General features: G+C 43.2%; 1 protein-coding gene across 1 annotated transcript; it reads right to left on the bottom strand.

The window, feature by feature from the left end:
- Positions 1–7,414: 7,414 nt before the first annotated feature.
- LOC143960419 (poly(3-hydroxybutyrate) depolymerase-like) lies at positions 7,415–55,574 on the bottom strand. Its single transcript, XM_077469009.1, has 11 exons — positions 55,458–55,574; positions 49,962–50,081; positions 44,877–45,074; positions 36,953–37,044; positions 36,756–36,866; positions 30,193–30,225; positions 25,629–25,737; positions 18,698–18,740; positions 13,127–13,252; positions 12,917–12,942; positions 7,415–7,586 (listed from the first exon to the last, which is right to left on the bottom strand). The coding sequence occupies exons 1-11, from the start codon at positions 55,516–55,518 to the stop codon at positions 7,519–7,521; spliced, it is 987 nt and encodes a 328-aa protein (XP_077325135.1). The 5' UTR covers positions 55,519–55,574; the 3' UTR covers positions 7,415–7,518.
- Positions 55,575–72,089: the final 16,515 nt, after the last annotated feature.

Consider the following 72,089-nt stretch of genomic DNA (forward strand, 5'->3'; position numbering starts at 1 on the left):
ACCAACGGCCAGGGTTGTCGGGAAGAGGCCCTTGTCCTCATCAAAATGGGGACAAGGTGCTTTGGGGTGGGGGGGCCGCGCGGCCCCCCCTTCCCCAAGGCACCCCCCATGTTGAGGGCACGCGGCCTGGTACGGCTCGGGAGGGGGGGCGCGCTCGCCCGTCCCCCTTTCCTGGCCGGCCGGGTAGCGTGCTCGGACAAGGGTCTGTTGTGGACTTTGGGGGGACCCCCACGCCGATTTTTTTCGGCGTTGGGGTTCCCCTTTAAGTCCATACCAGGCGGCGGGGCCCGCGACGTCTCCTTCACGGGCCCCGCCTACCTGCACACGCGCTCGAAATGAGCGGACTGTTGCCTCGTGTGTGGGCGAGTCCGTTCATTTCAAAAGTTGCGCGGTCTTAGTACGACGAACAAAGTTTGCCGTATTTGTCCGCTCAAAAAGTGCCGTGTGTGGGCGTGTTCGTTCATTCAAAAGTTTGAGCGGACTGTTTGACGAACTTAGTTTCGGCAGACAGTCCCCGCGTGTGTACGCGGCCTTAGAGGACATAAACCCCCTGGCAGGTCACTTGGCAGGGCTCTTTTCCTATCCCAGCACTGTATACAGCTCCCCCCCCCCCCCCCACTACACAGAGCTGAAATCACATTCCTTTCCGTGCAGTCTGTCAGCCTTCACAGGGTGTATTTGGCTTTTATGTTGCCGTTCAGACATGTAAAATTCTCTGGTCGGAAACTGCAGTGTAGTTGCAATAGGCAGATACACCCTGTGCAGATCGTGGCTGACTGGTTGTGTTGTAAAGGAATGCGGAGGAGCAGAAGTATAGAGTGCCATAATGGCAAAGGAGCTCAGCGCCCAGGCATCCAGGGCAGAGGGAGTGGTCAGGGGGCTTTGGGGGGGCACAACTTAGATATAGGGGGGCAAAGCCATGTGACACAAAATCTGGAGCCTGCAGACCCTCAGGGGCCCCTCAGGAGGTGTTAAGGGATTTGGTTTAGCAATTTCTGAAGGGTTCCCGGTCAGTGTTGGTAGGTGTTTGGGGAAGGTCACTTACCGGAGATGTGTATCTTACCCCAGTTGTCAGGGAAGTGGGGTAAGCAGACATCTCCGGGGGGGGGGGGGGGGGGGGTACAGAGAATCCCAGCTGGTGACTAGGAGACACTGAGCAGTGTCTTACCTCATCAGGGACATTGGTCATATCATGGCTACAGGACATCACTCTCCTACTCGCTGAGCTTGGTTACCATTGCATGTTGCCAGACACTTCCCCATCCTGGGCTGTTCTCTCCCCGTTCTCCTCTCCATTCAGGAAATGTCTCACAGCTTCTTCCCAGCCAATGAAAACAGAGGGGCATGGACTATGGAAGGCCAAGTGGAAGCCCAGTCCTGGAGCATGGCTGTGGGGCCCCAGGACAGATCGGAGCTGGACTTTTGTTGACGATATGATAATATGACAGGGAGGCTGCAGGGGCCTCCTGGAGCTAGGGGCAGGGTTGCAATTGTGACCCCCTTCAACCCCTTATGCTACGCCCATGCAGCTATCCTTCTCTACTACTCCACTCCTCCATCTATCTGTTCTTCTCTAGTTCCCATTCCTCCATCTATTTTCTTTCTCTACTCCCCCATCCTTTCATCTATCTATCCATACCTACTCCTCCATCCCTCCATTTATCTATCCTTCTCTAGTTCTCCATCCATCTATCCATCCATCCATCTATATATCCTTCTCTATTCCCCCATCCCTCCATCTATTCATTCTTCTCTACTACTCAATCCCTCCATCTCTCCATCCTTCTCTAATCCTCCTTCCCTCCATCTATCCATCCTTCTCTACTCCTCCATCCCGCCATCTATCCATCCTTATCTATTCCTCCTCCACCACCCATCTATTCATCCTCCTCTAATCCTCCATCCATCCATTCTTCTCTACTACTCCTTCCCTCCATCTATCCATCTTTCTCTACTCCTCCATCCCTCCATCTATCCACCCTTCTATATCCCCCCATCTCTCCATCTATCCATCCTAATCTATTCCTCCTCCACCCCCAATCTATCCATCCTCCTCTAACCCTCCATACATCAATTCTTCTCTACTACTCCTTCCCTCTATCCATCCACCCTTCTCTAATCCTTCATTCCTCCATCCTTCTCTACTACTCAATCTCTATCCATCCTTTTCTACTTCTCTATTTCTCTATCTAGTTATGCTTCTGTATTTCTCCATCCCCCATATCTCTTCATCTATTCATCCTTCTCTATTCCTGCATCCTTCCATCTATTCATCATTCTATATTCCTCTATCAGTCTATCCCTTTGTCTATACACCCTTCTCTACTCCTCTATCCTTTTATGTCTTCATTTATCCATCCTTCTCTACTCCTGTTTCCCCCAATCTATCAATCCATCCATCCATTCCTGCATGTACCTATCCTTCTCTATTCCTTCATCCCTATATCAATCCATACCTCTATTCTTGCCTATATTCATTCATACATCCCTTCTTTCCTGTAGCCACCCCATCCCTCCAGCTATTCATCCATCACTCTTTTATCTATTCCTCCATTCATCCTTCCATCCAGCCCTCTCTATTTATCATTTCCTTTATTTATCCCTTTCTTTCTCCTCCATCAATCCAGTTATCCATCCATCCCCCATATATTCATTCCTATAGCCTTTCTCCCAACCATCTATACTGTATATCCATCTGTATTTCCATCTATCCTTTTAGTTATCCCTCCATCCATCCCCCCTCTCACTTTATCCATTTATCCCTCTATTTATCGCTCTCTATCCCCACTCTGCCCACCTACCCATCCTGCTATTTTTTGTTTTCTATCCCCTTCCCCATCCATCCACACATCCCTTTATCCATTCCTCTCTATTCATCCCTCCATCCCCCTATGTATCCCTTCCTATCCCATTCTTCATCCATCCATCCATCCATCCCTCTTTATCCATCTAGTCCTTCCCCCCCCCTCTATTCCCTTTTTTATCCATCCGTCTCCTTATTTATCCTTCTCTTTCCATCCATACACCCCTCTATTTATCCCTCTCAAGCACCCCCACCTCCTCATCCATGTGCCTGTCCATCCATCCATCTATCCATTCATCCATCCCACTTGATCCATTCATTCCTACATTTTCCCCTCTCTATCCCCTTCTCCATCCATCCCACTTCATCTATCTTGTTCTCTATTTGTTCCCTCTCTTTTCCCTTCTTTATCAATCCATCTCCCTATTTAACAATAACTGCTCAGGTTTGTCTATATATAGGGAGACATCTCCCTATTTATCCTTCTCTGTTTCACCCATCCATCATTCTATTTATCCCTATCATTCCCCCCCTCCTCATTCATGTGCCTGTCCATCTATCCGTCCATCCATCCATCATCCCACTTTATCCATTTATTTCTAAATTTTTCCCTCTCTGTCCCTTTCCTCCACTCATCCATCCAGTACTGTCTATCCATCCTTTCCTTATTTATCCCTTTCCTTCCCCTTCTCCACCTATCCCCACATCCGTCCATCTCTCCATCCCTATATCCTTTCTTCTATCAATACATATATCCACCTCTATAGTCATTTATCCCTGTATTCACCCCTCTATCGATCCATCCATCACCCTTTTTCTGTCTATCTCTCTATTTATCCCTTTCTATCGCCACTCCGTCCATCCACCCATATGCTTCTATACATCTCTTTTTATTCCCTTTGCCATTCATCCTTCATTCTCTATTCATCGATCCTTCTATTTTTCCCTCTTTAGCCCCCTCCCCTCTCCTTTCATTTACCTGCCCATCCATCTCACTTTACCCATTCATCCCTTTATTTTCCCCCTTCTATATTCATCCATCCATCCATTTATCCTTCTAGTCTCCCCTCTTCATCTATCTATCCCTTTGTTTACCCCTCTCTACCCCCCTCTTCCTCCATCCATCCATTTGTTCATTAATCAATCCATTCATCCATGTGAATGGGCCCTAAACAGTAATCAGCACTCCTCAATGTACATAAAATCTTGTTGCATAGAATGCGATACCTCCATGCATTATGGTGTGAATTGGCTTTACTATAAATAGCAGTAAAAAACACATCTTGCTTAGTATCGCCATGGCCTATCCTAGGGTCTGGGGTCACAAGCAGCGACCCAATTTAAAGTTGTCAAGGTCCTCCCTTCTTTTGCCTGACTTATCTCAGCGTCATTTTGATGGTCACTAGCTGGTACAGTCACGTATATTTCTTTTATGTGGTAAATCCTCAGACTGGCTGTGTAGGTTTCCACTATTGCGACCTGAAATTCGCACGATTATGCCACAATTTTAATGCGACTTGAAGCAATTCCTGTGTATTCTTGAGGTCTGTGGACCTCAAGTCACATCAAAGTCAGACCAAAGTAGTGCAGGGACTACTTTGAAGTCGCTGCAACTTGAAGTGGCGTAGATATGAACGGTACTCATTGGAAATCATGGGGTACAACTTGTCATGTGACTTTGCAGTCCCAAGGTGCAGAACAAGTTGCACAAGTGGAAAGAGAGCCTTAGGCTGCTTTCACATTAGTGCGACTTTTCCTGTGACTTTGGACATGAGTCGCATGACAAGTCGTACCCCATGATTCCCAATGGTAACCATTCATATCTGTGCAACTTCAAGTTGTACCGACCTCAAAGTAGTCCCTGTACTACTTTGGTCTGACTTTGATGCTAGTTGAGATCCATAGACCTCAAGTTTACATAGGCATTCCCTGAAATTGTGCGACTTTAAAGTTGTGGCAGTGTGAAAGGGGCCTGAGCAGTTTGATGTGACAGATGTGGAAGCCAATGTCCCTTCATCCTTCCATAGCAGTTCTATCTGGACCGCCCATTTTTTCTTACTTTTACTTTGTCGCAGATAATGTTTACTATATTGGTCTACAATTTAGATAATTAAACATTTCTTTTGGGCCCTGCTAACATATTTTGACAGTGTTGTCATGTTAATATATGCAGAACATTTATTATCCACATTACTGCAGATCTTGAATGCACACTATATTACTTTTACCTCTCATGGAAATCTATTCTTAGCATCAACTACTCTTTCTGTAACCACTTCAATACTGGGCACTTTCACCCTCTTCCTGCCCATGCCAATTTTCTGCTTTCAGCACTGTAACACTACAATTGCGCGATCATGCAGCAATCTACCCATATGAAATTATTATCATTTTTTTTGAGACAGATAGAGCTGTCTTTGATTTAGTCACCACTGGGTTTTCTATTTTTTTCTAAATAAGCAAAAAAGGCCAAACATTTTGAAAAAAAAAAAAAAAAGTTTCTTATGCCGCATACACACGATCGGACTTTCGTGTGTGGACTCCAGCAGACTTTTTTTCCCCAAAAGTCAGACGGACCTAGAAATAAAACATGTTTCAAATCTTTCCAATGGACTCGAGTCCGGTCAAAAAAATCCGTTCGTCTGTATGCTAGTTCGATGGACTAAAACTGACGCTAGGGCAGCTATTGGCTACTGGATATGAACTTCCTTATTTTAGTCCGGTCGTACATCATCACGTTCAAATCCGTCGGACTTTGGTGTGCATGTGTGTGGCCAAGTCCTTTCGTTTGGAAAGTCTGTCGGAACTCTGCCGAAAGTCAGTCGGGAAGACCATCGGACCTAGTCCGTCGAAAAGTCCAGTCGTGTGTACGCAGCATTAGTTTCGGTTAGAACAATATGCAAATAAGTTATTTTTCTCCTTCATTTATGTGAGCTGATTAGCCTGCACTGATGCACTGATGCACTGATGGGCACTGATAGGCTGCACACATGGGCACTGGTGGGGCAACACTGATGAGGCAGGAAAGATGGACACTTGCCGGTTACTGGCTCTCCTCCTCTCACACTGTGACAGCGCATGAGGAAAGGAATGCCGATAACCGGCAAGTTTGCATGTGATCACTTGCGATTGTGTCTGAAGGATGTGCGGGGGGTGTGGTTGTGGGAGGAGGTCCATAAATAGAATGAGAAAGCCATGCTGTAGCCATAAACACAAGGCATAACTACTGCGCACAACCATACTGGGACTAGGAAGCTGCCAACATAGATCATGATCTCACCCAATATCAGTCAATATGCAGTAAATAATATGTGGCGCTACCTAGCCCAACTAGAATAGAATCCTGTTAATGAACACTAACTCCACAGATAAAACATTCAATGCGAGCTTCAAAAGCAAAACCTTCATATAAATTAAAAGTGCATGCTGTAGCCATCCTTTTGACTATAGCACAGTCATGAAGTGGTTAAAATAATACTAAGGTTAGTTTTGAACTTTCCTCCTGCTTTTTTAAGGGAATGTCCCTGTGTTCTTGATCTTAGCTTCATATTGAAAATACTGCCCTCTTCAACCGTATTTACACCCTTAGGCCGCGTACACACGGGCGGACTGTTCGCCCAACTTTGTCCGCTGAACAGTGTTTGGGCGGACAGTCCGCTCGTGTGTGGGCTTTCAGCGGACAGTTTCAGCGGACAGTTGGAAGGACAAGGTTTTTCGTAAATTCCGAAAAACTGTCCGCTGAAACCTTGTTTGAGCGAACAGTCCGCCCGTGTGTAGGCTTGTTCGTCAAACAAAGTTGCGCGCATGCTCAGAAAGGATTTTCACGCCGAAAGCTATAATGCAGTGTATAGGACGTCGTATTTTTCGTCCCGTCGTACGTGCCGTTCACGTCATCGCGCACGGTTTCAGCAAACTGTTCGTCCGTCGTGTGTGGCCATGTCCGTCCATGCTAAGTTTGAGCGGACTGTTTGCCGAAACTGTTGGACGGACAAAGTTGGGCGAACAGTCCGCGCGTGTGTACGCGGCCTTAATGTATTTAAAGGTTTCAATCGTATTGCTCCTTTCCCTTCTATCTCCTGTTGATGCAGAGAGTGTCACTGACTTGATGGTGTTAGCACTGCTCTCTGCATCATTACGCTGTGGATGAAAGACACCATGGTAAACCCCCTCAGTAAGCCCTCAGTCTTCTGAGATGAGTTTTATTGGCTGTCATTCAACCTGGAAGACTGAGGGCATCATGTGGCTAAAAGGAAATACTGCAGGAGACAACTCTGCACCTGGAAGGCTCTAGTGTTGACTTGGCCAGACAACCATTCAAACACATTCCTTTTAAAAGTATGTCCCGCCTCTTCAGAAAAAAGGAAAGGATGTGATTTTAGGCAAAGTAAAAACATAAATTTTAACAGTTTGAACCTCTATTTAAGAAGTTAAATTATACAGAACTTTGTGAATGTACTTTTGTAACATAAAGAAGTCATGTCAGATTATTATTCATGAAGAATTCATGAAGAGTCAGCATTTTGTTCTTCAATGCTTCTTACTTCATCAACAACTGAAGTGTCTCTCCAGTAATGGATGATTTTAGAGAAAATATCAAGGGAGAGATGGGGATTTAACATATTTTTTTTATTATTTACAAGAAATGACATGACATTTGTAACATTCAGTCCACTAGTGGGTGACCCCACTATTCCATCTCCGCTGCTGTGAAAACTTTAATACTGTCCCAAAGTCCTCAGCATCATCCTTTCAATGCCGACTATCTCAGGTCCATTCTTGTTAGCTGAAAAAGGTGAGTAGGGTTAATGTCACTGGAAAGATGCATATTCTGTGTTTATTAGTGTAACTGTAGGCACATGGGACTGTACTTGAAGTAGAACTTTACCTTAAGGCTGGGTTCACACTGCTGCGATGCGGGAACGCTGCGAATCCGCTGCGGGTTCCCGCATCGCATGACTCCCGGCGGCAGTTCACACTGCCCTATGCGAACTGCTGGGAGTGTCAGTGAAAAGTTAATGACACCCCCAGATCAGTTCGCATATCGCAGTGCGATCTGCAAACTCGGACAGGAATCGGATCGCATGGTGTGAACACCCATGCGATCCGATTCTGCTATGGACCAAAAAAAGGGTCCTGTGCGAGTTTGGGCCGGGTGCGATGTGAATTCAGCCATACTATCTGTATGGCTGAACTCGCATCGCACAGAGATCGGATGTGATTTGCACTGCAGTGCGGTGCGAATCACATCCGATCTCGTCACCGCAGCAGTGTGAACCCAGCCTAAATGAAAAGTTATGCTTTATGTCCTCCTCCCCTTATTTTCTCAAAGTGGGAAGCTGGCTGGGAAGCCGCAAGTTACAGCCGGCTTTCCATACTAAACATGCCAGTGCTGGGGACCCAAAGACCAGCGAACAACCAATCCAGGTGAGAATGGAGCTGGATCCTTGGACAAATAAGTGTCCTTTAATTAAAAGTCAGTAGCTAAAGTATTTGTAACTGCTGACTTTATTTATTTTTTATCTGACTTAACCACTTGCTTACTGGGCACCTAAACTCCCCTCCTGCACAGACCAATTTTCAGCTTTTAGCACTGTCACTCTTTGAATGACAATTGCGCGGTCATACAACACTGTACCCAAATTTTTTCCCCACAAATAGAGCTTTCTTTTGGTGGTATTTGATCACCACTGGGTTGTTTATTTTTTGTTAAAAAAATGTAAAAAGACCAAAAAAAAATACAAAACCATTTTATATTTTGTTAATAAATTATGCAAACAGGCGATTTTTCTCCTTCATTGATGTACACTGATGAGGCTACACTAATGGGCACTGATAGGCTGCATTGATGGGCACTAATAGGCGGCACTGGTGGGCACTGATGAGGTGGCACTGGTGGGCACTGATAGCTGGCATTGATGGGCACTGATGGGTGGCACTGATGGGTGGCACTGAAGGGCATTGATAAGTGGCACTGAGGGGCACTAATAGGTGGCACTGATAACTGGCAGTGATGGGCACTGATGGGTACTGATCAGCACTGGTAGGTGACACTGATAGGCAGCACTGCTAGGTGGCACTGATGAGGCACTGATTAGCACCACTGGGGGGCATTGATAGGTGGCAATTGTGGGCATTGATAGGTGACACTGATTGCTCGCACTTATGTACTGGTGGGCACTAATTTGTTGTTGCTCTGGGCAATGATTTGTGGCACTGGCAGGCAGTACTGGTGGGCATATATGAGACGGCTTCACCTCTTCATCTTCGGGAGCAGAAGCTGATCTGCTTTTTTTTCTGCTCACGCTGTCAGTGTGAGCAGAAAAGAAAAACAATTACAGATCTTCTGTTTACATCACGTGATCAGCTGTCATTGGCTGAAGCTGATCACGTGGTAAGGGGCCGGGATCGACCCCTTACTCTGATCTGTGATTACTCGAGTCTTATTGACTCGGTGATCACATCGCAGGGAGCGCGCGGAGTATGCAAAGGGGTGGATGTCTATTGACAGCTTCCTGGCAAAGCAGATCCACGCTGTAGCTGTCATTTGGCTATAACGTGGATCTGAAGGGGTTAAAAGGGAAGTAAAGGATCCCCCCCATTCATACTTACCTAGGTGGATGCAGCATTGGTCCGATGTTGCATTTGTCCCCTGGCGCCTCTACACTAAGAGCAGAGCGATCGAACAACACCAATCACTCGGTTTTCAGAGCTCCGTGAGCAGAGAGCTGTAGACTGTCAGTCACAGCTCTCTGCTCTTCTCCCTCTCATTGGAGCATTGGGCTGTGGAGGGGGCGGAACGGCCTGTCTCAGCCTCTCAGCGGCCTCTGAGACAGTGCACCTGGCAGATCCATTCTCTGTGGTCGGGATAACATGGTGCCTGGACTGAAATCGGTGACAGGAATGCAAAACGAATTTCACTCCTGTGATCCATAGGAGAAGTATAGCCAAACGAGCCTTGGCTGGACTTCTCCTTTAAGAACTGTTTTAAAGGGGTACTAGGAGGAAAATAAAAAATGCAGTATATGATGGACTCAGTCGGTAGTATTAACAAAGCAGTTTTTTCTTCTGACTACCCACTTTAACATTCTTATTACCTATTGACCTTGCCAGTTTTTTCCCACTCCTTAAACAAGTCAAGCTGTGCAGCAAAAATGTCTTTTACAGGGGTTGTTTGAACAAGCCAGATTACACTGCCTGGGGTGCCTATAATGGTCAAATTTTATCCATGTGTCACTTGAAGACCAGGGCTTTTCTGGCAATTTTTGTTTACATGTAACAGTCAGTATTTTTTGCTAGAAAATTTCTTAGAACTCCCAAACATTCTACATTATTTTAAATATCATATATATATATATATATATATATATATATATATATATATATATATATATATATATACTTTAAAGCATACTTTATATATACTTTAAAGCAGAGGCCCTGGAGAATAAATTGGTAGGCATTGCAATTTTTTATGTCACAAGATATTTTGCACAGCGGTTTTCAAATGCAATTTTTTTTGTGGAAAAAATACACTTTTAGAATTTTCATGCAAATACAGACAATTCATAACCCATTTTTTTGTAAAAATTAAATATGATGTTACACTGAGTAAATAGATGCCAAACATGTCACTCTTTAAAATTGCAGATGTGCATGTAATGGCAGCAAATGACACCAATTTTAAAATCCATATGCGTTGCTTTAAAAGCCTTCACAGGTTACCACTTTAAATTTACACAGTAGGTCTGGAGCTAGAATTACTGCCCTTTAACTGATGTTTGTGGTGATACCTCACATGTGTGGGATGATCCGTGTTTGAGTGCACGTGGGACTGACGCATGCGTATGCCTTGCACGCGAGTACGGTAGGTCTGGGGCACTTAAAAAATTTATTTTTTTACTTTATTTTTACACGTTCGCTTTAATTTCTTTCTTTTTTTAAAGAGGGAGTCTGGCGATTTTTTTTTTTTAAAGTCAGCAGCTACAAATACTGCAGCTGCTGACTTTTAATAAATGGGCACTTACCTTTCCTGGAGTCCAGCGATGTCGGCAGCTGAGGCCGAGCAATCGCTCGGCTCTCGGCTGCTGCCTTGCCATTCTCGATGAGGGAATCAGAAAGTGAACCGGTTCCCTACTGCGCATGCGTGAGCCGTGCAGCGCAATGGGAATGGTCTGCGCTGTCTCTGGGACCCGTGTGTGTCCCAGCAGACAGCGTGCCAGGATGGGTAGAGGCATAGACTCCCATGGGAGTCTCTACCCGGAAGTGGGTGAAAATACCTGTCTTAGACAGGTATCTGCACCCCCCTCCCCCTGAAAGGTGCCAAATGTGACACCGGAGGGGGGGAGGGTTCCAAAAAGCGGAGGTTAAATTTTTGTGTGAACCTCTGCTTTAAATCACTTTTATTGCTGTCACAAGGAATGTAAATATCACCCGTGACAGCAATTGGCATGTGACAGGTACTCTTTATGGAGAGATCTGAGGTCTATAAGACCCCGTATCCCTCCTCTGTTCTTAAAAGCATTTGATCATACCAAGGTCGGTGTGATCAAATGCTTTTCAGTTATGAAAATATCACCATTTACTTCTGGGGAAACCAGAAGTGATGTAAGCTCATCACTTGTGGGTTCCTATATCATAGAAGCGTTCAAAGCAGCTCCAGTCCTTGACCGCCTCTATGATCAGCCAGTGGAAATGCCGGCTGGTCAATTAGGACTCACAGTGGGATGGGAGTAAAGCTGCGGAAGGCAGTAGGAGGGGTCGTTCTGCCCCCTGCTGTTGGTAAAAGCAATCCAGCAGCTAGTTAGCTGCTAGGAATGCTTTTACAAGAGATCGGCTCTAAAAAAACAGTACCGGTATGATGCCTGCAGCCTGGATCCTCCTGGTATAACCACTTGAAGTTTAGCAATGTATAAGTACGTCGCTGGTCATCAAGTGGTTAAACCTTTTTTTCCAAAAGAAAAATAAAACTTGTTGTAACTGCTTAAAAAGTATTAGCTGGAGTAGGGCTTTAATTTGTTTGTCTCGTAATTTTGCCCACATTTCCAGAATCATTTCAAAACGCGGGATGCGTTGGCGATGCCATTACTTTTAATGGCACCTCAATCGTGGTGCAATTTTGTCACGTTAGTCGCGGGATGAATCACGCTGCAATCGCAGCAAAGTTGCAATGCACCAAGCTTGTTGTTCACAAAAAGAGCAGGAGCTTCTTTTGAGCGATATTGCATATTTGCTACAATTGCAGTGTGATTTACCGTGGCAAAATCGCACCGCGATTGGGGTGCCATTAGAGGTAATGACATTGCAAATGCGTACCGCGTTTTTGCCATGTTTCTGGAATGCCCAGGTGTGAATGGAGCCTTAAAGTTCATCTACAACTCCATTTCCATCTAAGATTACCCTGCCCAGGAGGGTGACAACGCTGTTTGCTTTGCAGTGAAATCACACAGCATTACTAAATGAAAGGGATAATAATGAATCTACTGACTGAATCAACAGGTAACAAAAACCAAATGACAGGGGAGACTGTAAATGCTAGTGAAAGACTACTTTATATGTGTAATTTTTTATTTTGCCTATAAGGCTCCTTTCATATGGGCTTTAAGGGCACAGCGATCCCTGCTGAGCAAAGCTGAGTCTGTACACAGACAAGCCTTTGTGAAAGGGGCCTAACAGTATGGTTACGTGATCCATATGTCAAAGGATAAATCCTAAGCATTTCTAATTGGACATAATGGATACTTCAGGAGTATCGGCATAAACGATTGAGTATAAAATAGGTTTGTTTTTAGAAAATAGCAATAAAGAATGTCAGTGATTGGGGTATGCTAGGTTAAAAGGGGTGTGGGCTACACCCCAACAGCCATTTGGATTGAAGAGGGTGGCCTGGGCAGGGCTGAAGTTATGATAGTTGTCATGCTTATCCACTAGTTTGGTTCCAGTTACTGACCAGGAATAAGCACAAATATCAGGATTATGTATTATGTTGGTTCCAGATCAGTGACTCACATTAAAGCTTTAGACAGCCAGGTAATTAGCATTTTCAGCAGGGGGACAGCTAGTTCTCCAAGAAAAGCTAACCTTATTCGTGTAACCATAAAATCATAAATATCTTACCGTATTCTTTACTGCTGAATCCCCACCTGTCCGAGAGACAGAAAAATACTCATTAGATCTCAGATCCTGCAGTTGTATATTTTGTAACTAGATGAAAAGATGTCTTTGCTTCTCTTATTAATAATATGATACACAGTTGTTTTCTTGCTGTTCTGATCTGCAGTTTGTTACATTTCTATACAATGGAGGATGTAATATCAGTAACATTACCAGTCCCAGCATCCATTGAGGTTAGACATGTTAGATTTGGCTTGAGGATAGAGGATAATAAAGTTGTTCAGATCAGCGACTTGGTTGTATCCGGTGTTTCTGGCGTATTTATCACCGAGCTTCTCCCTGCATATAAAAAAAACATTGCTTAATCAGCCAGTAATATGAAGCTTTTCAAGAAATTTGCAAACTCAACACCTATCCCTTTCACTTTTTAAGGGAATTTGTACTATAGGACCACAGGATGCAAAGGCACCTTCATACAGCACAGAGATTCCACATTTGTATTTGGCATTGTATGGAAACAAGACTTTGTTTTTCTTATAAATTAGAGGCAGGTTTTCCAGGTTCCCTTTGCTGCTTAATGGGGTTGAACGCAGGGGAATGCTATACTTAGTGTTTCCCATATGTTTTGAATTAGCCCTCCCATTGTGCACCTCATTCAGGGACTTAAACTGTTTCTGTTTCTTTTTTATTTATTTTTTTAGCTAAAGCAAACACAAAGCAAAGATAAGTGGGACCAATCAGAAAAGGGGAGGAGAGATAATGTGATGGTAATATAATAATATTGCTTAACCAGTTGAGGACCAGCCGCCGTAGTTGTACTGCGGCAGGTTGGCTCCCCTGGGTGAATCGCGGTAGCTGTACATCGACCGCTTTAAGACCATTGGGGGCGCACTTGAGCTGCGATGACGATGCCGATGCGTTGCCCTGTCAGCCGCAATGTCCTCCGGCACCTGGGATCGCTCATGAGAGAAACAGAACAGAGATCTGTCAATCCCAGATTGCAGGGATAACTTGCCACACATTTGTGGCAGTATTGAATTGTAAGTCTTGTGAACTTGCTGCACATCTTCCCTGGCAAGTTGTACACACAGTTGCAGAGCACTTGAAGCACAAGTTCTAGTTAACACGTTTCCAATTTGTAGCAAGTCTCTAGCAAGAGCAAAGTTGCAGTGGTGAGTCTACAGCAAGAGCCCCGCAAGTCTACAGCAAGAGCCCCGCAAGTCTACAGCAAGAGCCCTGCAAGTCTACAGCAAGAGCCCCGCAAGTCTACAGCAAGAGCCCCGCAAGTCTACAGCAAGAGCCCCGCAAGTCTACAGCAAGAGCCCCGCAAGTCTACAGCAAGAGCCCTGCAAGTCGACAGCAAGAGCCATGCAAGTTTACAGCAAGAGCCACGTAAGTCTCAGTTTTTGGCAAGAAAAAAAAAGCAGCGCAAATCTATAATCCCACAATCTAGTGATAGCGAACCCACTCCTTTTAACATAATCCCTTACTGTACACATGTCAAATTCATTCACTCCAACAATCATATATAATAATAAACCCTGTGTCATTGCATAAAATTATTAATCTATCATACATAAATTATTAGATTCTATGAAACAATCCCGTATAGCAAGTAATTGCCCTGCAGCAAGTCCACATTGCATGACTCCAGACCAACTTTCTTTGCAAACATTCTGCAAGTTTTGGTTCAGTTATGTTGTGTAATAGTTATCCCACCACAGGGGCCACTGCAGCTGTGTATTCATCATTGTTTTCTGCTGTGTGTAAGGTTTTTCTTTAATTGGTAATGTAAGTAGTATAGGGAGGTAAAGTGGCAGATGTGAGTAGTATAAGGAGGTATAGTGGCATATGTGGTTAGTATAGGGAGGTATAGTGGCAGATGTGGGTAGTATAGGGTAGTATAGTGGCAGATGTGAGTAGTATAGGGTGGTATAGTGGCAGATGTGAGTAGTATAGGGTGGTATAGTGGCAGATGTGGGTGGTATAGTGGCAGATTTGAGTAGTATAGGGTGGTATACTGGCAGACGTGGGTAGTATAGAGAGGTATAGTGGCAGATGTGAGTAGTATAGGGTGGTATAGTGGCAGATGGGAGTAGTTTAAGGTGGTATAGTGGCAGATGTTGGTAGTTTAGGGTGATATAGTGGCAGATGTGGGTAGTATAGGGTGGTATAGTGGCAGATGTGGGTAGTATAGGGAGGTATTGTGGCAGGTGTGAGTAGTATAGGGTGGTATAGTGGCAGATGTGAGTAATATAGGGAGGTATAGTGGCATATGTGGTTAGTATAGGGAGGTATAGTGGCAGATGTGGGTATTATAGGGTGGTATAGTGGCAGATGTGAGTAGTATAGGGTGGCATATTGGCAGATGTGAGTAGTATAGGGTGGTATAGTGGCAGATGTGAGTAGTATAGGGTGGTATAGTGGCAGATGTGGGTGGTATAGGGGCAGATGGGGGTAGAATAGGGAGGTATAGTGACAGATGTGGGTAGTATAGAGAGGTATAGTGGCAGATGTGAGTTGTATAGGGAGGTATAGTGGCAGATGTGAGTAGTATAGGGTTGTATAGTGGCAGATGTGAGTAATATAGGGTGGTATAGTCTCAGATGTGGGTAGTATAGTCAGGTATAGTGGCAGATGTGGGTAGTATAGGAAGGTATAGAGCAGATGTGGGTAGTATAGGGAGGTATTGTGGCAGATGTGAGTAGTATAGGGAATTATAGTGACAGATGTGAGTAGAATAGGGAGGTATAGTGGCAGATGTGGGTAGTATAGGGATGTATAGCGGCAGATGTGAGTAGAATAGGGTTGTATAGTGGCAGATGTGGGTAGTATAGAAAGGTATAGTGGCAGATGTGGGTAGTATAGGGAGGTATAGTGGCTGATGTGGGTAGTATAGGGTGGTATAGTGGCAGATTTGAGTAGTTTAAGGTGGTATAGTGGCAGATGTTGGTAGTATAGGGTGATATAGTGGCAGATGTGGGTAGTATAGGGAGGTATAGTGGCAGATGTGGGTAGTATAGGGAGGTATTGTGGCAGATGTGAGTAGTATAGGGTGGTATAGTGGCAGATGTGAGTAGTATAGGGTGGTATAGTGGCATATGTGGGTAGTATAGGGAGGTATAGTGGCAGATGTGAGTAATCTAGGGAGGTATAGTGGCAGATGTGAGTAGTGTAGGGTGGTATAGTGGCAGATGTGGGTAGTATAGGGAGGTATAGTGGCAAATGTGAGTAGTATAGGGTGGTATAGTGGCAGATGTGAGTAGTATAGGGTGGTGTAGTGGCAGATGTGAGTAGTTTAAGCTGGTATAATGGCAAATGTGGGTAGTATAGGGTGACATAGTGGAGGATGTGGGTAGTATAGGGAGGTATAGTGGCAGATGTGGGTAGTATAGGGAGGTATTGTGGCAGATGTGAGTAGTATAGGGTGGTATAGGGGCACATGTGGGTAGTATAGGGAGGTATAGTGGCAGATGTGAGTAGTATAGGGTGGTATAGTGGCAGATGTGAGTAGTATAGGGTGGTATAGTTACAGATGTGAGTAGTTTAGGGTGTTATAGTGGCAGATGTGGGTGGTATAGGGGCAGGTGTGGGTAGTATAGGGGGGGGATAGTGGCAGATGTGAGTAGAATAGGGAAGTATAGTGACAGATGTGGGTAGTATAGAGAGGTATAGTGGCAGATGTGAGTAGTATAAGGGGGTATAGTGGCAGATGTGAGTAGTATTGGGTGGTATAATGGCAAATGTGAGTAGTATAGGATAGTATAGTGGCAGATGTGGGTAGTATAGAGAGGTATAGTGGCAGATGTGGGTTGTATAGGGAGGTATAGTGGCAGATGTGGGTAGTATAGGGAGGTATAGTGGCAGATGTGGGTAGTATAGGGAGGTATAGTGGCAGATGTGAGTAGTATAGGGAGGTATAGTGACAGATGTGGGTAGTATAGGGAGGTATAGTGGCAGATGTGGGTTGTATAGGGAGGTATAGTGGCAGATGTGGGTAGTATAGGGAGGTATAGTGGCAGATGTGAGTAGTATAGGGAGGTATAGTGGCAGATGTGGGTAGTATAGGGAGGTATAGTGGCAGATGTGAGTAGTATAGGGAGGTATAGTGGCCGATGTGAGTAGTATAGGGAGGTATAGTGGCAGATGTGAGTAGTATAGGGAGGTATAGTGGCAGATGTGGGTAGTATAGGGAGGTATAGTGGCAGATGTGAGTAGTATAGGGAGGTATAGTGGCAGATGTGAGTAGTATAGGGAGGTATAGTGGCAGATGTGAGTAGTATAGGGTGGTATAATGATCCAGTAATGTTGCATAAGAGCCTTGGCTGTCCGTGGACTCTCCCATTGGCTCCCGCTGCTGTCATTTAAAGTCAGTGAGCCAATGAGGAGAAAGAGGCGGCGGGGCTGAGCCGCAGCTCCATGTCTGAATGGACACACAGAGCACCAGTTCAGCACAAGTGCACATATAGCAAGCGGCTTGCTGTGGGGGGCACTTGGAAGGAGGGAGGGGCCAGGAGCACCAGCGAGGGACCTTAGAAGTGGAGGATCTGGGCTGCTCTTTGCAAAACCTCTGCACAGAGCAGGTAAGTATGACATGTTTGTTATTTTTAAACAAAAATCAAGACTTTAACATCAGTTTAACTACCCCCTGCTACAGCTGAATATCAGGGTAGTGTTGGAGCTCCCTGGATTTTAACTCACTTCCTGTTGTATATCCAGGACAGGAAGTGAGATTTCCCTGTGGGGACACAGGCTGTACCATGCAGTTTGGTTCAGCACAATTTAAAAAATCATACCTGTTGTATTGCATTTCGCAGTCCATTGAAATAATAGACTGTCATAAACACATCGTACAGGAACATGTGATAATGCACGAATGTGTACATTATGGTGTGAACGGGCCCCTAAAAACAAGATTTAGAAAGATTTCAGAAACCTGTTAATGCCATAAATAGACCCGATAGCCTGTGTTGTGTACAAACTTCAATGGCAGGAGCTTAAATGACACAGCTAAATGGGTTAAGCTACATTTGCACGGGCATTTTAGCGATTACCACAGATGATCGCTGGCTGTGCAAACGGGCACAAATAGATGTCACATCCAGTAGCAAGAATCAGTAGATTCTTGCCACTGGGATTTGCACTGGGGCTAAACGCCCTTGTGAATGTAGACTTTTGCCCTGTACATCCAGTTGGATTTTCCTGACGGAAAATGTTCGATAGAACCTTTTTGTCGGAAATTCTGACCGTGTGTAGGCTCCATCAGACTTTTTCCATCAGAATTTCCGTCGCACAAAATTTGAGATCTGGTTCTCAAATTTTCCGACAACAAAATCCATTGTCGGAAATTCTGATCGTGTGTACACAATTCCGACACACAAAGGTCCACACATCCTCGGAATCAAGCAGAAACGCTGCCTGTTGAACTTTGTGTTGTACGTCACCACGTTCTTGACGTTCGCAATTTCCGACCAACTTTGTGTGACCGTGTGTATGCAGGACAAGTTTGAGCCAACATTCGTCTGAAAAATTCCATGGATTTTGTTGTCGGAATGTCCGATCGTGTGTACGGTGCATTAGAAGGTCAACATAACCCTACAGATTTTATTTTTCTCCCTAGGAGCCGTGAACAAGTACAGAAGCATTGGTGGAATTTCTTATGATCTTTATTTTTTTGTACGTAAAATAAACATTTTATACAAAAATAAAAAAGGATATAAAACAAAAACATTTGTGGAAAATGGCAAAATTGCTAATTTGGTTTCCCTTTAAACAATGTCTTACCTTGCCTGAAGACATCCATGGAATACAATGTGCAGTCTGCATTCTGAAATAAATATTATAAAGGGGTCAACAGATTATACATATATACTGCACAGTTTGAGTGCAGACAGTCTGAGAATAAGATGACTGAAAAACGGTTTAGAAAAAGCAACAACTTCTTTTCACTTTCATCAATTCATTGTCTAGACAAGCCTGCCACTAACTAACTTGTGTTCCAGATTGTACAGCCGTGGCCAAAAGTTTTGAGAATAATACAAATATTGTTTTTCACAAAGTCTACTTCTTCAGTGTTTTTAGATCTTTTTGCCAGATGATACTATGGTATACTGAAGTATAATTGCAAGCTTTTTTTTAAGTGTCAAATACTTTGATTTTCAATTACATGAATTTTATGCAAAAAGTCAATAATTACAGCGTTGACCATTCTTTTTCAATACCTCTGCAATTCGCTGTGGCATGCTATCAATCAACTTCTGGGCCACATCCTGACTGATGGCAGCCCACTCTTGCATAATCAATGCTTGGAGTTTATCAGAATTTGTGGGGGTTCTTGTTCACCAGTCTCTTGAAGATTGACCACAAGTTCTCAATGGGATTAAGGTCTGAGGAGTTTTCTGGTCATGGACCCAAAATTTCAATGTTTTGTTCTCCAAGCCACTTAGTTAACACTTTTGCCTTATGGCAAGGTGCTCCATCATGCTGGAAAAGGCATTATTCGTCACCAAACTGTTCTTGAATGGTTGGGAAAAGGTGCTCTCAGAGGATGTTTTTGTACCATTCTTTATTCATGGCTTTGTTCTTAGGCAAAATTGTGAGTGAGCCTACTGCCTTGGCTGACAACCAACCCCACACATTAAAGAGGAAGTAAACCCTGATGGGTTTACTTCCTTTTTGTCTCCCTGCAAAGGTAAAGCATAATGGACTACTATGCATCGCATAGTAGTCCCTCATGTGTCACTTACCTGACACAGGAGCCAGCGAAGTCACCGCTGTCCCCTGTAGTACGGAGCGTCACTCCCGCACATGTGCACAGGAGCCGCCACTAACAGCATTATCGCCGTTAGCAGCGGCATGCTCAGTGCGCCTGTGTCTACAGCGCATGCCCCGTAGACAGCAGTACCTGTCTATATGGAAATATCTCCTAAACCGTGTAGGTTTAGGAGATATTTCTTGGACCTACAGGTAAGCCTTAATCTAGGCTTAACTGTAGGGCAAAGTGGTTTGTAAGGGTTTACAACGACTTTAATGGTCTCAGGATGCTTTACTGTTGGATGCCCCAAACAATCGGAAAAGGGATTTATCAGTGAAAATGACTTTACCCCAGTTTTCACCAGTCCAATCCCTGTACCTTTTGCAGAATATCAATCTGTCTCTAATGTTTTTTCCTGGAGAGAAGTGGCTTCTTTGCTGCCCTTCCTGACACCAGGCCATCCTCCAAAAGTGTTTTGCTTCACTGATGTACTCACACCTGCCTGCTGCCAATCCTGAGCAAGCTCTGCACTGGTGGTGCCCCGATCTCGCAGCTGAATCAACTGTAGGAGATGGTCCTGGCGCTTGCTGGACTTTCTTGGGTGCCCTAAAGCCTTCTTCACAAATGCAGTGGAAATGTTTTTTATGGGAATAAGTTCATTTTCATGGCAAAGAGGGATTTTGCAAATAATTGCAATTCATCTGATCACTCTTCATAACATTCTGGAGTATACACAAATTGCCATCATAAAAACTGAGGCAGCAGACTTTGTGAAAATTAATATTTGTGTCATTCTCAAAACTTTTGGCCATGGCTGTATTCATACCCAGACACCATATATATATATATATATATATATATATATATACACATACATATTTTTATATATATATATATATATATATATATATTTTTTTTTTTTTTTTTTTAATCAATAGTTTTTATTAAAGTTTAATTTTTTATCAAGACAAATGACAGAAATTATGACTAAATAACATATCAGTTACAGTATTTAGATACAAAGATAATAGTATCCAAAAATAATAAAAAATATAATATAAAGAAAACCATATTAATTATCTCAATTATAATAGGGATAATAAAGGTAACGATCGTGAGGTTATTAATACATCCATTGTGGAGACAATACACATATAATATATTTATATACTGCCAATTCAAGTAATTCAAAGATAATGAACCTAAATATATTCCTGAACACCCCTATGGGTGCTAAACTGTGTTCGGGACAGTAATAGTAACCTGTCATTTAATAGATACAAAACAAAGATTAAAATGTTAGAGCGGGGTAAGTAATTGTTTAATTCAAGTTATCTAGGAACAAAGAACTCATGCAATGTTTTGGGGACTAGCCCATTTTAACCATGGCTGCCATATTTTATGAGTATGTTCTTTTTTGTGAGGCCGAAGAGCTAGAATTGATTCATAAATGTAATGAGTTTGAGTCGATTCTATCACTTCTTTTATGGAAGGAGGATCAGGATTTTTCCAGTTCCTCGTTATACTGATCCTGGCTGACAGCAAAATATGCATAAACACATTTCTAAACTGGATAGGATATCGATCAAGATCAATGGATAATAGAGCCAGTGAGGGATTTGGAGGAATGACTGTTTTGGTAATTTCAGACATAACTTGAAAGATTTGTTCCCAATACTTCCCAAGTTTAGGGCATGTCCAAAATGTATGTAACATATCACCTTTTTTTCCCACACAATCTCCAACATTTTTCGTCAAATGTGCCGTTGAATTTAGATATTTTCTCAGGAGTAAGATACCATCGTTGAGTCAATTTAATGGATACTTCCCATAATGTAGAGCAGCATGTGGCTTTATATGTGGTGTTACAAGCTTTTTCCCATTGGTCAACTGTATAGGTGTATCCTAAGTCTTCTTCCCATCTAATTAAAAGGGATAGTCTTTATAAACACACTTTTTTGTTGAAGAAGATTATAGAAAAGGGAGATCCCTTTTTGTTGATGTATGGGGATCTTAAGGAAGGACCAAGCCGATTGGGGAACATTATAGGTCCATGATGGGAGATTGGAAATGCAATTCTTAGATCGGATGTAGCGGAATAAATCTGAATTTGGCAATTGAATTTTTCTTTTGAAGTGTAGGAAATTGTTTGATCACCCCATTATCAAGTAGATCAGATAGATATTTAATTCCCTTCTCTATTCATGGTTTAAATGAGGTTGTCTTCATGAAATTATGTAGAGTATTTAGCGGAATTTGGACTTTGGTAGGAAGAGGGTGTGAGGAAGTTAGATGCAGAAATCGAACCCAGGATTTAAGTGTTGCTAATATTGTTGGGGATATGCGAGAAGGTATCTTGGCTCCAAGTGCCATAGAAGGAATCCATATTGATAGATTATTTCCTGGGACCTTAGCAGTTTCCATCTTCCCCCATATTGTAGATGGAGGAGATAGAAACCATTCCTTAGACTGTGTGAGAACCGAGGCTAAATAATAATCTTGAAAATCCACATACCCTGTTCCTCCAGCTTGACGTTTCTTCACTAAGTTTGAATGAGCACATCTAGATTTCTTACCCTGCCAGATGAATCTAGAAAACAGAGTCTGAAGGGATTGGAAAAATTTTAATGGGATTAGAATCGGGAGAGTTCTAAAAAAGTATAAAATTTGTGGAAGGTGAAGCATTTTAAATGTTGCCAAACGTCCCATCCATGAAGATTCATGGGACGCTAGTTTAGTGAGATTTTCTTGTAATGCATTACGAAGGTGGAATATAATTATATTGGAACAGTGTTTTACATGAATTTGATAATTGAATGCCCAAATATTTAATTGTACTTTCAGTCCATGTATAAGGGAATTTTAATTTAAGATGTTTAGTAGTATTTTCATCTATCCCCAAGTTCAATACACAAGATTTATTCGCGTTAAGCCTGTAATAAGAAATTTTGCTGAACATATTTAGTGTTTCCTGAATTTCCGGTAAAGATTTCACAGGATTAGTAATCATAAGAACAACATCATCTGCAAAAAGGTTGATTTTATGTTCTTGTTCAGCAATGGTAACTCCTAAAAAAAATTTGTTGGACCTAATACTCTCAGCTAGGGGTTCGATAACAAGGTTAAAAATTAGGGTGGGATAAGGGGCATCCTTGTCGTGTACCATTTGTTATTGGGAATGGAGGTGATAAAGAATCCGTAGTATACACTCGAGCCGAGGGGACAGAGTACAGGGCTAATATTGCTTTGTTGATCTGACCTGTTAAGCCAAATTTAGTCAGAACTGATGACAGGTATCCCCAATGAACTCTATCAAACGCTTTTTCAGCGTCAAGCGCCAGAAACAGGGATGGCGATTTGGTGAGTTCTACATGGTGTGTTATATTTATCATTCTTCTAGTTGCATCTGATGCTTGTCTTCCTTTGGTGAAACCCGATTGATCTCTATGGATAAGAGAGGGTAACAAACTATCTAGTCTTTTGGCTATAATTTTCGCATAAATCTAAATTGAGTAAGGAAATTGATCTAAAATTTTTAGGTGAAGATGGTTCCTTATCTGGTTTTGGAAGAGTTACAACAAGAGCATTCAGCATTTCATTGGGAAATGATGAAGAATTGGCTGCTAAATTATAAATGTCACATAGTATAGGTGCTAGAGTACTTTGACATTTTTTTAAATATTCCCCCGTAATGCCATCTGGACCAGGTGATTTCAAGTTAGGAAGGATACGGATAGTTTGTAGAATTTCAGGGATAGTAAAGGGAGAATTGGGAAATTCTAATTGTTGTGGGGAAATATATGGAAGATTGACACTCTCCAAAAAGGTGTCAATCTCCTCCTGAGAAGGTTAATGGGTATCACCATCTTTCTTACTGTTATATAAATCATTATAATATGAGCTAAATGCTTCAGCTATTGAAGAAGGCTTAAGCAATTTTTCATTAGTGTGAGGATGGTACATGAATGGGATTTTAGTCTTAGATCGATAACCTTTAATGCGTAATGCCATTGTTTTCCCCGCTTTGTTCCCTGTTGCATAAGTGGTAGCTCTGAATTTTTTATAGGATGTGTCTCTAGAAGTAAGGTTCTTAATTCATTACGTAACTGGAAAATTTGTGTTTTAATGAAGGGAGAAGGATAATTTTTATTGTGTTCCTCAGCTTTTGCTATCTCCATAGTAAGTTCATCCATTCTCTGAGTTCTCTTTCTCTTAATCTGGTTGAAAAAAGACTCAAGTCCATTCAGTTAAACCCACAGAAAAAAAATAACCCAGCAAAGCATGATCCAATTTGATTCAAACTCCTTCATGATCTCCCAAGAGGCAATGGATTTACTGGATCAGCTTTACCAATAAATGTTAATATCCAGCAATACTTTGTACATTTAGAAGAATCCAGGCTTTTTTTTAAGCCAGAACCAGCTCTTGAGGGAGTCTATTCCACATTTTCACAGCTCTTACTGTGAAGAAGCCTTTCTATATTTGGAGGTTAAAGTGGTTGTAAAGGCAGATCTTAACGCATTCTATGCATTAAGATAAAAAGCCTTCCGTGTGCAGCAGCCCCCTCAGCTTACCTGAGGTCCATATAGATCCAGCAATGTTGTACAAGAGACTTGGCTGTCCGGAATTCCCCTCCTCATTGGCTGAGACAGCAGTGTGGTGCCATTGGCTCCTGCTGCTGTCAATCAAAATCAGTCACCAAATGAGGAGAGGAAAGGGGCAGGCTGGGCAGCGGCTCCGTGTCTGAATGGACACAGGCAGCTGTGACTTGGCTCAGGTGGCTCCATAGCAAGTTGCTTGCTGTGGGGGCAGTCGACAGGAGGGAGGGGCCAGAAGCGCCAAAGAGGAGGATCAAGGCTGCTCTGTGCAAAAGCACTGCACAGAGCAGGTAAGTATAACATGTATTTTTATCTAAAAAAAAAACGAGACTTTAGTATCACTTTAAATATCTTTTCATCCAGACGTAAATTGTGCCCCTTGTGCTCTGCGATGACCTTAAAGTGAATAACTCAACATCAAGTTCACTATATGGACCACTTATGTATTTATACATGTTAATCATATTCCCCCTTAATCTCTTGAATTAATTCAGTTCAGCAGCTAATCTTTCCTTGTAATGTAACTATTTTTAAAGGGAGAAAACATGGGGGAATGTGTTGTTTTTTTATTTTATTTTTATTTTATTTATTTTTATTTGCCTTCGCATACACTTTACTTTGTTACAATAGTGTAGGGATTGGGGCGTGTTCTGCTATTTACTTGTATTCTCTTCCTGTCAAGGTGGACAGGTCAGCCCAGTGTAAGGCTGTAAAGCCCCGTGAAGGATGACCTGTCTCCTTCCTGACCTCAAGGCTGATAACTGACATTATGTATGGAATATTGGAAGAGGGTAAAACTGGCCATTAAAGCGGAGTTCCACTCAAAAGTGGAACTTCCGCTTATCCATCTCCTCTCCCCCTCCAGTGCCACATTTGGCACCTATCAAGGGGAGGGGGAAATGAGCACCTGTTTTTGACAGGTACCGTTCCCCACTTCCGGTAGACGGGGCCGTGACACCATCCTCAGAAGTTTGATCCCCTCCTCTTTCCTCCGCCGCCGGACCAATTAGAAAGCGCAGTGTGCTTGGCGCATGCGCAGTAGAGAACCGGCTGTGAAGCCAAAAGGTTTCACTGCCGGGTTCCCTTATCAGGAATGGCGGCGGCTGCACCCGACAGCTGATCCAAAGATTGGCTGGGGCGCCAACATCGTGGGCTCCCTGGACAGGTAAATGTCTAACAGATTTTTGAGAGTTTTTATCAGCACTAAGGCTGGTCTGGAGAGGAACAGTAAATAAATAGTAAAAAAACAAGTAATTCCCGAGAGGTAAGGCTACACCAATTCAGCAGTGGACATTCTGATTATTACAGGTGCCCAATGGTGACCGGCTCTGCTGGGAGTCAACAAATGGAAGACTTCACTTACGTGCTCCACTCTGGCAGGAAGCAGGGACGTATATATATCCAGCAGTGTCCATTCCATAGGTGGAGGGGGAAGTTGGTTTAAAAAATTCTGACTGGTCGAATAGAATCAACTAGAAGAGAGACAAGGGGAGACAAGTGAATTCAATGGGGAGAACAGTAGCTCCAGCTCCAGGGAAAATAACTTTTTTGGAACTCCCTAGTATACTTCTCCATGAAAAGGGTAACACACTCAGGAATTATGTGCTGCACCACTACTCCTATATGCATGAATGCTTACCTCACAATGGTTCCGCTTTTTATTTGTGGGGTTTGCTTCCAGTGCACGCGGTCACCTCCAGCCATCACCCCTTCTGCTTTTGCAGTCAGTTTTTGTGAGTAACCAAGGATTTTTTTACTAGGTCTTCTTTATTTGGTTGTTCTTGTTGGTGGTTCTTGCTGACAGTAGCATGACGGCGGTTCTTCTTTGCAGTAGCATGTCGGATCCCAAGTGCAAGGAAGGAGTCCCTCTGTTTTGGGCCTCTATCTCTATCCACTTACAGTACTGTAGTGCTCCCCTTCAGGGTCCTGACATTTACAGCCTGGACTATTGCCCCCTACTGGCAAAGATTATATTGGTGCAAATGTTCCCATCGGGTGCCACATCCAAATTAACTAGACCAGAGAGGAATCCCCTAGGTAGACTTTTAAGGCACTCACATAGTTTATAGAAAAAACATGAATTTTATTGAAAAATATAGGCATAATAAAAACAGAATATATTGGAATGGTTACAATAACTATATACTAGACTACCTTCAACTCCAGCCTGCTCTATTGGGCATGGCCCCCTACTCTGCATTATCCAAGGATGGGTTTTCTGCAACATTGCAGGATTTTATGCAAACGTTGGCACTTTTGAGAGCTGGTATATGCTCTGTCTGCTCTGAATGTAGAGGGCATAAATGTGCTCCTACACCTTCCCCACCAAAATCCCTATCTGACACTCCTGAAGCTTTTGCCACCTCTGAACCTTTCGCTGTGGATGCATGCCCCTCCCCCCCCAAAAAAGACACCCCTAGCACAAATCTTCTGCCCCTCAATTTTCCCTTTCGAGTACATATGCTCTCCCCTCTCACTCCAAATTCCCCCTCCCAGCACAAATACTCCTCAATCCCCACCATATCACATCTTCTAGCACATACCTCCCAAATCTCCCCTCCTAGCACAAATTCCCCTAAATCACCACATCCACCCACATTTTTCCTCTTAGTGCAATTCTTACCCCCTGCCGCCTCCCATGTTCCCCCTCCCAACACAACCCCCCCACCTCAAACCCCACATGATGCCACAGTGCGCAGGGCAGACGCCCCTCCTACCCACCCTTTGTCCCAAACTTTAGTGGAGGTCTGGTAAATATGTCATATTTATTTGTCCCTTCTTTCCCTGAATGAACCCAATAGTATATATATATATTTTTTTACAGACAATATAAATTAATATTTTCAGTGGGGGGTGGAGGTCCCTGTCAGGTAGGCTGTACAGGGCCCTGTGATTTCTAACAGCAGCCCTGCATTCCCTACTCAAAGATGTTGTATGTGGTGATTGTGGTGATTGGATAATTTTGGAGAAATATTTTTCTCCTCCAAACAAATGTTTTTTTTTTATGAAGTAGGCTGTTCCCACTATTTCTCAGCTATTTCTCTCTTAAAAAAACACTGGCTGTACCTTAGAAGTGCTTTTCAAATATCTGTTTTCTCTAGCTGGCCCTGCTCTGCAGCCTACTATTGCTGTAATGTCAAACTCTAGAGGAATGGATTAAACTCATGTCAGAGGATGCGGTTGCTCTTTTCGCTAATCCTGTAGCAATCGAACATTGAGAGCTTATTCCTTCTGCCTTGCATTATTGTGTGGATGGCTCATCTAATTTTGCAACATGAGTGTAATCTCTGTGGATATGCAGAGAACTGTGTGGTTGGTCTACAGAACAGAAATCCAAAAAGCGCCTATGCCGCATTCTCTTTGATGGTGAACAGCTTTTTTTGTCATGTTACAACCAAAAAACGTAAATTTATTTTATTGGGATTTTATGTGATAGACAAACACAAAGCGGCACATAATTGTGGAGTAGATGGAAGATGATAAATGGTTTTAAATTTTTTTTACGAATAAATATCTGAAAAGTGTGGTGTGCATTTTTATTCAGCCCCCTTAACTCCCCTATACCCCCACCTAAAATCTAGTGGAACCAATTACCTTCAGAAGTCACTTAATTTGTAAATAGAGGCCCCATGTGTGTAATTTAATCTCAGTATAAATACAGCTGTTCTGTGAAGGTTTGTTAGAGAACCACCATGAACAAACCGCACCATTAAGGCCAAGGAACACACTAGACAGGTCTGGGATAAAGTTGGGGAGAAGTTTAAAGCAGGATTCGGTTATTTAAAAAAATATCCCAAGCTTTGAACATCTCACAGAGCACTGTTCAATCCATCATCTGAAAATGTAAAGAGTATGGCACAACTGCAAACCTACCCAAGATATGGCCGTCCACCTAAACTGACAGGCCGGACAAGGAGAGCATTAATCAGAGAAGCAGCCAAGAGGCCCATGGTAACTCTGGAGGAGCTGCAGAGATCCACAGCTCAGGTGGGAGAATCTGTCCACAGGACAACTATTAGTCGTGCACTCCACAAATCTGGACTTTATGGAAGAGTAGCAAGAAGAAAGCCATAAGAAATCCCATTTGCACTTTGTGGGAAGTCATGTAGGGGACAGAACAAACGTGGAAGAAGGTGCTTGATGAGATAAGACCAAAATGTAACTTTTCTGCCTAAAAGCAAAACACTATGCGGGTTATTTACAAAAGGCAAATCCACTTTGCACTACAAGTGCACTTGGAAGTGCAGTCGCTCTAAATCTAAGGGGTAGATCTGAAATGAGGGGAAGCTCTGCTGATTTTATCATCCAATCATGTGCAAGCTAAAATGCTGTTTTTTTCCTTGCATGTCCCCCTCGGATCTACAGCGACTTTACTTTCAAGTGCACTTGCAGTGCAAAGTGTATTTTCCTTTAGTAAATAACCCCCTATGTGTGGCGGAAAAATAACACTGCACATCACCCTGAACAAACCATCCCCACCATGAAACATGGTGGTGGCAGCATCATGTTGTGGGGATGCTTTTCTTCAACAGGGACAAGGAAGCTGGTCAGAGTTGATGGGAAAATGGAGGGAGCCAAATACAGGGCAATCTTAGAAGAAAACCTGTTAGAGTCTTCAAAAGACCTGAGACTGGGGTGGAGGGTCACCTTCCAGCAGGACAACGGCCCTAAACATACAGCCAGAGATATAATGGAATGGTTTAGATTAAAGTATATTATGTGTTAGAATGGTCCAGTCAAAGTCCAGACCTAAATCCAATTGAGACTCTGTGGCAAATCTTGAAAATTGCTGTTCACAGATGCTCTCCATCTGATCTGACAGAGCTTGAGCTATTTTGCAAAGAAGAATGGGCAAAAATGTCACTCTCTAGATGTGCAAAGCTGGTAGAGAAATACCCAAAAAGAATTGCAGTTGTCATTACAGTGAAAGATGGTTCTACAAAGTATTGACTCGGGGGGGCTGAATACAAATGAACGCCACACTTTTCATATATTTTGTAAAAAATGTTAAAAACCATTTATTATTTTCCTTTGACTTCACATTTATGTGCCACTTTGTGTTGGTCTATCACATAAAATCGCAATAAAAAACATTTACATTACACTTTTACATTTCTGTAATGCATTGCATCAATCTATGTCATAAAGTGTACAAAAAATAAAATAAAATAAAAATTGTTATTTGGAAAAAAAAACATTTACATTTTTGTCTGTAATATGACAATATGTGTAAAATGTCAAGGGGTATAAATACTTTTTTAAGCCACTTTACAGCCAAAGCTTCTTATTTCTTTATTCTTGGACAGAGTAAGAAAACTTTAGGCCAGCAACTTTATAGGAAGTGAGGTGCTTTCCCATCAATGGGACACAGAGAGTGAGGCCGCGTACACACGGGCGGACTGTTCGCCCAACTTTGTCCGCTGAACAGTGTTTGGGCGGACAGTCCGCTCGTGTGTGGGCTTTCAGCGGACAGTTTCAGCGGACAGTTTGACGGACAAGGTTTTTTGGAATTTCCGAAAAACTGTCCGCTGAAACCTTGTTTCAGCGAACAGTCCGCTCGTGTGTAGGCTTGTTCGTCAAACAAAGTTGCGCGCATGCTCAGAAAGGATTTTCACGCCGAAAGCTATAATGCAGTGTATAGGACGTCGTATTTTTCGTCCCGTCGTACGTGCCGTTCACGTCATCGCGCACGGTTTCAGCAAACTGTTCGTCCGTCGTGTGTGGCCATGTCCGTCCATGCTAAGTTTGAGCGGACTGTTTGCCGAAACTGTTTGACGGACAAAGTTGGGCGAACAGTCCCCGCGTGTGTACGCGGCCTAAGAGAAATCTGACATAGGTCTAGCCCTTTCCCACTCTATCCAAAAAAATGTTTGTTTGTTTTTTTGGTTGGTATTCCACGTAATTTGTTTGCAAATTATTTCTCTCACCTCTCCAGTAAGAGCTGCTCCGGGGCTTGGTTTCTGTAAGTAAAAAAAAAAAAAAATGTCAGTTATATTCTTCTCTCTAGCATTACCTTTGTTGTGCAAAGTTGTACAGTATCCATATCTGCACTGAAATTGTTTATTCTGATTTCACTGCAAACTGTGAGTTTGTCACAGCGTGCAATAAAAAATCGCAGCCTGACTGTCCCTGGCCCTCCCCATTTATTTATTCAATTAAACCACATGTTAGGCAGGGCCGGCACCAGCATAAGGCAGCCAAGGCGGCTGCCTGAGGGCGCCAGGAGAGGTGGGGCACCAAAGCCAGTGGTTTCCCAAAAGATGCCTATGCTGGCGCCGGAGGCCTGCCCTTTTTCAACCTGTACACAGCCCAGCTCATCCGCACATTGACAGGAGGCGGCGCAGCACAGCCCCGGCTAGGCACTGTTAACTTCACTCGCTACACTCGCATCTCCTTACTACAGTCCTGGCCCGGCCCGGCCCGGCCCTGCCTTCTACTGCACCCCCTCCTCTCCTCCTTCTCTGCCAGATGAGCTGCAGGATCATGAAGAATAAAAAAATCCTCCCATCTGGCTGGATGGTATCAACACCTCCATTTCAGCAGCACACAGAGCATGGGAGAAGAGAGGGAGCCCGGGGAGGAACCTGGAACTGATTGAGACCAGGGGGAGGGACCAAGACCAGCAGAAAGTGCAGGGGGAGCACCATTGGCAGTGGTGGTACAGCACAGATGAAGATTTCTCTCCCTCTCATTTCTGTTTAAGGTGAGGCAAGCCAGCTGTATATATTATTGTACCAGCCCTGCCTGTCCCGTGTGCCATGTATGCAATCTCTGACCATTCTGTGTGCAATGCGTGCAATCTATGACCGTCCCGTGTGCCATGTATGCAATCTATTGCCGTCCCATGTGCAATGCATGCAATCAATTTCGGTCCGACGTGCAATGCATGCAATCTATGATCATCCTGTGTGCATTGCGTGCAATCTATGACCATCCCGTGAGCCACGTATGCAATATCTGCATGTCCCGTGTGCAATGCATGCAATCTATGAACGTTGAACGTCCTGTGTGCAATGCGTGCAATCTCTGACTGTCCCATGTGCCATGTATGCAATCTCTGACCGTTCCGTGTGCCATGTATACAATCTCTGTCCATGCCGTGTGCCATGATGTATGCAATATCTGACTGTTCTGTCTGCCATGTATGGAATCTCTCTTACCGTCCCATGTGCCATGACGTATGCAATGTGCTATGCATTCACGCTCTCATCCATCTATGTCGCTTTGCTTTATTTTGTTGACAAATTTCTTTGAAAAATGTCCCCTAGTGTTACTGGCCAGGCCAATGTGGAGTAAGGGCAGATGATTCTTGTAGCATTTACTTCCTGGAATCCATCTGTCTTTAGCGCAAGCATGCATGCAGAAGTGTGTGCTTAGCTGAGAAAACTCCTCCTCCTCTCCTCCTAAAGACTCCTCCTCCTCTCCTCTCCTCCTAAAGACTCCTCCTCCTCTCCTCCTAAAGACTCCTCCTCCTCTCCTCCTAAAGACTCCTGGGATGTATGACATAATTTGCCTAGGCAAGAAACCAGAAAGTAACTGAAGAAATGTTTAAAAAGTTTAAAACAAGTAAATTTGAAATACTTTCCTATCCATTTACTAATCCTAGTAGTATGAGGATTAAAAAAAATGATTGAGAGATATTTTAAAGATAACCTTCTGTAACTCCAAAGTCATCTATCACCAGTATTCTATTGAGATTTAACATGTCTATGCTTTATTCATGCCATGCCTGTACTGCCATTTGAAAACCAACACCACAAAGGATATTTCATTTTTTTGTGGTCAGATAGCACAATCAGCAGTATTCCTGAATGATTGGTGGGAGAAACCTAATTATGCAATAAACCTCATAATTCAGCTAGTGAATTGGGACATCCAAGATTTGTACAGTAATAAAAGAAGCAGTGAAGAACAGTGATTAAATATTAAAATAAACAAGCTTTTAACGTAGACATCTTAAAATAGATGTTAACATCTTACCTAGATGTAAACTAAAACTAAAACTTTTTATAAGCTTGCATATAAATGTTTATGAATCTGTAGCTTTAATTAAATGAAACCCTGGTAATCCTGCCATGAAGGTTCTTGTACAGGCATTTCCTGTTACATTGTGACAATGCTCTGTCCTTGTCTCCCAATGGTGCTCCTTCATTTACACCGAGTCACATGGGCTTCTGATGGAGACCACAAGTGACCATTTCAACACATTACACAGGAATGGTCCAATGCTGTCGCTATCAGTAAATCCTATCCTGAAAAATGACATGCCGTCATTGCTGGAGTACATGTAGACAGGACTTGACTGTAAAGAGGCCACAGGAGATCAGCTGCACTAAGGCCGGCCATACACGGTTCGAATCTCGGCCGGTTCAGCAGGAACTGGCCAAAATTCAAACCATTATTGGGCAGGCTGAATGTACCAAGTTGATTGATCAATCAACCCAGGTACAACCAGCCTTCCGGAGTCACTTGTGATTATCTCAAGTGGCTGCTATTGCCGCTATCGATAATCACTGTCTTCCGACCCCTGCCGCCTCCCCTGCTGGGAAAAGACAATTGCTCGGCAGGAAGGATACCCCTGTCAACACTGTCTGTGTTGATGGAGGAATCATGGAAATTTCTTTCCTGCAACTTGCGGTTGCAGAAAAAGAAATTGGCACCTTCTATGGCCTGCCTAAGATGCAACAAAGAATAGAGATCTCCCAGGGAAGGATTAAGACTTAAGCACACAACTGTCTTCAGGGAGACTTTCTACATGTGGCAGTCTTCCACTTTGTTAGTCCCCAGCAGTGCTGATCTACTTACTCTGTCCTCTCTTGCTCCCATGCCTCCAGAAAGGGCTTCCTACCATGTGTTATGCCAGGATCCTTCCAGCACCCAAGGCAGAATACTCCTCCCCCAGACTAGGGGGCATCCCTGAGGGCCACCAACAGCCTCCTCAGCACTGTATCCATCTTCAACCCAACTGCCCTGCTGGAATGCCACATGTCTATTTATGAGGTAAGATCTGCCAGCTCACCACTGGGGACTGGCCGAGGCCTCATAAATATTCAACAAACCTAAAGAACTGGAGTATCTGGCGCTACCTCTTGTTAGAAGAATATTGTAAGATATTGCAAAATCCCAAAAAAGAATATATTTTGGTGGGTAAACCCTGATGATACCAACAAACCCAATATTATGTTGACTTATTAAATTAACTGTCCTGTATCTCAAATGATAGTCTTAGATGTCTAATTTCCATCCCATGGAGATATTGACTTTCTATCAGAAGAAACACAGTTCAATAATTTCAAACCCGCTGGTTACAAAAGCTCTATAAAGGCTAAACAGTGTACTAACCCTTGCGATTCACATCTAAAATCGCATAAGTTGACCCTTTGCGGTTCAAACACAGGTTTAGTACATGTGACCTTATCTAATATAATATATATGTATTTTACATCTATGTTAAAGGAGTATAGTTTTCCCCAAAAAAATTTCTTAAATGTCCACTATCAAAAAATCTTCTATTGTGCAAATCCAACAATAAATGTTCATAAGGTGACTTTAGTGCTTGCTGTATATTCTTCAAAAGTGACTTCCGTGCTCCCCCACAAGGTTCCCCACTCACCAGAAGAATACACCCTTACAGGGGTACTTCACCTTTAAATCAGCCTTAAAGTGGTTGTATACTCTTTTTTGTAACTTTTACCTACAGGAAAGCCTATAATAAGGCTTACCTGTAGGTAAAAAAAATATCTCCTAAACCTGTACGGTTTAGGAGATATTCCCCTCGGTATGCGCCGCTGACTGCAGCGGCGCATGCGCACGAGGGGATTCTCGGCCTGAAAATCCGGCAGTGGCCGGTGGCCGGAAAGAAATCTCCCGCGCGCATGCGCGGGAGTGACGATATCGCTGCTCCGGCCACTCACAGCGCCGGAGCCGCGATACCCAGAAGAAACGCAGAGGGAGCATGTCAGCTCCCTCGGCGTGGATCGGGCCAGATGTCGGGGCCTCGTTCTAAGGTAAGTATTTCATAATGAGCTAGTATGCGGTGCATACTAGCTCATTATGCCTTTTGCTTTGCAGGTGTTAAAAAATAAATAAAAAAATAGCGGGTTTACTACCGCTTTAAGGAAATCCAGCTCCTTGGCCCATATGCTGTGTGGTCATTCGTATCCAGAAGGAAATTCCATTTTACCCTCATAGGAAAAAAATTAAAGCCTCCATAGTGTAATATGTATATATCATTTGAGGGAGACACTAATGATATACTTAAACAAAAAAACGTTTATTTCCACAAAAAACAAAGTCCATATATTCTTGAATTAAAAAATATATATGTATATGAGAGAATGGTAATCAATATGAAAAACAGTCCAAAGCTTCCACTTGACGTAAGCCTCGTGGGTTATTGAACCATTTCTTATACATCAACCCCAAAAAATTAAAAATAAAGAAAAATATATATAAATAAAAAATAAATTAAAAATAAAAATAAAAAATGCAAAAAACGCAGGTAAAAATGTATACTGATGGCTATCTAGCCCAGAGGGATCAGGATCAGTCCTGAGTTGTGATTAGCAAATGCTCCACTATAAGTGAACAATACTTTCAGAATAGTTCCGTTTGCAGAAAATCACATTCATAAATTCCCCTAGGATAGAGCCATAACACTCGACCTTAATGGCGAGTTTCATAAAACACACTGCGGGGTCCGCTCGGTGGATGCGCGCCGTGCGCTTCAACCACCGAAGGCGACCCGGAAGTGACGTAGTGTGCGTGGCTCCGTCGAACGCGTTTCGTCATTGACGTCTTCAGCGGCAGTGCCACGCCACTACACACTACGCAATAAATAGGAAAACAAAGGAAATAAAAAACTGCATATTCATTACTCCCGTTCGTGACAACCAATCAGAATCTGGGAGGCGGAGTGAGCATACGAGACCATAAGGAAACGGAAAAAATATATAAACATATTCACAAAGTTTTTACTTTATCACAATTCAGATATTAACCAGTAAAGGTGGTATATCTGAGAGGGGAAACTCGGAAAGAATTTTTTTCTTTTTTTTGTTATTAACCATTCACCAGGGAAGGTTCATAGGAAAAGTACCCCTGTATGGGGTGTATTCTTCTGGTGAGTGGGGAACCTTGTGGGGGAGCACGGAAGTCACTTTTGAAGAATATACAGCAAGCACTAAAGTCACCTTATGAACATTTATTGTTGGATTTGCACAATAGAAGATTTTTTGACAGTGGACATTTAAGACTTTTTTTTTTTTTTTGTGTTTTTTTCTTTTTTGTTTTTCTTTTATTATTAACTTTTTTCTTATTGCCTGGGTTTTTATTTTTGATGGGTATTTTTTATTTTCATTTACTTTTTATTTTTTTCTTAGATGGGTAATTTTGGGTGTCCTTTTTTAGGTAATACTTTTTGATTGGGGTACATGTTTACAGTAATTTGCACTTTATAATCTTAATTGTCTTGCCTGTTTCAATCTGCACTTTATATATGTGTTTCATTTTTTATATATTTGCACTTTCAAACCAGATTTGTTTACAATTTTAGTCGATGAGTTGTTGGATAGGTCACATGTAATAATACTCATGCGACTTTAAGGTTAAAGTCGCATTGAGTATCACAGTTGTTACTTAGATAGTATTTTCTCACATAGCACCCCCCTTTTTGGAAAACTATACTCCTTTAACATAGATGTAAAATACATATATATTATATTAGATAAGGTCACATGTACTAAACCTGTGTTTGAACCGCAAAGGGTCAACTTATGCGATTTTAGATGTGAATCGCAAGGGTTATTACACTGTTTAGCCTTTATAGAGCTTTTGTAACCAGTGGGTTTGAAATTATTGAACTGTGTTTCTTCTGATAGAAAGTCAATATCTCCATGGGGTGGAAATTAGACATCTAAGATTATCATTTGAGATACAGGACAGTTCATTTAATAAGTCAACGTAATATTGGGTTTGTTGGTATCATCAGGGTTTACCCACCAAAATGTATTATTTTTTGGGATTTTGCAATATCTTACAATATTCTTCTAACAAGAGGTAGCGCCAGATATCCCAGTTCTTTAGGTTTGTTTACTATTGTGGAAACCCCGTGTGGGGACTTTCTTCATTGGGGGGGCTGCAACCTAGTTTTTGAGCCTAGTTTTTGGTTCTATCTATCCTCTACCTGGAATACAGTAGCGCGGTTTCTCTAACATTTATCATAAATATTCAATGCAGCTCCTCCTAACCTAAACCCAGTAGCTCTAGCATATTCTCCAATGTCTCAGAAATAGGGGGAGGCACCAAAGGGAGCTGTCAGGATGAGTCATCCAGACCTGAGTCACTGAACGTTGACCCAGATTCCATAGCTCAGGCTTAGCACTGAGCAAAATTACATTCACCTACTCACTACTTCTAGCACACACTAGAGGTTGCTACATACAACTATAAATATTTTTAGCTTCCCATAGCCGCCAGAGGCCCATCTCACCTGGAGCCCACCATAGATGTGGTTCAAAGCCTCGTAGGCACCGTTGTAATTGCAGTTGTTGATGTATTGGAGATTGGTGGTTCCGCAGGCCCCTCCGTAAAAATCAGTAGGCTGTAAATAGAAGATTTATGACTTCATTGTACAGTTATAAATAAATCACCATAAAATCCCATTGGTTAATAATTAGGGACCCTCACCATGCCATGCTGTGCTACTATATCGTAGACAGTCTTAATGTTTTCAGCATTAGTGTATCTTCGGTAAAACTCCTCCTGTCTCTTCACCACGCCTGTAACGCACATAAAAATGCATATGGATATGAAATATAGTTGCATTAGATCAGTGAATGTATGATTTCAGTTTTCAACTGCAGTGCAGCAAACTCTATGGAGACACACATTTCATAGGTAACAGCACTAGCTAAACTGAAAAACGTTGTTTCCTGATTTTAGAATGAATAGAGTGGAATAAATGCTTTTTATTTATTTAACTTGACTGCTATATGCATGGAAGTGGCCATGAAAGTCCTCAAGGCTGAATCTGTCAGTAAATTAATGGAAATGTCAATAGGCGCAGTCTAGTCTTGTTGGCTTATGGCTTTGTCCAGGTTCTTTCACCACTTATACAAGTGTCCACGTTGGAAGATTTCCGCTCTTGCTTAGAGGACAGCTTAAAATTTTGGATTTTCCCATCACATTTAGTTCTATTGAAAATAGGAGAAGGTAAATCTTCTCAGTGGAGACAAAGAAACTAATAAAACCTGACAGATTCTAACCTTTCCCTGATCTATCCCAACAAAAAGTGTTTTAGATTTAGATATACTTTAAGGCAGTGCCCCATATGCAGGGTCATCATAACTACAAATGACAGGGCCCTATAGCAAAATTTTGATGGGGTCCCAAACATGTTAGCCACCCTTTTCTTTTATCCATACCTAAAGATAGCCTCCTTTACTATAGACTTAGTATAGCTCTCTCTTACATTACTCCCCCCTGGCATGAGCCCGTTGCAACATACAGTAGGTCATTCTCTCACTAAAACAGATGTGGGTGACATGATGCACTTGAACTTAAATTGAAACTAAACCCTCCAATCCTTTACAGCCAAGGAAGCTGCCACCTTTGTCTCTGTCTGATCTGCAGTTACCATGGTGCTGTACATGTGATCAGTAATGACACCAGCCATTTTATGGCTTGACAGTTCTGTTGGGAGCTCAGGCAACTGTGAAAGTTATCAGTAACAGCATACCCTGAATGTACTGTTTTGAAAAATGATACGTTTAGTTCCACTTTAAATGTTTGTTTTTGGGAATAGTTTTCACTGCTGTCTTTTTGCCCTCTGAGAAAATTTGCCCTGTCTATTTGACCTGGCAACCATTGTCACCAGGAGAAAAAGTGAGTATTCCAAAGCTGAACTCTGAGATAAGCAAATATTGTAACACAAGAGGCATGAGTATTCTTTTTTAAATTCCACTTTATTTTACATTTTTTTCCAATAAACAAACATTTTTTTAATGCAAAAAAAAAACATAAAAATACAGTCTACATATTTACATTCATCCCCTTATCTACTCATTCCCCCACACCCCACCTTCTTGTTTCCCATCACAATTAGAAATAAAACATTTCAGAAAAAAATATCTTTACTGGGGATATATTCTCTCTGTCATTAGACTCTCTAACCATTTGTTCCATATTTTTAAAAATCTACCTCTATTGCCTTTTCTCGTGTAAGCCAATCTCTCTCTCATTATTATGTTATTAACCAGCCTCTGCCAGTCCATTATTGATGGTGGTTTAGGCTCTAGCCATTTCCAGGTGATCGCTTTTCTAGCTTGATACAGACATCTTAAGACTGCTATTTTCATGAATCCAGATCCCACATCTTGTCCCAAATATCCCAATATGCATGTTATTGGCTCCATCCCTACATTTATACTTATCCACCACCTCCTTCCAATATCTATATAGTTTGGGGCACATTTAGAGCATATGAATCAAGTCTCCTGTTGCCCTTCTATTTCTGAGGCAAAGTGCACCTGGCTGCCCTCCAAACCGGAATAATCTTTTCGTGGTATAATATGCCCTATGTATAATATATAACTGAGTAAGCTTCTGGGCTGCGGAGAAGGACAACTGATCTATTAAAGACACAATGCCACTCCATTGCTTGTCTGTGAGTTTTTCCACGTCCTCTTCCCATTTGACTCTACTTGCCAAGTGGGGGTCCTTCTCTAGTACCTTCATGTGTATATTTAAATATAGATTTTAGATCAACCCCTTTAGGGAGGTAACATTCACAAAGTTTACTAGTAAGGGCATGTTACTCCATTCCAGTCTCTCTTCCCTGAACTGTGTCATCAACGCATGTCTCAGCTGCAGGCATTGGTAGAAATTACTATTTAGGAAACCAAATTCTTCCTTTAGTTCTTCAGTCTGACCACTCCCCTCTGTTTCCAGTTTGAGAAGTTATCCAGACCCGCAAGCTCTGACAGTTTTGCATTATTCCAAATTGGTGTAAGCTCGCTGTACTCCGAGTACATGAAAATTTATTTTATTTAATTTTGTGTTCCATACCCTCATCAGCAATTTTGCTGAAGGGCATTGGTCCTCTCTCTTAAATGACCTTACTTCTAACGCCTCTGTCAGGGATCTATGCAGGGCACAATCTAGCAGTGTTTGTGAGTTATAGTTAATGATAGAGTTGTATACATCCCACCCCACCATTTGCTGTAGCTAAGCAGCCAAGAAGTAGCTCCAGGGATGTGGTACAGCCAGCCCTCCTTTTTCCCTCGGAAGCTGCAACACCCTCATATGGATTCTGGGTTCCCCTTCCTCCAGATTAAGTCCCTTAACCACTTCCCACCCGGCCAATGCACATATACGGCCGGGTGGGAGCCGTCTACTTCTGATAGGACGTTCAGGAACGTCAATCAGAAGGAGCGGGATCGCGCGCGCGCGTGCCCGCGCAGCGGCGCGATCCTGATGCGCCCGTGTCACCCGGACACGGCGCATCTCAGATCGGCAGGAGGGCTCTCTGATTGGCCCTCCTGATCACATGACGGCCGTGTCCAATCACGGGCGTCATGTGATGTAAACAAACAGCCGGTTGCTAGGCAATCGGTTCCTCCTCTCCTCACACAGAAGTCATCGCTGAGGAGAGGAGAGCAGATCGCTGCAGCCGGCTGATGATCAGTGAGTATGAGCTGTTTTTTACAGCTTTTTACTCACTGATCACCAGTCTAGTGTAATACACAACACACCACACAGTGTAAACACAGTCCCCACATATGTCCCCAAAACATACATGTCCCCAAATAATAAAAACACATGTCCCTAATAATAAAAACATGTTCCCCACTAAAATCACATGTTCCAATGATTATCTGCACACATATATACGTGATCACCTGCACACATATGTACATGATCATTTGCGTACATATGTCCGTGATCACACAAACCAATTATTATACACTTTATTTTACCAAAAACATGTAGCAGAATACATTTTGGCTTAAATTTATGACAAAATTTGATTTTATTGGATTTCTTTTAAAATAGAAAAAAGAAAATAGTTTTTTTTCAAATTTCCGCTTTTTTGCGCTTATATCGCAAAAAATAAAAAACGTAGTCGTGAATAAATACCACCAAAATAAAGCTCTATTTGTGCGAACAAAATGATAAAAATTTCATTTGGCTACAGTGTAGCATGACCGCGCAATTGTCACTGAAAGCGCTAGAGCGATGAAAGCTGAAAATTGGGCTGGGAAGGAAGGGGGCGAAAGTGCCCTGTATTGAAGTGGTTAAGAGACTCTCCACCTTTTTGAACCATACTCCAGGGTTCCATATTGGGGAGTTCTACAGGATGTACAGAAGTTGAGTCAACCATATCATTTTTATGAGGCTATAGCATCCCACTACTGACAAAGGGAGACATCTCCATGTACCACATTTTACACTGAATACTTTCAACAGAGGCTCCAAGTTATCTGCTATGTACCACCTGGGATTTACCGTTACCTTTACACCCAAGTATTTAAAACCCTCCACCACCTGTAGACATCTAATGTTCTCTGGTATTCCCTGCGTTACTCCATCAACAGAGAGAAGAGCAGATTTCCCCTAGCTGGTGGACAACCCAGAGAACAGGCAGAATCTCTATATAACCTCCATTGCTGATATCAATAATTGTCTCATGTCTCCCAGAAACAAGAGAATATCATCCGCATATAAGGAAATCCTTTCCTCCTGCTTCCCTCTTCTGAAGCCCCTAATAGTTCTAGGCCTTCTGATAGCTATCGCCAATGGTTCCACCACCAGGGCAAAAAACAGGGGTGATAAAGGACACCCCTGCCTTGTCCCTAGCGTCAGGGGAAAACATTCAGAGGTCTCTTCATTAATTCTTAGTTTCGCTTTTGGGGCCATGTATAACAGCTTTACCCATTTTATAAATACCAGGCCTATATTAAAAGCCAATAAAGCCTCCCACAAGTACTGCCACTCAATGCTGTCAAATGCTTTGACGGCTTTGAGGGACAGCACAGCTCTAGGACCCAACTCCTCCGAGGGAATTTGCAGGTTCAGAAACCTTCAGAATCTCCTAATATTTAATTCTGTTGATCTGCCCGGAATGAAACTGCACTGGTCAGGGTGGATTATGGTGTGGATTATTTTACTAAGTCTAATCACTAGCACTTTTGCCAATATCTTGACATCTGTGCAGAGCAAATAGATTGGCCACAAATAGATATGACACAGGCTGTGCTGGGTCCTTTCCCTCTTTGGGTATAACAATAATTTTGACCTCTGTCATAGATGCCGGTAGTTCTCCCCCTTCCGCCACAGTAATTCTGGCAACATTATTTCTCCATATTCAGTGTAGATCTCATTCGGTAGTCCATCTGGGCCTGGTGTCTTATGTCGAGGTGCTTCTGTTACTGCTTTTTGTAGTTCTTTCATAGAAATCAGGGCTTTCCATCTTTGCCCAATCATTCTCTGACAGGTGTGGAATAGGCATACCCCATATAAAATGCTTTATTTCTCCATCTACTTCCCCCACTTTAGATCTATACAGATCAGAGTAATAATTTCTGAAAATCCTTGTTATTTCTACTGGGGACCTGGTCACCCCACCACCGGGAGTTTCAATAGACATTATGGTGGAGGTAGAAGAGCTCTGGGACTTTGTCAAAAGGACCTGCATATGTCCAGTTTTTTACCCCTCCTCATATTGTACCTGTTTTAGGAAGAACCTTCTGTTCTCAGCCTTCTCCAGGGACAGGTTTTAATATAACTGCTGTGCCTCAGTCTCTATAGCCATATTATCTGGCGATGGATCATCTATATATAATTTCTCTATATCGACCGCTCTTCCTATTATTTCTACTTCCCAAGCTCTGGTGGATTTCTTTCTCCTAGATATCTGTTGTATTATAATTCCTCTCAGAAAGGCTTTAAGGGTGTCCCATATTCAGGGGCATTGCTAGGTGGCAAAAGGACCAGGGGCTTCAGCCCGAAGTCCAAAGCCGGAAACGGGGGGGGGGGTGTTGTACGCGACTTAGGTTTTTTTGGCTGGGCCGTGACACTGACGGTAGTGACCTACATACACTGACCTACCTACACTAACCTACCTGACCTACCTACACTGACGATAGTGAGGCCGCGTACACACGCGGGGACTGTTCGGCCAACTTTGTCCACTGAACAGTGTTTCGGCGGACAGTCCGCCCGTGTGTGGGCTTTCAGCGGACAGTTTCAGCGAACAGTCCGCTGAACAAGGTTTTTCGGAAATTCCGAAAAACTGTCCGCTGAAACCTTGTTTCAGCGAACAGTCCCCTCGTGTGTAGGCTTGTTCGTCAAACTAAGTTCCGCGCATGCTCAGAAAGGATTTACACGCCGAAAGTTATAATGCAGTGTATAGGACGTCGTATTTTTCGTCCCGTCGTACGTGCCGTTCACGTCATCGCGCACGGTTTCAGCAAACTGTTCGTTCGTCGTGTGTGGCCATGTCCGTCCATGCTAATTTTGAGCGGACTGTTTGCTGAAACTGTTTGACGGACAAAGTTGGGCGAACAGTCCCCGCGTGTGTACGCGGCCTGACCTACCTACACTCACCTGCCTGACCTACATACACTGGACATTTACATACACTGACCTACATACACTAACGGTAGTGACCTACCTACACTGACATTTACATACACTGACCTAACTACACTGACTTTCCTGAACTACCTATACACTGACATTTACATACACTGACCTACCTACACTGACATTTACATACACTGACCTACCTACACTGACATACCTCAGCCGTGGTATGCGGTTTCACAGCAGCCAGGCAGCCAGTCCTCAGAGGAGGAGTCGAGGAGGAGAGGAGAGCGGCTCGCCCCGAGTGCCAAGCGGGGATGTGGCAAGGAAGCCGCTTTTTAATTCCCGCCTTCTGAATCCAACACCGTCTATGGTGGACGTCATAGACGGGCAGGCTCCAGAAGGCGGACCTGCTATGGCACTCGGCCACACTCGGCGGTGCTCGGGATCAGATTGGCCCCGGCGCTTGCCGCAACGCTCAGGGCTAGCAATGGAGAGCCTGCAGAGCTGACACTCGGGGCTTTAGGAGGTCACATTCGCGGCTTCAGCCTCCCCTAGCCACCCCCTCCCGACGCCCCTGCCCATATTATACCTTGTGATGCTGAGGTTCTGTTATATTCCAAAAAAATCACTTATCTTGTTTAGCATATGTTCTTTAGGAGTAATTATCTGCAGCAAAAAGGGTTAACCCTCCATTCTCTTCTTACCTCCCTTTTTCCCAACCTTAATGTTAAGGTTAAGGGGAGGTGGTCAGACAGTCCCCTGGTCTCATACCTAATATCTGTGACCAATGGGATGAGAGTAGCATCCCCTATTGCCATATTAATCCTGGAAAGTGAGGAGTGTGTGCTTGAGTAGCATGAGAAGGTTTGTGTCACCGGATGGCACTCTCACCAAATGTCTTACTTGAATCTTGCTCTGTGTATTTCTTCCAGATCTGTGCAGTAATCCTGTGCAAAACCTTACCTCTGTGAAGGAGCTTTCTGTAATAAAGACCAGTCAGTGCTGCTCTCTCTCCTTGTGCAGGGTGACTGGTCTTATCTCCTCCCACTCCGATATGTTTCTGCAAGCAGTCTGTGGTGGGTGGAGCCTGCTGGGCTCCTCCCACAGCTCTGCTCTCTGCACAAATTATAAACAGCATGGTAAAAATGTCACTGCTACTTTTTCAAGGTAATATCTGGGCTTGAAAAGGCATTTAGTGCACAAGAAGTGAACTTATATTCTTTGCGGCTATTAAGTTTATATATTTAATAAAAGTTTTGGTGCCTGGAGTTTAGCGTTATGGTTGTCACCGGAATAGAAATAGAGGAGAAATCTTACAATAGGCAGACTTGATTTAATGACAGCTATCTAGAGGGAGGTTCTCCTCATGTGGAGAGGACTGTTTCTTTGGGACAGGAAGTGAGAGGACATTACCTCAACTGGACACAGACAGCCAGAAACAAACCTTAAACATACCAGACACTATCGCAAAAATAGCTGTGGCTATAAATGCACTTTAACTTAAGACAGGCGCACTGGGCAGGCCGCAGATCGCGGCGATATGCCGCGAGTGTTGGCTCCCGTGCGCATGTGCGGGAGTGACGTCATCGCTACTCCGGCGAATCACAGCGCCGGAGCAGCGAGACCCGGAAGTCACTCCGAGATCCATGGCAGCGGCGGACATGAAGACGGAGGACCGCTTCGGGGGGCTTCATTCTCAGGTAAGTTATTCATAATGAGCTAGTATGCTATGCATATTAGCTCATTATGCCTTTGCAGGTTGCTTTTTTTTCTTTTTTTTCCCCATGGGTTTACAACCACTTTAATATCTAGGAAACTAGTCTCAACATACTGTTCCTTTCTTGAATTACTATCTTGACGGGGGGTTTGTTTAGTTAATTTAGGCCAGTTGTTTAAGATGGTGTATGCATTGCTTTGTACATTCTGTGCCGGGGAATGCCAAGAGGCTCTGTTATGTAACTTTTTCTGAAATAAATAAAAAGAATAAAAAAAAAATCTATCTTGGTACTTTCTGTAAGCTTACCAGGAGCCACTACAGAATCCTTAGTTCCAGAAAAGATGAAGACTTTATCATTTTGGAGGTTTGATAATGGATCAATGAGGGAGCTGCTCGCATAACTCTCAGCCTTGGAGAAAAGGTTATTCATGTTGATGCTGTTGGAGAATAACATGCAGGTGGTGGTTGCAGAGGCCAAACTTCCGGATGCGCAGTAATAAGGTCCTGCGTTTAAATGAGAAGAAAATGAATTAATGCTGTACTTTGTTGAAGACTGTAGCCACACTTTATTGGTTGTGTGTGTAGTTAGCAAGTAAAATACAACCCCAATTCCAAAAAAGTTGCAATAATGTGAATAGAATAAAAAACATGTGAAAATGTTTCAACTGAGAAAATGTACTCATGTACCCCTTCATGACCAGGCCATTTTTTGCGATACGGCACTGTGTTGCTTTAACTGACAATTGCATGGTCATGCAACAGTGTACCCAAATAACATTTTTGGCATTTTGTTTCCCACAAATAGAGCTTTCTTTTGGAGGTCTACTTCTTTATTTTTGCCCAATAAGAGTTTATTGATTAGTTTGTGCAAAAGTTATAGTGTCTGTCTACAAACTATGGGATATTTTTAAGGATTTTTTTATTATTTTATTTTTTTTAACTAGTAATGGCGGCGATCAGCGACTCATAGCGAGGCTGCGATATTGCATTGGACAAATCAGACACCTAGCTGTCACTTTTGAGACATTTTCGGGACCAGTGACACTAATATAGTGACCAGTGCTTAAAAAATATGCACTATCACTGTCCTAATGGCACTGGCTGGGAAGGGGTTAACATCAGGGACGACCAGAGGGTTAAATGTGTGCCTAGCTTGTGCTTACTCATTGTGTGGGAGGTGCTTTGACTAGGGGAAAGCAAACATCCTTGTTCCTGTATTGCAGGAACACAGGATCAATACCTTCCCTTCTGACAGAACGGCAATCTGCCTTGATTACATAGGCAGATTGCCATTCTGCCTGTTTGTGTGCTGTGTAAACGGTGGGTGCCAGCGGACATTGAGTCCACAGTACCTGTGATCACAGCAGGAGCAGGTCACCGACAGCACGCCCCAGACATGGAAGTGTCAGATAACGTACTAGATATGTGATCTGGCACAGAACGGCCGTCCTGCTACAGTAAATTTATGGTGGGCGGTCCGCAAGTGGTTAAGAAAAAATAAGGTAATTTAGAAATTGATGGCAGCAACACATCTTAAAGTTGGGACAGGGCCATGTTTACTATAGTGTAGCATTCCTCTTCTTTTAACAACATTCTGTAAACACCTGGGAACTGAGAAGACCAGTTGCTGGAGTTTTGGGAGAGGAATGTTGTCCCATTCTGGCCTGATATAGGATTCTAATTGCTCAACAGTCCTGGGTCCTGTGATGTCATCTCTGGAGACAGCTTCCATATTCACCCGTCTTGCTTCTGGGTTTGCGGACTCCATCTCTGTGAGTGGCCGGAGTATTGGAGCCACCGGTCACAGCAGAGGGATCTGAAGGAACGGAACAGGTGGCCGATCCTTCAGAGCGCAGGCGCCAGTGATTCACTGGTTGCATATACAGTAAATATTTCCTAAACGGTGCATGTTTAGGAGATATTTACACTACCTATAGGTAAGCCTTATTATAGGCTTACCTATAGGTAAAATTCAAAGATGGAAGTTTACTTCCTGTAGCAGGTGTCTCACTCTATAACCCATGACCCTGCCAAGCTGGCCGGAACAATGTATACAGACTTTCCAGCTTGAGTTAGGAAGAGCTGCCTGCCAGCAGCTGCAAGGGGGATTTTTCACCCTCCCTTCTTCTTCCTATTTTACTGACTGACTGAGTTAATGTAATGTGAGCTGACACACACAGAGCTGTGCATTCAGTAGTGCCTCTTGTGCCCCTATTGGCAGAAAGAAGTAAGCCAATTAAAGGCACAGTTACAGCAGCCAATCAGAGAGACTTCACTAAGCTGTACTAAGCTGCAGGAAGCAGCTGCAATGGATTCTGGGACATACAGTTCCCTCACCAAGCTCTCAGATGATCTCCCTGCACGATTCAGGCCTCCACTACCAGTTGGGATGTCCAGCCTGAGAGAGGGGGGATCCCAGGTGTATATCGAGGTGCACCTGCACTGATGGTGAATCGTCTCAGTGTGAGGTTGCCAAGAGAGCCTGTCTGTTTCAGGATGTTCGTTTGGGCCTTGATCGCAGGATTTGGTGAGAGGGCATTTCTGCCTATCTGCAGGGAACAGAGACACTGCACTACAGAAGGAGTTATTTGGATGCTATATACAGACATCATTGCTGGTTGTCATCTTGTTGACACTTGTAGTACCACAGGGATAAAGGGATAAGGCTACCCATTTCTGGGATATTGTATACAGATACCATTGTCCTCTCATCTTGTTGAACAAAACCCTGCCTGTTTCCTTTGATAAACTGGGCCAGTTGTGTTGTTTGGTCCCTGCTATGCAGGAGTTTAAGTGCACCAACGAAAGTGGCTAGCTGAAGACACCAAATCTTACCTTTGCTTTAAAAGGGCTGAAACTACTAGTGTCATAGGGATCCACATACACATACTCAGGGCTTTGTATATGCATTGGGTGTGTGGGACAGTTTATCTAAGAAGTTAAGCGATTACCTATTGATTTGTAAAGAGTATTTAAAGTTGGGCATGTGGTGGACAGGAGAGAGAAGCCTGACACAAAGGGAGTGATTCCTTTGCTTTTCTCCTGCCTGGGCCCATAGAGCCAATCTGAGTAGAGGTAACTAATCCAATTTAAAGTGTCATATTGTGCTTTGTTTGCCGTTTAAGTGTGCCTCTGCTCTGGGAACATTCTAGTGTTTGTAATCCCCTGAAAGCAGCTTGAGAGCTACATTGCTCTTAAATCTCAGTTATTGCTCTCTAGTTGGTTACTTGAATATATATTGTTACTGTCTGTTATTCCTACACAGAAATAATGCAGTAAAGACAATTTCTGTGTTTTATTATAACGTGTGTTTTTCTCATTGGTTGTTGCACTTACACTATTGCCAAGTGTGCCAGAGGGGGCTGAGACTGTTATTGGGATTGAGAGGCACGTTCAAAATGAACGGACTTTTCTCCGTGTGTGGGCAAGTCCGTTCATTTCAAAAGTCCGCTGGACTAGCACACAGATGGGCAGTCCGGCAGACAATTTTGAGCCAAAACTTCTTTCTAAGTCCGCCAGACTTTTGGAAAGAAAAAGTCAGCCGGAGCCCACACACAGGCGTATTGTCTGGCGGACTCTGGTAGACCGATCGTGTGTACATTAGGCATTAAAGCGGAGGTCCACCCTAAAATACACTCCCATGGCTATGTGTTCCCCCCTTCCCTAAACGCTCGGTAACCCCCTTACCTTCCAGCTGACTTCTTTAGTTTTTTTGCTTTTGAAATTTCCCTCCACAGTGAAATCCGGAACAGGGGAGGAGCCGATGCGGAACGGGGGCGTGGCTTAATCGTCAGGTCACTCGTTCCGGTCTGCCGCATGGGCTCCTGGGACCTTTTTTTTTTTTTCTCCGGAGTCTGTGGTGTGCATAGACTCGAGATCTCGCGTGAGGCAGAGAAGGGAAGTGACGTTATATGTGACGTTGGTTATATGAGCGTTATCTTCGTTGCCATCACAACGGGGCGGGACTTCCGACGACGCCGCCCGTTGTGATGACAACCTCTGCAATTAATGGCGGCGATACTGCGCATGCGCGAGATCGGCGCTCTAACGGGCGGTGCATGCTGGTCCATCAGCATGCCCGTATCCCGGAAGAGGATGCCTGTGGGCTTCACATGCCCACAGGCAATATGGAAACGCTCGGGAGGAAAGTTTATAACTTATCCATATTCGAAAAAAGTGACAGGAAATCGATTCGAAAACTAAAGAAGTGAGTGCTTAGTTTAGTACTGTTATTGCTTGTGATACTCCTAACAAAAAAAAAACTTCCAGACAGTGGACTCCCGCTTTAATTTACCAGCTTTTTGTTGCCCTGTCTCAACTTTTTTGAGACGTGTTGCTGCTATCAATTTCAAAATGACCTTATTTTTTTCTTAATAGGTACATTTTCTTAATGTAAACATTTTTACATGTTTTCTATTTTCTATTGTGAATAAAATATGGGTTTATGAGATTTGAAAATCATTGCATTGTTTTTATGTAGATTTTACACAGTCACAACTTTTTTGGAATTGGGTTTTAAATAAATGAATTAACGTCCTTAAGCTTTATGAATATATTATTTATCAATCTTTTTATTTCAAGTCAGGAAGTTTTATTTTTTTATTGTTACTTAGAGTACAAAATTGTAACCAGGTAAAGAAGGTGACTGCAAACTTTGATGTTTAAATACCATGTCCTCCTCTTTACTTTGAAATGTTTCCTGTATATTACAAATCTGGAATATTGTTAAACATTTGTTAATAAAAATTTGTAAACATTTTGTTGATGAGAGGTACACTATGGAACTCGCTATCAAAGCAAATGTAAACTCTAACTGAATAGTAGCATTTTTTGCTAAGCACTGTGTATTATAAATAAAATACACTTCTTTTAATAAAATACTTGTTTTCAATTTGTATCATACTTTATTGCATCTCAGTGCTGCTGACACCTTTTCTGCCACTTTTACATGCACTACAGCAATGGCTGCATGGAATTTCTGTGTCAAGTTTTCCAAAGGTAACAACAGTAGACCATGCCCCTGTAATGTGTGCGGAAGTGACCACCTCTAGACTCCATTAAAAGCCCATGTGACATGGGGGCAACACAATTGGAAGACTGGGATACAGCATTGTCACCCTATAACAGAAAATGGATCAAAAACAATTATTTGAATTAAAACTGCTGATTTTAAAATATTGGAAATTATTTTTCAGATTACCCTTTCAGATTAATGGGTTAAAGGTTATTTGAGATTTGAATGATTGAGTTTACAATCTACTTTAAATACATAAAATCCCAAGATTGATTCACTATTCACATTTGATGTATAAACATTTAGGGGTGAAAAATGTATTTCTACATTTGCCAGCAAACTTAATTATTCAATTTTGAGAGCCATTGAAAACATACCTCCAGCAAAGAGAGCTGCTCCAATGATCTTCTTAGACTGAGCAACATGGAACTGATTGGCCATATATGATCCTGATGATAATCCAGACACTGAGATGGCGGAATCCAAATTGTATGAACCTGCAAAGGTGAAATGGATTAGATACATACAATTCCTAGCCAGGATCAAAGAAAATGTTACCAGCAATTACAAAGCTAATATCAAATATGTAAATAGTCAAGAAATCATATATATAGGTTAGGTCCATATATATTTGGACACAGGCACAATTGTCATACTTTTTGCTCTGTATGGAACCAGAATTACATTTAAAAGAAACAATCCAAATTAATTTGAAGTGCAAACTTTCAGATTTAATTCAAAGGGTTGAACATAAATATCAAGTACAAATTTTAAGAACTGCAACCATGTTTATACACAGTCCCCCTATTTTCCGGGGCTCAAATGTAATTGGACAAATTAATATAATCATAAATAAAATGTTAATTTTGTTCGTTTGTGGGTCTTTCTGCCTTTCGTTTTGCCTTAAGCAAGTAAAATGCATGCTCAGTTGGGTTGAGATCAGGTGATTGCAGAATATTCCACCTATTTTCCTGGGTTGCTTTCGCAGTGTGTTTTGGATCATTGTCCATCTGTACTGTGAAGCACTGTCCAATCAACTTTGCTGCATTTGGCTGAATCTGGGCTGACAGTATATCTCTAAACACTGCAGAATTCATCCGGCTGCTTCTGTCTTCTGTCACATCATCAATAAACACCAATGACCAAATGCCACTGGAAGCCATGCATGCCCATGCCATCACACTGCCTCCGCCATGTTTTACAGATGAGGTTGTGTGCTTTGGATCATGAACTGCCTTCTCCACACTTTTTTCTTCCCGTCATTCTGGTACAGATTAATCTTAGTTTCCTCTGTCCAAAGAATGCTTTTCCAGAACTGGTCTGGCTTTTTTAGATTTTTTGTATTTTTTTTTGGGCAAAGACTAAGTTGGCTTTTCTATACTTCAGGCTTATGAATGGTTTGCACCTTGTGGTGAATCCTCTGTATTTGCTCTTGTAAAGTCTTCTTTTGATTGTAGACTTTGACGATGATACGCCGACCTCCTGGAGAGTGTCCTTCACTTGTCTGGATGTCGTGAATGGGTTTTTCTTTACCATAGAGCGGATCCTGCGATCATCACCACTGTGGACATCCAGGTCTTTTTATGTTGCTGAGCTCACCAGTGCATTCTTCTTTCCTCAGAATGTACCAAACTGTTGGGTTGGCCACTCCAAATGTTGCTGCTCGATCTCTGATGGATTTGTTTAATTTTTGAAGCCTTGCAATGACCTGTTTCACTTGCATGGACAGCTCATTTGAACACATGGTGTAGGTCACAGCAATAGATTCCAAATGCAAATACCACACTTAGAATCAACTCTAGATCTTTTGCCTGTTTAATTGTTGAATTAATACTGAAGGAGTAGCCCACACCTGGCTAAGAAACAGCTTTTGAATCAATTGTCCAATTACTTTTGGTTGGGGGATGGCTAAATCCCCTGTTTTGGAAGTACATACCCTCAAATTAAACCCGAGAGTGTGCACTTTCAGGCCACATCCATTATATAACTATAGCTTGAATGTGTTTTGGTAAATACCCCCCAAAAAAATGAAAATTGTACCTATATATATATATACACACACACACACACACACAAAAGAGAGTAAACCACGCCCCTCTTTTTGTAAATATTTTATTTTATCTTTTCATGCGACAACAGTGAGTGTACAGCTTGTATAATGGTGTAAATTTGCTGTCCCCTCAAAATAACTCAACACACAGCCATTAATGTCTCAACAAAAGTGAGTACATATTTACAAAAATGTGAGGGGTATGCTCACTTTTGTGAGATACATATAAAGGAACTGTTTTACCTGCTAAAGCAGTGATGGCGAACCTTGGCACCCCAGATGTTTTGGAACTACATTTCCCATGATGCTCATGCACTCTGCTGTGTAGTGGAGCATCATGGGAAATGTAGTTCCAAAACATCTGGGGTGCCAAGGTTCGCCATCACTGTGCTAAAGGATTTGTATTTCTGTCCACCCATTCCAAAAATATACACAGCTCTGCAACACAGCACAAATCTGTCTGGCAGGGAGGGATATCTGATTTTTCTCTGTTGCAGTTAAGTAACACTTTACAGGTCTTGTTGCTTCCTCAGTCTGTGACTGGACAGCGAAAAGAGAAGCAGCACACTGATGAACTTATCATTTGATCTTTCCTTCTATTAACATGCCTTCATTTGTATTAATGTATTATTTGTATTTTTTATTCGTACCTGCGGTTGTGCTTTATGCAGTTGAAGCTAAACTCTAACCAAAACTTGCATGGTTTTGGATAGCACAAGGAAGTAAAATATTTACAAACATGTGAGGGGTTTACTCATCTCTGTGAGATACTGTATATATATATATATATATATATATATATATATATATATATATATATATATATATATATATATATATATATACACACACACACACACATGCACACACACAGTACTGTGCAAACGTTTTAGGCAGCTGTGAAAAAAAAAAAAGTAAGCATGCTTTCAAAAATACATATTTTAGTTGTTTATTTTTATCAATTTAAAAAATAGAAAGCGAGCAAACAGAAGAAAAATCTACATAAAATCAATATTTAGTTTGACTACCTTTTGGCTTCGAACCAGCATCAATTCTTGCACTTGCACAAAGTCAGGGATTTTGTAGGATTAAAGTCAGGTGTATGATTAACCAATTATACCAAACAGGTGCTAATGACCATCAATTTGAAACACATTCAGTCATTAACTGAAACAAACAGCTGTGTAGGAAGCTTAAGGCCAGGTTCACACTGGAGCATGGTCACTGGGTGATGTCATCCGGGGACCCCGCCCCGGGGCATGGGTGGTGACATTATAAGGGGCGGGGTCACTGGATGACATGGCATTACATCAGGAGAGAGCGTTGGGTCAACATCGGAAGAAAACCAGAGGGAAGAAGACAATGGAGAAGACCGGGCCAGCGCTAGCAAAAGAGCGGGCAAAAGAGCAGAACATAGCGAAGAAACCTGGCAGAAGACACTGGAGAGCGGGAGAAGAACCGGAGACCGGGAGAAGAGGCCAGAGAGAGCGGAGAAGAGACCCCCGGAGCTACCTAATAAATTACTTAAAAAACCTGTCTAGTGTGTTTTTTTTTATTGACACTTTTTTTCCTCCAGGTGAATGGGTAGGGGTATGATGTACCCCATACTCATTCACATAGGGTGGGGGCCAGGATCTGGGGCCCCTTATTAAAGGGGGCTCCCGGATTCCGATAAGCCCCCCGCCCGCAGACCCTAACAACCAACAGCCAGGGTTGTCGGGAAGAGGTCCTTGTACTCATCAGCATTTGGACAAGGTGCTTTGGGGTGGGGGACCGCGGGTTACCCCCACCCCAAAGCACCCATCCCCCATGTTCAGGGAATGCGGCCTGGTATGGTTTGGGGGTGCTTGCTCGTCCGCACCCCCTTTTCTGACCGGCTGAGCTGTGTGCTCGGACAAGGGTCTGGTATGGATTTTGGGGGACCCCCATGCATTTTTTTTTCAGTGTAGGGGGTTCCCCTTAAAATCCATACCAGACCAAAGGGACTGGTATGCCCTTTTTTTTATTTAAAAATTTGGCGTGAAGTTCCCCCTCAAGATTCATACTAAACAGTGCCTGGTATTGGCAGGGATCCAAGTCGGATCCCTGTTCATTGAAGTCAGACGCGTCGGATCCAAAGTAGGATAAGTGTCGTATCGCACCAGTGTGAACCCGGCCTAAAACTGGGTGAGAAACAGCCAAACTCTGCTACTAAAGTGAGGTTCTGGAAGACAGTTTCATGTCACAGGTCATACACCATGGCAAGACACAAGGTAGTTTATACTGCATCAGCAAGGTCTCTCCCAGGAAAAGGTTTCAAAGCAAACTGGGGTTTCAAGATATGATGCTCAAGCTCTTTTGAAGAAACGGACAAGGTTGAGGACCGTAAATACAGTGGTCTGCCAAGGAAACTTAATGCAGCAGATGAAAGACACATCATGCTTACTTTCCCTTGACATTGGAAGATGTCCAGCAGTTCTAACAGCACAGAACTGGTGGAAACCAATGGGACCCAGTTACACACATTTACTGTCTGGACAAGTCTGGCCAGAATAGGTCTTCATGGAAGAACTGCAGCCAAAAATGTATACTTCCAGCATTGAAAAAAAGGCTAGGCAACACAATTATGCAGAAAAACAGAAAAGATACCAAAGTAAAGAAAAATTGCATCCGGTTCTCTGCGCTGGTGAGTCAAAATTTGAAATATTTGGCTGTAGCAGGAGGCAGCTTGTTTGCCAAAGGGCTAGAGAGCAGTACAATAATGAGTGTCTGCATGCAACAGTGAAGCATGGCAGAGGTTCCTTGCAAGCTTGGAGGAACACAGGCAGTTACAGTAGTTACCCATCATGCTATACCATCAGGGAGGTGTGTGATTGGCCCCAAATGTATTCTGCAGCAGCACAACGACCCCAAACATAGCCAATGTCATTAGCAACTAGAGTCCTGAAAGTGAAGGTTTTGCCCCCCACAGAGCCTTGATTTCAACATCATAAAATCCATCTGGGATTACATGAAGAGACAGGATTTGAGGCAGCCTACATCCATAGAAGATCTGTGTTTAGTTCTCCAATGTGTTTGGAAAAACCTAGATGCCAAGCTCCTTTGAAAACTGTGTGCAAGTGTATGTAGAAGAATTGATGCTGTTTAGAAGTCATTTTTATAATTGATAAAAAGAAACTTAGCACTTCTATTTCTGAAAGCATTCTTAATTTAGAGCATTTTTTTTAAACCTGCGTAAAGCTAAGCTAAGCTAACATTAGTACACATAGTAGAGCTTGCCAAGACACAATTTCACCGTGCTTCCTGTCCACCTTGGACTTTTGTGGTCGCAACCAGCTTAAAATAAATAAAAAAGAGGTAGAAAGTAATCTTGTGGAAGTGGCCAAGAAAGATGAGCGAACCTTTGAATACAAATATCTCATCTGGGAATTAGATAAGAGGCATAGGAGATATAATTTTTCCTCTTGTACCAAATTGTAATGTAACTGTAATGACTGCCCTCATGTTGTAAAGTGCTGAGAAAACTGTTGGCGCTATATAAAACCTGTATAAAAATAATAATAATAATAATGTGAATTTGCTCTTTAAATTCTACCAAAAAAATAAATATCTTTTTTTTTGTATGCTCATTCTTTATAAAACAGGCAAAGGGTTGAAAAAGTAATAATTTCTTTAACGTCATATCATTTGAAATGCTTGTCAACAGAAAACCTGCCGGTAGCTAGCAGTGTCTACCTTTTATGCTATAATATTGGATTTGTAAAGATCTAAGCACATTTACCATGTGGATTTCTACCTCATGATAATATGTATATTTTAATAGTATTATCTTATAATATCTTACCAAGACGTGTCTGTCCATGGACAAAGCCAATGAAGGCGAGGAACAAGACGTATCCACTCATTTTCACCAAGACAATCTTTCAGTGGTATGAGGATAATTCCTACCTCACTTATGAAATCTTGGGTTTTTATATAACAGTAAAAACAACTTTTAATCTTGAACAGATAAGATATTTTTCAGCCTTGTGAACATCTGCTAAACAGCCATGACATTGGATAAGTATTATTTCTGACTATTGAGGCAAGATTTAACAAAGTAAACATGCATAGGTTTTGTTGGGCAGGTGTTTCAAACATTCTAGCTGAGAGTGAACAGACCTTGAGATCATTTTCTTGTACATAAGCTTTAATATGTTTACAAGAAAATGTACAAATATGTGTAGCACCCTCTAGTGTGTTACTAGTGTCAGTGTAGGCAAATCTATGTTCTGATTCAAAGTTAACTTGTGAGTCTAAATTGGGTCAGGGTTTATTACAGCTCAGGCTGGATGACTCATACAGGCAGGTCTCTGTCTCTGGTGCTTCCCCCTGGTTATAGAACTTTGGAAACAAGACCAGGAGAGTGTATCTGCATACTTATGGGAGCTTAGCCAATCCTCTGGCAGTGGGCCTGGCAGGGTGGCTGAGACAGCCCTTAAATATGACCAGCAGGGGAGTAAGGTGGAAGATGGAGTGCTGAGGAGACTTTTGGTAGCCTTGGAGGGGTGCCCCTGGTCTGCCTCAGGCTGGAGCTCGGGCTGGCATGCGAGGATCCTGACAGCAGTGTGCTTTGAAAGGAGTCTTGCCTAAGAAGCAGCGGGAGAAAAGAGGACAGTGTGAGCACATCAGCACACCCAGGGATTCACAAAGGGAGAGACTGCCACATGTTGGAGCAGTTGGGTGGGCTAGTGAAGAAGCAGCCAGGTGGGCTTAGTTCCTGCAGGCAGTAGAGCTGGAATCAGTGTCTACAGTGGGGTTGGAGATACTCCCATATGCATCCTACAATACTTTGTGTTACTTTATAGGAGACTGAGATTTCCTAGTCCTTAAGGGGCTTTTGCATCTATTATCAGAGATTGAGATTATCTGGAGCATGTACATAGGGAGGAAGTTGTCCCTGTTCTGTTGCAGTCAAGCTGGGCATCCCAAATGTCCTATTCCTCATCCAAGTTATTACCCCTAATAAACAACAAAAACGCTTAAAGACTTTTCCTTGTGTCTGGGTGGAAGTGAAAAATTATTGTTGCCTGGCTGTGCAGGAGTGGGAAAACCAGTCTGCAAGCCCTACGGGGGTAGTTCTACATATGGTATGTGTGGACATCCAACAGTCAAACGCTTACAAAGAAGTAAAGATGGAGAGATAAAACAAACTGTATGATAGAAATATAAGACATGGGGACCTCTTATTCCTTGCCATAACCGCCAACCACAAACCCTCCTTCTCCCCCATCCCCTCCATTCCTATAACATACCGCAGTTCTCCCAGAGTCTCCCTCTACACTCCCCCCTTTCTTCTTACTTTCTACTTACTTAATAAGAGAATTAAATAAGATTAACTTGAAAAATTGAGTACAACACCGATTTATTTCATACGGATGACCCCTTCGGGTTTCTGCAGCTGGCTGAGAGCAGCCACTGAGATCTGCACATAGACGCAGAGGTGACTACCGTATAAGACCAGCCACAAGAGGGTACACTTTAAAGGCCTGGGACAGGTTAAGAAATATTGTTCATGATAGACTAAACATGTGTATGTTCTTTAGGCTAGGTCTTTCTGTTTTCTCCCCCTTCTTCCGGGTTTTGAAAAATAAGTTGTGTATAATCCATGGGATACTCTTATTTGCAGTCTGCCCTTATTGATAGCTTGTAATTCATTGTAACAGGAATGTGGAGTGTTTATACAACGCTATTCCACATCATAGAGGCATACAAATAATACGTTCGCATTTGGAGGAAAGAGGTTCAACATTTTTTGCTTACAATGAATTTGTTATTGAATTACTGGATTTTATTTTGAAACACAACGTGTTTCAGTTTAATCAATCCCACTACCTCCAGGTGCAGGGGGTTGCGATGGGGACTAAGTGTGCCCCATCGTATGCCAACCTGTACCTGGGGGGGTGGGAAAAGGATATTTTTTCACGTGAAGATCTTGCTCCATTCTTGGACAATGTTCTAGCCTGGTATAGGTACATCGATGATGTCCTGTTTTTCTGGTCAGGGTCGGAATCAGAGTTGATACACTTTTTTGATTTGCTTTCAATAAATTCTTTCAATTTAAAATTTACATTGAATTACAGTCAGGAATTCATAGAATTCCTAGATTTGACAATTAAAGTTGATACTACAGGTAATCTTCATTCTATTTTATATAGAAAGCCTACCGCTGGCAATACGATATTGCATGCGACAAGCTTCCACCCAGAACCTCTTCTCAAAAGCATTCCCTACAGTCAGTATCTGAGAATCAAACGTAACTGTAGTAATAACTTAGATTTTCAAATTGCAGCAAAGGATCTATACAAACGGCTTCGAATACGTGGCTATAGCCATGCATCCTTAAAAAGATCCTACAATAGAGTAAAAGAGAAAGACAGAACCACTCTGTTGTTTTCTAAGAAAACCAAAAATATAGCTGATACTGTACGCATTGTTACTAAATATTCAAATCAACACAAATCCTTCCGAGCTATAATTCAGCGATTCTGGCCTCTGCTACAAGCTGACCCCATTGTTAATCGGTATATAAATGATTCGCCATCAATTACCTTTAAGAGACCACAGTCTCTTAAAGACTGTTTAGTTAAAAGTAATTTCTATGACACCTCATTAATGACTAGATTCAAACAACTAGGTACATATTCATGTGGTCACTGTGAAATATGTCCATATATCAATAATTCTTGCAAAATCAAATTACCCAATGGCAGTTGGTTGGTTCCAAAGTTTTGCGTCACATGCTCCACTCCTGGCATTGTGTATTTGGCTCAATGTCGTTGTGGAGGCTTTTATGTCGGTAAGACGAAAAGAATGTTTTCAATTAGAATTAAAGATCATATTAAACCCATTCTAAACAAAAAAATAGTTACGGCCATCAGCAGACACATTGGTATCTATCATTCTTTCGATCCAAATTGGATTCGCTTTACAGCTTTGGCTCACATACCTCTAAATTCACGAGGTGGCTCAGTGGACAAGTTTCTTCTACAAACCGAAGCCAGATGGATTTTGACCTTAAAAGCCACGCAGTACCCGGGCTTTAACGAAAACATTAGTTACAGGTCCTTCTTATAGCTCGATCCTGGGACCTGTTCTGTGGATCCCACTCGGGACCCCTGTGGTTTTTCTGATCAAAGAGTGAGATAACATTTTTTCCTTTCCTCCCCTTTTTCCCCTTCCCCCCCCCCCCCGTCCTCCCCCCTTCCTTTTTTATTTGATTTTTTGTTTTTGTTTTCTTTATTTCATTATTAAATGTTATGTTTATACATTGCTGTAAAAAGTCTATTATTATATATAGTATATTATGTAAGAATTTTAGTTATGTATGGTCTTTTTGCAGTCCCACTGTGCTTGGTGTAATGGCGGATCTCGTGGCTAGCATACACAGGGGTCTCTGTTGCTCTCTATGACTTCCGTCCACACGAAGGCGTTCTGTTGCTCTCCTGCACTGCACTTTAGGATCCAACTAGTTTGTAGAGCCCGAGCGGATCCTTTTTTCCCCTGGCACTAGTATGTGGGGACATACGGACACCCAGGGTGCCCCGTGGGTAGATTACCCTCGGGGCGCCCATATTTGGGTGGGTTTATGTCTGTGTTCCCCTTTGGGTTGGGAGCCCATGTGTCACGCCGATTTGTCTGCACCTGTGTCGGCTCCCCCTTCGGGGTGGAGATTCGACACTGTCCTGCCTCCGTCGCCAGCTACAGCTGGCAACCATCAAGCTGACTAGAATATCAGTCAGCACAGCGGAATTATGGGAAATGTAGTTCGTGCGTCGGCGCTATGGGCTCCGCACATGCGCATTGCCCTTGCACATGCGCATTGCACTGTGTCCGCATCGAGCTGGTGACGTAAGACGCCGGCTCGATGGATGGGGGTGTTAAAAGCAGCGCTGTTTAGGGATCAATAAGCCAGAGGCATGACATGTACACTGCTGTACCGTCGGATCCTCCACTCTCCGGTAACTCATAGGTTATTTCTTCTTCGGTTATACTTTATTGTTTTTTGCTGGCACATTCTGACCTATATTTATTTCAATTGTTCTTAGGTAATACAGCCACTCAGGGGCAGCAATAGTCCCGCACTCACTAGCTTGTAAGAGCGGTGTATCCATTTGGTTAAAATTGCTGTGACCTTTCATATCATGCACTTATATCGATACATTTAAAAACACTCTAGTCTTCATTCATTTGCAGGTAAATAGTTTTATTTATTCAATTTAAGCTTTCATCCCTCAGTTTTAATCCATAGCTACTATTCAATTTAGATACTGTTTGTAAATATCAGTTCAATGCAGATTTTCATATCGCTTAATTTTGTTTTCATTTAGTTTTCTAATGAGTATAATATGGAGGCTTATGCCCCTATTCCCTCATATATTTGAGGGTAAGATAATAATTATCATGTATCAAATTTCATTTACTTTTCTACACATATAAAAATGCTCTAGTGCTATTTTACTCATTTTCCTTAATTTATTTTATTTCTTTAGCGCTGACTTACCCCCATCTGTGTCCTCCATTGGGCCGGGGGGCCCTTGGTTTGGCTTGTTGTGCCCAAACAATTTCTTGTCATCCTTTGCCGGTTCCGGGGTGGCGGTGTAGTTGTTGATCAGGGTAAGCGCCGCCGTGTTAGACCACGCACACTGGGACAATTTGTGTTTTTGCATAAAATAAAGTTTTTTGTGTGTTTTTTTTTTTTTATTTTTTTTTTTATTATGACTTGTCATTTTATAGTATGTTGTTTTTCAAATATTATAAAATATTCTCTTTATTGTTAGTTGCACATTCCCCTGAAGAAGCTCATTGCGAAACATGTTGGGAAGAAGTGTGATCATTTCATCAACATTTACTATTGGGACCCCCAAAATCTAATAGCTATGTACTCATTGTCTTTTGTACATTATTGAATTATATATTAAAATGTACTTATTTATTTTAACATATTTGAATAAAACTATATGAATTTTTAATATATTTTGCTAGTGTTCTATTGCACCGTGGAAAAATCCCCCGCCATATCCCCTCTCCCCCCCTTTCTTCCCTTTAGCTATAAAATTTCAGGAATATAAATGTACAAGTATCATTGATATACATGGATTATACCCCATTTTCAACAGATAACTCTGTATACTCTTGGTTGTATGATTGTTAATGTTTTGTGTTCATAGAGTATATAGTAAACAAAATGTACAAAGAAATACATAAATCAGATTTAACATACAAATCACCTGAGTAGAATTACAATGCAATGAAAGTATGAGAGGCACTAATAAACCTTTAATGAGGAAATAGAAAAATTTAAAAAGAGGATGTGCAGGAAAAGAAGGAACTCTCACAACCCAGGAGAAAGCCAGAGAAAGAAAAAATGGAGGGGTGTGTAAAAAGGTCTGGATTTATTCTTTAGGAATGTAGGCAATCAGCCCAGGGCTTCCAAACCCAAATTAATTTTCCATAGGAATCAGTTAAGATAGCCATACATTTTTTGTTAATAAGAGCATCGGTAAGCCTCTCTTTGACTTCCAAGAAATTGACTAATCTGTTTCCATTATCTTGCTATTATTTGTCATGTAACTAGGAATACAAATGTAGCAAATTGTGCTGGGGACTTCAACAACAATTGTAGCTTTTTATTTAAGAGCCTTCACAGATTTTATGGAAGGCTAGCTGTGGTGCAGAAGTGTTTTAAAAAGATTATAAACTGAAATCCACAATTTCTGCACCTTTCAAGCATGCCCACCAAATATGTTATATACATTTTTGCAATTCTGTCGTGTGTCATGCTCCCTTATGCTGCGTACACACGATCGGACTATCCGGTGGACTTAGTCTGGCGGACAAACCGCCGGACTTTGAAGCGGAGGTCCGCCGGACTTTCCCAACGAGCAGACCTGCCTACACACACCGGACTTTTCCAGCAGACTAGGTGGGGCGGACTATGGCCGGACTTTTGAAATGAACGGACTTGCCCACACACTGAGGAAAGTCCATTCAATTTGAATGCGGCTCCAGGTAGATGGGACTAGGGAAGAAAGTCAATCTCGCCGCCTTCAGCGACGAGATTGACTTGTCGCTGGCCTGTCACCTGGGGGACTTATTGGGGCTTAATAAGGGGGCCCCCAGATACCAGCCCCTCACCCTATGTGAATGAGTATGGGGTACAATGTACCACTACCCATTCACCTGGTGAAAAAAATGTAAATAAAACACAACACAAGGTTTTAAAATAATTTATTTCACAGCTTCGGGGGTCTTCTTCCGTCTTGGGGGGCTTCTCGCCGGACTCCTCCGCTATCTTCTGCTAGCTCTTCTGGGGGCCCCCTTATTAAAGGGGGCTCCCGGGTTCCGATAAGCCCCCTGCCCGCAAACCCTGACAACCAACGGCCAGGGTTGTCGGGAAGAGGCCCTTGTCCTCATCAACATGAGGACAAGGTGCTTTGGGGTGGGGGGCCACAGGGCCCCCCTTCCCCAAAGCACCCACCCCTCCATGTTGAGGGCACGTGGCCTGGTACGGTTCATGAGGGGGGCTGCTCGCTCGTCCCCACCCCCTTTCCTGACCGGCCAGGCTACGAGCTCGGATAAGGGTCTGGTATGGACTTTGGGGGGACCCCCACGCCGTTTTTCGGCATAGGGGGTTACCTTTAAAACCCATACCAGGCAACGGGGCTTGCAAGGTGTCAATCTCGCTGATGGAGGAGGCGACATTGACTTCCTTCTCTAGTCCCGTCGTACCTGAAGTCACGTTCAAAATGAATGGATGTTAGTCCGTGTGTGGGCTAGTCCGTTCGTTTGGAAAGTCGGGCGGTCTTGCACACAGACGAGCGGGAAGAAAAAGTCCGCCGGAGCCCACACGCTAGAAAATTGCTTAGAACCCCCAAACATTATATATTTTCTTTTAGCAGAGAATAAAATGGTGATTGTTGCAATACTTTGTCACACCGTATTTGCGTATTTGCGCAGTGGTCTTACAAACACAATGTTTTGGGAATAAATACACTTATTAAAAAATAAGAAAACAGTAAAGTTATCCCAATGTTTTTGTATAGCGTGAAAGATGTTATGCTGAGTAAATTGATACCTAACATGTCATGCTTTAAAATTGTGCACACTCGTGGAATGGTGACAAACTATGGTACTTAAAAATCTGTATAGGCCACCTTTAGGCCTCATGCACACGACATTTTTGGACGTTTTTACAGCAGCTGTTTTTGGCAGTAGATGTTTTTTTCTACAGTCATTAAACTCTCCATCATGTTATCTCCTATGTGTCCATGCACACATAGGCTGTTATCAGCCGTTTTAGGCAGTGGTGTTTTTGAGCAGTAAAAATACCCCATAACTAGTGGGTTCTAAGAGACGTTTTTCAGCTGTAGAGATGCTCTAATGCTGATAAACACTGATAAACATCGATAAACGCTCAAAAACTTCACTCAACAGCGTTTTTTAACCACTTAAGCCCCAGACCAATTGTCAGCCTAAGGACCAGAGGTCTTTTTACAATTTGGCACTGCACTGTTTTAACTGGTAATTGCGCGGTCATCAAATAGAGCTTTCTTTTTATGGTATTTGATTGCCTCTGCGATTTGTATTTTTTACGATATAAATGGAAAAAGACTGAAAATTTGAAAAAATATATATTTTCTACTTTTTGTTATAAGAAAAATCGAATAAACTCAATTTTAGTCATACATTTAGGCCAAAATGTATTCAGCCACATGTCTTTAGTAAAAAAAAAGTCAATAAGCGTATATTTATTGGTTTGCGCAAAAGTTATAGCGCCTACAAACTAGAGTACATTTTCTGGAATTTACACAGCTTTTAATTTATGACTGCCTATCTTATTTCTTGAGGTGCTAAAATGGCAGGGCAGTAAAACCCCCCCAAATGACCCCATTTTGGAAAGTAGACACCCCAAGTAAATTGCTGAGAGGCATGTTGAGCCCATTGATTTATTTATTTGTTTTTGTCCCAAGTGATTGAATAATGACAAAAAAAAAAAAAAGTTTACAAAAAGTTGTCACTAAATGATATATTGCTCACACATGCTATGGGCATATGTGAAATTATACCCCAAAAGACATTCTGCTGCTTCTCCTAGTTCAGGATTTAAATATAAAACGCTACCAAAAAAACTGTTAGCGATCGCAGGGATCAGGCCTGACAGTGACAGTGATCGATTGATACTGCACTTGGGTGTGCTGGGGCGGAGGGGCAAAACACAGGTGCTAGCAGGTATCTGGGCGGATCCCACTAACAATGCGTTTTTTTGGAGCCCTAAACTGCTGGGGACGCTAGTATAGATCTGATCAGATCAGATATTGATCTGTTCAGTTACTATACCACTACGGGTGGTGTATGCTTTGCGCGTAGGTGTTAGCGGTACTGGCACTAACCTAGCGCTGCCTGGGGCGACGCAGACCCTATCTGACCCTAAAACCTAATTGATATCACCCGCCGGTGATCAGGGGGTTAAATCTTTATTGGGTAATAAATGGTGGGTGCCCTGATGCTATAAAAAGCAAACTAACCAGAGTCACCCGTAACACTTATACGGTGATCACTGGTGAAAGGGTTAACTAGGGGCAATCAGGGGGTTAAAACCTTTATTAGGTAGTATATGGGGGTCCCTGACACTATATAAAAACCTGACGGGGAACCTAAATAACTAACTGGATAACCAGCATCACCAGTGACACTTATACGGTGATCGCTGGTGAAAGGGTTAACTCTAGGGGCAATCAGGGGGTTAAAACCTTTATTAGGTTGTATATGGGGGTACCTAACGCTATAAAAACCTGGCGATGAACCTAAAAAATAACTAGCTACCTAGTGACACCAGTGACACTAATGCAGCGATCAGAAAAATGATTGCTTAGTGACACTGTCAAAAGGGGGTGAAAGGGTTACCTGGGGGGGCAATCAAGGGGTTAAACCTTTATTAGGGGGGGTAGGGGGCTACACTGGACCTAACACTAACTGCCCTGACAATTTTTACAGTCACAACTGACACTAAATGCAGTGATCAGTAAATAAATGATCACTGCAATCAGTGATACTGTGACTGGGAGGGGGGGGGCGGATGGGGGGGGGTGATCAGGGGGTGACTGGGGGTTAAAGTGTGCCTATGTGTACCTACGTGTCAGTGTAGTGTTGGTGCACTTACTATGATGTCTTCTCTCCTCGCCGTCCGGTCAAAAAGACTGCCTCGAGGAGAGTGACATCACTTCCTCCTGCCTGTGTTTACACTACAGGAGCGATCGAGAGGGGATGGCCAGAAACCAACGGCCATCCCCTCATCCCGGATCACAGACCGCCGCAGCCAGCAGGAGGGGGTCCAATCGGACCCCCCACCCGCTGGAAGGCAGGCACGTACGGGTACGTGCTTGTGCCTGTCCGTGCCATTGTGCCGACGTATACTTACATGCAGCGGTCCTAAAGTGGTTAACATTTTTGATCCATTGAAAATAGAAAGAAAAAAAATCTTTCTTCAAAAAAAAAAAACGCTAAAAAACGATAACGCGGAAAAACACTAAAAACGCTAATAAACACTAAAAAACAATATTGCAAAAACATTGTGTAGCGCTGGCTCCTGAAGAGTACGCGCTATGTGTTTTTGAAATTTAAAGTTACACCTAAACTGCAGTTTGGTTTGGGTATTATTATTCCAAATTTTGATCTCAGCATCAGTCTGACTGGACTATGGGGTGTTCGGCCTGGCCATAGGGGGCGTTGTCCCCTTTGGTAGGCATGGAAACACCAGTCTGGTTGGGTGCTTTAAGGTTACTGTCTCTCGGAGCCAGCCCAGTGGGAGGGTCACTCTTGCTGTGTCTTCTGGGAGAGGGTACTTAAGATGCGGATGTCACGTGGTTCGAGGTTCCGGTCCAGAAGTATGTTCTGACTCCATGATCCTGGTCCTCCTGACCAGCCCCCAGAGGCCCTCGTGGCCTAGGGTGCAGATACATCCATTTCTGAGTCTCTGGGCTGGCTAGCCCGAGGCGCAATAACTGGAAGGAGGGTTCCAAGGTGGTCTGGTGCCGTCTCGGTTTTGGAGAGGCCCAGCAACTGCAAACGCAACCAGGGGAGTACTCTTCAGAAGAGGGCCACGCATAAGGCTTGCTGCTCAGCAAGAGCCTGGAAGCTAAGCTGGAAAGGACACCAGGTGAATCCACACTAGCACGGTATCGCCAGACCGGCTGCAAGATACTGGTACCATATGAGAGTTCTCTAATTTTATCCTTCCGTTACAACCAAGTCTGTGAGAGAGACGTTTTCATTCTAAGTTCTACAACCAAGTCTGCGGCAGAGACTTTGCTTTATTTGAATCACCTGTTGGTTGCTAAATTCACAAAAAGGGGATTTATCCAATAGTTGTAATATCCAGTTGCGAATGGCTATTCCCTGGATTGCATAAAGAGAGACATTTGAGTGTCAGCAGTTCCAAGAGTACCTGAGCTTTTCTACCTATACTCTCTATTCCCTAATGAGAGACTGTGTTTTGTTCAACGTTTTTTGAAAACAAAAATCCCTAAAGAGGATCGATTGTCAGTCTCTGCAGTTCATTGGACCATCTACCTCGGGAAACCCCTAGACGTACACAAAGTGAAGAAGGTAACGGTAAGCCCATTAAAGTCAGCCGCTCCTTTGGGGGTCATTGCTACAGGTGGGGGCTCGCAGTCTGGGATTTGCCGTTACCCCTCGCAATGAAAAGAATTGTACATGTGAGTTTTTGGGATAGATGGTGGAAGTTTTTTTTTTGGACTGCGCCATTTTGTGAAAGGCAAAAGGACATTCACTGTTGGTGCGCAAGCGTGGGAGGAGCCCTGGAAAAGCCTGCGAGTTGCACAACCAGAGGAGCCAGTGGGAGAAGCCTTGCTTGTTTCATTTCCCTGCATGAGGCACCGTGTGAGTGTGTTGTAGGAGGAGAGCGAAGTCAGTTGTGTTTTACAGAGCGAAGTCAGTTGTGTTTTACAGTACGGAGAAACGTTTGATAGGAAGAGGAAGAATGTTCTGAGTTCCAGGGGCATCGTCTGTTCTGGGACCCAGGATGCCATTAGTAGGAGGCCCTACGAGTGTGAGGCTGCCTGGTACCATGTTGACCGACACGGGGATCCGCCTGCTGCCGCAGGGACTCTTTATCCTTTATACCTCCAAGGACATTGAGGCCCTCGGCATGCTCTGCGGAGGATGTGAGGGATTGGTCGCAAGTCCCCGGCCGTTTGTCTGTTGCCGAGGATGCGGAGACTACTTGTTTAAAGTGGAACAGTCTATAGAGTCACCCCGGGCCTACCACATGGACTGGGCCACGGACATGGCCACCGAGGAGTCCATCGTCTATACTCCGATGGTGAGGACTACAGTTTCTGCATCATCCACTGTTGCGGGTACCCTGAAAAAAGACATTGTTTCTTCCCATGTGAGAGACGCTACCCCTGAAGTTATGGACAGGCTTTGTCCACCACCACTGCTACTACTATGCTTGCTCCGGAAAAAGGGGAGCGTGCAAAGACCTCTCGCAGTGACAGACCACCTCCAAGTCCGGCTGGACCGAAACGGTGGAAGAGGTTAGCCACGGAGAAGTATAGGAAAACTGTGAGTACTACAGTAAGAAATTATCTGCCAGCAGAGGAATTTCGGGATACGGAGTTGGACTCCAATTCTGATGCTGGAGGTGATGAGTACTTTGAACCCCAATTGCCGTAAGTCTAACTATGAAACAGCTTGAGTTCTGACCAGACCCACGCTTTTATTGGTAGAAGAGAGGCTACCGGAACTGTGTTTTTCTGGATTTAAAAGTTTTTACCTTTTCCCTGATTAAAATAAAGCAAGGACTGTGGGGTAGTTAGATAGGGTCAGTTCAAAAGAAACGCTGTGTCAAGACTACCTTATGGGTCGCAGTGCCTGCTTTAGGGAAAGACTGCACTTCAGTGACTCTGACCACTAGGTGGCATGGATCGGCACAAACATTACTGTTTTTACCTGAAAAAAAAACGTTTAAAGTTTAGAGAAGAGGACTCCATTGAGACTGGGATGGAATCCTGCTTTCTAATAAGTGTATAACTGTGTATATTTTAAGTGTAACTGTGTATATTTTACTTATGTTAACGGTTTTATACATTGTGATATTGCAACATGTTTTTTCCCTTCCTTTCCCTTCCCCATTCCTACCCTGAAGTTCAGGTACTGAAATGTTTCTAGGTTTAGGAATAGTGATGGCCGAACGGTTCGCCCGGCGGTCGTTTCGCGGCGAATTTCCGACTTTCGCCGTCCGCGGGTTCGAACGCCTTTTTCCGTCGTTCGCCCCGGCGGACTTACGTGTTTAATGTATACAAGAACTTTAACCTTTCGTGACACGTTTATCATGTGTTACAGGACAACCAATTGAGACATGACAGCTCATGGACACTTGGACATTCCCCCTAACCTATAAATACACCCGATCCGGTGGCCATTTTACATTCTTTCTTCTGTCACTGTAGGGAAAGGATCCTGTGTGGAGTAGGGACAGAGAAAACGCTAGCTATTTGGTACACAAAAGTTCTTTTCAGGACTGGTATAGGTGTTAGGTCAGCAGCCTGAGTTTCTTTTGTCAGTTTAGATAAAGGGACAGAGCGCTGTATGCTGCTATTTTAGGGACAGCTCAGCCAGATTAGTCTTTCTTCATCATCATCATCATCATCATCATTAGCTGTTACTATCAGGTCCACAAAAGAGCTGTTCCAGCTAATCGTTCCAGCCTACTCTTTTTTGCCAATTTGTATAGGGACAGGCAGGAAGCAGTGTGTCAGGCAGTGAGGATAATTTTAAAGACTTGCTGTTACTATTAGTTCCACAAAGGTTCTTTTCAGGACTGGTATCAGTGGTACGGTAATAGGCTTGTACACGTATAATATTCTTTCTTCCAAATATAGAAAGAATATTATACTTGACTGCTGCCCTTCTGCTGCAGTCTGCTAATCATTCACAACTCACTTGTTCCACAAAGCTCTTTATCAGGACTGGTAACTTGGTCTGTCTAGGGTGCTACGGTACATAGGCTTGGGTGCGGTACAGTCTGCTGTTCTGTAAGGACCGCTATCGGTCCACAATACATAGGGTTGCCGTGCACTACTGCTGACCGCTGCCCTATACTGCAGCAGTCCTTCATTGGTATAGGGACTGACGTACAGTCTGCTAATCACTAACACACAACCTGCTTGGTCCACAAAAGTTCTTATAAGGACTGGTAACTTGGTATAGGGTGCTACGGTACATAGGCCTGAGTGCGTTACAGTCTGCTGTTCTGTAAGGACCGCTATCGGTCCACAATACATAGGGTTGCCGTGCACTACTGCTGACCGCTGCCCTATACTGCAGCAGTCCTTCAGCGGTATAGGGACTGACGCACAGTCTGCTAAACACTAACACACAACCTGCTTGGTCCACAAAAGTTTTTATAAGGACTGGTAACTTGGTATAGGGTGCTACGGTACATAGGCCTGAGTGCAGTACAGTCTGCTGTTCTGTAAGGACCGCTATCGGTCCACAATACATAGGGTTGCCGTGCACTACTGCTGACCGCTGCCCTATACTGCAGCAGTCCTTCATTGGTATAGGGACTGACGTACAGTCTGCTAATCACTAACACACAACCTGCTTGGTCCACAAAAGTTCTTATAAGGACTGGTAACTTGGTATAGGGTGCTACGGTACATAGGCCTGAGTGCGTTACAGTCTGCTGTTCTGTAAGGACCGCTATCGGTCCACAATACATAGGGTTGCCGTGCACTACTGCTGACCGCTGCCCTATACTGCAGCAGTCCTTCATTGGTATAGGGACTGACGTACAGTCTGCTAATCACTAACACACAACCTGCTTGTTCCACAAAAGTTCTTATAAGGACTGGTAACTTGGTATAGGGTGCTACGGTACATAGGCTTGAGTGCGGTACAGTCTGCTGTTCTGTAAGGACCGCTATCGGTCCACAATAGATAGGGTTGACGTGCACCACTGCTGACCGCTGCCCTATACTGCAGCAGTCCTTCAGCGGTATAGGGACTGACGTACAGTCTGCTAAACACTAATACACAACCTGCTTGGTCCACAAAAGTTCTTATAAGGACTGGTAACTTGGTATAGGGTGCTACGGTACATAGGCTTGAGTGCGGTACAGTCTGCTGTTCTGTAAGGACCGCTATCGGTCCACAATAGATAGGGTTGACGTGCACCACTGCTGACCGCTGCCCTATACTGCAGCAGTCCTTCAGCGGTATAGGGACTGACGCACAGTCTGCTAAACACTAACACACAACCTGCTTGGTCCACAAAAGTTTTTATAAGGACTGGTAACTTGGTATAGGGTGCTACGGTACATAGGCCTGAGTGCGTTACAGTCTGCTGTTCTGTAAGGACCGCTATCGGTCCACAATACATAGGGTTGCCGTGCACTACTGCTGACCGCTGCCCTATACTGCAGCAGTCCTTCATTGGTATAGGGACTGACGTACAGTCTGCTAATCACTAACACACAACCTGCTTGGTCCACAAAAGTTCTTATAAGGACTGGTAACTTGGTATAGGGTGCTACGGTACATAGGCCTGAGTGCGTTACAGTCTGCTGTTCTGTAAGGACCGCTATCGGTCCACAATACATAGGGTTGCCGTGCACTACTGCTGACCGCTGCCCTATACTGCAGCAGTCCTTCAGCGGTATAGGGACTGACGCACAGTCTGCTAAACACTAACACACAACCTGCTTGGTCCACAAAAGTTCTTATAAGGACTGGTAACTTGGTATAGGGTGCTACGGTACATAGGCCTGAGTGCAGTACAGTCTGCTGTTCTGTAAGGACCGCTATCGGTCCACAATACATAGGGTTGCCGTGCACTACTGCTGACCGCTGCCCTATACTGCAGCAGTCCTTCATTGGTATAGGGACTGACGTACAGTCTGCTAATCACTAACACACAACCTGCTTGTTCCACAAAAGTTCTTATAAGGACTGGTAACTTGGTATAGGGTGCTACGGTACATAGGCTTGAGTGCGGTACAGTCTGCTGTTCTGTAAGGACCGCTATCGGTCCACAATAGATAGGGTTGACGTGCACCACTGCTGACCGCTGCCCTATACTGCAGCAGTCCTTCAGCGGTATAGGGACTGACGTACAGTCTGCTAAACACTAATACACAACCTGCTTGGTCCACAAAAGTTCTTATAAGGACTGGTAACTTGGTATAGGGTGCTACGGTACATAGGCTTGAGTGCGGTACAGTCTGCTGTTCTGTAAGGACCGCTATCGGTCCACAATAGATAGGGTTGACGTGCACCACTGCTGACCGCTGCCCTATACTGCAGCAGTCCTTCAGCGGTATAGGGACTGACGCACAGTCTGCTAAACACTAACACACAACCTGCTTGGTCCACAAAAGTTTTTATAAGGACTGGTAACTTGGTATAGGGTGCTACGGTACATAGGCCTGAGTGCGTTACAGTCTGCTGTTCTGTAAGGACCGCTATCGGTCCACAATACATAGGGTTGCCGTGCACTACTGCTGACCGCTGCCCTATACTGCAGCAGTCCTTCATTGGTATAGGGACTGACGTACAGTCTGCTAATCACTAACACACAACCTGCTTGGTCCACAAAAGTTCTTATAAGGACTGGTAACTTGGTATAGGGTGCTACGGTACATAGGCCTGAGTGCGTTACAGTCTGCTGTTCTGTAAGGACCGCTATCGGTCCACAATACATAGGGTTGCCGTGCACTACTGCTGACCGCTGCCCTATACTGCAGCAGTCCTTCAGCGGTATAGGGACTGACGCACAGTCTGCTAAACACTAACACACAACCTGCTTGGTCCACAAAAGTTCTTATAAGGACTGGTAACTTGGTATAGGGTGCTACGGTACATAGGCTTGAGTGCGGTACAGTCTGCTGTTCTGTAAGGACCGCTATCGGTCCACAATAGATAGGGTTGACGTGCACCACTGCTGACCGCTGCCCTATACTGCAGCAGTCCTTCAGCGGTATAGGGACTGACGTACAGTCTGCTAAACACTAATACACAACCTGCTTGGTCCACAAAAGTTCTTATAAGGACTGGTAACTTGGTATAGGGTGCTACGGTACATAGGCTTGAGTGCGGTACAGTCTGCTGTTCTGTAAGGACCGCTATAGGTCCACAATAGATAGGGTTGACGTGCACCACTGCTGACCGCTCACCTATACTGCAGCAGTCCTTCAGCGGTATAGGGACTAAGAGTTTTGTCACAGGGTCATTTAAAAAATGACATGCAGAGGAAGAGGCAGGCCCTTCCGCAGGGGTGGTAGGGGTAGGGCAGGAGCAACAGGCTTGAGCCAAAGTGGGAAGTTGCAGAAGGTGCGTTCAATTACTTTAAAGGATGCACCAGACTTGGTTGAGTGGCTCGCTCAGCCTTACTCTTCTGCACCCTCCTCAT

The sequence above is a fragment of the Lithobates pipiens genome, unplaced genomic scaffold (assembly GCF_037356315.1).
Source record: "Lithobates pipiens isolate NorthernLeopardFrog02 unplaced genomic scaffold, aLitPip1_a1.2 Scaffold_8, whole genome shotgun sequence".
In the NCBI taxonomy this organism is placed as follows: Eukaryota; Metazoa; Chordata; class Amphibia; order Anura; family Ranidae; genus Lithobates; species Lithobates pipiens.

Excerpts from the sequence above, each read along its gene's own strand:
- LOC143960419 (XM_077469009.1), bottom strand. The coding sequence starts at position 55,518 with ATGAGTGGATACGTCTTGTTCCTCGCCTTCATTGGCTTTGTCCATGGA. Across the intron at positions 36,867-36,952 it reads TAGTAGCACAGCATGGCATG|CCTACTGATTTTTACGGAGG; the intron begins GTGAGGGTCCCT and ends TTCTATTTACAG. Across the intron at positions 18,741-25,628 it reads TTCCTGCCAGAGTGGAGCAC|AATGCAGACTGCACATTGTA; the intron begins GTAAGTGAAGTC and ends TATTTATTTCAG.